Raw genomic sequence first — 72,089 nt, forward strand, 5'->3', positions numbered from 1 at the left:
TGATGATTCATAATTTATTCAGTCAAAAGAGATACATATGTATGTGTGAAGGTCCTCCAGAGACCTAGCACAGAAAGCCATCGCATCACAGCTCCTAAATACGCTAAACCACTGCCTAAAAGTTAACTGTGAGTATTAGTAAGTGCTTCAGCTTAATATATTTTAAAAAATGATCCTAATATAAAATAAGCATAGAGCAGAGAAACCAAGCAGAGTGCCTGTCTTCGTGTGTGGTCCCGTATTTTGCGCATATGACCATTCTAACTACAATGGTGAGAAAAACCAATCAAATTAATTGAACCAAAGAATTAAATTAGGATAAAGAAATCTTACCTTTTGGGAATAACCATGATTGAGTATAGAATAGATGTACAAACCACTTACAATAAAAACTTTACAAATCCTACTATAAAAGAGTAAAAGATGGGGAAAAGAAAAGAAAATGCTGAGAGGAAAATGGGAATGATAAATCTGAATGAGTTGTCGAAAGATGGTACAAAATCTAAATGGAAGCAATAAAAAAAAGGCTACAGAAAGAAATAGCGAGATAGTACAGTGAGAGAAAACTTGGTAAAGTGGGACTCAGACAACTTAGGTGACACATGTCCCAATAACGTGGTGTCTGAACAAGAGAACAGACAAAAATAAAAACTAATAAAAATATAATGTATACGAAACTATCCGACACAGAGCTGAGAGACAATGTGGATGTGTGGTACACAAACTCATCAAATTCCTGGAATAATGTAGAGTTGCAATACACATATGTATACTTTGATATCTCCTCAAAATTAAAGTGTAGGCAAATCATTTGAAAATATGAGAATCAGAGGATATATATCCTACTTTCTGGTGCTTCTATTTTTTTTAATATTTTTTAATGTTTATTTATTTTTGAGAGAGAGAGACAGAATGTGAGCAGAGGAGGGACAGAGAAAGAGGGAAACATAGGATCCAAAGCAGGCTCCAGGCTCCAAGCTGTTAGCACAGAGCCCGACGTAGGGCTCGAACTCATAAACTGTGAGATCATGACCTGAGCTACAGTCGGAGGCTTAACTGACTGAGCCGCCCAGGTGCCCCTAGTGCTTCTATTCTTTAAGTCATGGCTAAGCAAGTCTCAAGTAGAAAGGATACAGAAAGGACATGTGCTTAAAAAACTACAGCACTTTTAAAATAGCCTCTTATAAACTATATTTAGATTTTAAATCTAGATTTAAATTTTAAGTTAGATTTAGATTTCAACTGGTGAAATATTAGATTTTTTTTAACTATCCCCAGCTTAAGCTCTGGGCCAAATTCAGTTTGAGAAGGCTACTTTGTCTCACTCTCCTTCTCCCATCTATTTTTATCTTGGTCAAGAATTTAAAAATATAAAAGCTAGAAGAGATATTGAAAAATTATACAATGTAAAGCCATAATAACACATCTTACCAATTAAAGGTTTAAATATTTCCAAATTCAAGTAAAGTTACATATATATATATATATATACACATATATATACACACACATACATATATATATACAAATGTGTATATATATTGCATATATTCTTACATATAAATGTTCAAAACTTACATGTACAAAATACATAATACATTAAACAGTATGTATATACAAAAGTGGGTATATACTTTATCTATCTATATATAGATATATTTATAAATATATATTATACATGTATGTATACATTGAGTTAGGTATGTTAACAATAATAATAAATATAAATACATAAAACTGAAATTTTGGCCAGAATGTTCCTAAGAAATTGGGTCTACAATGTGTGCAGGTATGTGTAATACATGGACCAAAAGGACATTTGCACTTTTACTACCTTCATTCTCCTTGTTTTCCTTTTTTCTTTTTTTTAAGCTTTTATTTAAATTCTAGTTAATTAAAATATAGACTAATACTGATTTCAGGAGTAGAATTTTGTGATTCATCACTTACATATAACACCCAGTGTTCATCACAATTGCCCTCCTTAATACCCATCACCTATTTAACCTATCCCCCCTCACACCTCGTCTCTGATAACCATCAGTTTTTTCTCTATAGTTAAGAGTCTGTTTCCTGGTTGGCCTCACTCTCTATGTTTTTCCCCTTTGTTCATTTGTTTTGTTTCGTCAATTCCACATATAAATGAAATCATTTATTTGTCTTTCTATGACTAACTTATTTCACGTAGCGTATTACTCTCTAGCTCCATCCATGTTGTTGTAAATAGCAAATTTTTGTTCTTTTGTATGACTGAGTATATTGCATTGTATATATTTATATCATATCTTCTTTAACCATTCATCAGTCAATGGACATTTGGGCTCTCTCCATAGTTTGGCTACTGTTGATAATACTGCAATAAACATCAGGGAACATGTACCCTTCTCATCTACATTTGTGTACCCTTTGGTTAAATACCTAGTAGTGTAATGGCTGGGTGTAGGGTAGTTTTATTTTTAAATTTTTGAGGAACTTCCATTCTGTTTTCCAGAGTGGTTGCACCAGTTAGTATTCCTATCAATAGTGTGAAAAGGGTCTCCTTTCTCTGCATCCTTGCCAACTCTGTTGTTTTCTGTGCTGTTAATTTTAGCCATTCTGAATGTCTTCTTTGGAAAATGTGTGTTCATGTTTTATGTCCATTTCTTAACTGGATTATTTGTTTGGGGGTGTTAAGTTTGATAGGTTCGTTATAGATTTTAGATACTAACCCTTTATCTCATATGTCATTTGCAAATATCTTCTCCCATTCTGTAGCCTGCCTTTTTAGATTTGCTGATTGTTTACTTCGCTGTTAAGAAGTTGTGGTTTTTTGTTTGTTTGTTTGTTCGCTTCTTTGTTTTATCTTATGAGGTCCCCATAGTTCATTTTTGCTTTTGTTTCCCCTGCCTCTGGATATGTGTCTAGTAAGAAATTGCTAAGGCCTGTGTCAAAGAGGTTGCTGCCTGTGTTCTTCTCTAGGATTTTGAAGGTTTCCTATCTCACATTTAGTTAGCTCATTCATCTATTTTTAATTTATTGTTGTGTATGGTGTAAGAAAATGGGCCAGTTTCACTCTTCTTCATGTCGTTGTCCAGTTTTCCCAGCACCATTTGTTGAAGAGACTTTTTCCCATTGGATATTCTTTTCTGTGTTGTTGAAGATTAGTTCACCGTCCAATTGTGGGTCTATTTCTGGGTTTTCTGTGCTAACCCATCAGTCTATGTGTCTGTTTTTGTGCCAATACCCCACTGTCTTGATGATTACAGCTTTGTAATATTGCTTGAAGTCTGAAATTGTGATGTCTCCAGTTTTTCCTTGCTTTTTCAAGATTCCTTTGGCTATTTCAGATCTTTTGACACCCCATACAAATCTCAGGATTGTTTGTTCTAGCTCTATGAAAATTGCATGTGGTATTTTTATAAATATTGAATTAAATGTATAGATGGCTTTGGGTAGTGTAGGCATTTTAGCAATATTTGCTCTTCCAATTCATAAGCATGGAATGTTTTTTCATTTCTTTGTCTCATGTTCAATTTCTTTCATAAGTATTCTATAGTTTTCAGATCTTTTACCTCTTTGGTTAGGTTTATTCTTAGGTAGTGTATGGATTTTGGTGTCATTGTAAATGGGATTCTCTCTCTCTCTCTCTCTTTTTTTAATCCATTGTAAAGTTCTTTCAGTTTCTATTTACATACTGCCTTTGTCCCAAGATGGAAACAAACAAACAAACAAAAAATGAGGTAACCATGAAATCACAGGTCCAGCAGACTGATTATGGTATTAAGGAACAAGTAAAATGGTAATTGTCCATTATACTGCATAACACCTAGGGTGGTTAAAACTTGTCTGAGGTAGAGTAGAAATTGAAATATGTACAGTATACGTTATCTATAGAATATATATGTGCTATGTATAATATCTATAAACACTTATGAGTATATAGAAGTATAAAGCCTTCATTTGGTAGGATGTGTTATTATGGCTTTAAATTGTATAATTTGCAAAGCCCTGGAACGTGACTGTAGGGATGACCTGTGCGCTGGCCAAAAAATGGACACATTAATGACCAAATAGGCCTTTTTCCACCCCTGACATTTCCATTTGGAGTTAGATCTAGGCAACAGTGACTCTTGAAGGGAGGGCTGCCGGATCGGTCCGGACGGGACGCCTCGCCCTCCTCAAACACGTTGTGCCTTTAAACCGTAGTTTCTATTGAACGAGGTTGCCTGAGCTGTCAGGCGGCTTGCTTTTCCAAAGCGTTACTTGTGCTATTTGTTATGAAAATTTGGTCAACGGTGAAGTCTGAGCTCTTTAGGCAGTTTTCCTTATCGTTCTGTACGTGACTGGAGTTAGGCCTTCCGTGAACGGGGAGCAAACGCCACACATGTACATGTGTAATAGTTTCAAATAATGATCTACATTTGTAAGTTAAGGAGGTTTACATCAAAGTAAAAATAATTTTGCAATTTAATAAAATGCAATAACTTGGCAAAAAATAAATAAATAAATAAATAAAAATTGTATAATTTGCAATATCACTTCAAGCTTTTATATTTTTTTAATTCTTGACTCAAAAAAAAAAAAAAGGAGTGGGAGGAGAAGAGTGAGACAAAGTAGCCTACTCAAGTTGAGTTTGGTTCAGAACTTAAGCTGGAGGTAGTAAAAAGAAAAAAAAAATATATATATATATATATACATATAATATTTCACCATTTGAAATCTAAATCTAATTTAATATTTAAATCTAGATTTAAAACCTAACTCTAGTGTATAAGAAGCTATTTTAAAAGTGGTTTGTTGGGACACCTAGGTGACTCTGTCGGTAAAGTGTCCAATTCTTGGTTTCAGCTCAGATCATGATCTCGCAGTTAAAGAGAACAAGAGATCAAGCCCCGTACCAGACTCTGTGTTGACAGCATGGAGCCTGCTTGGGATTTTCTCTCTTCCTACCCCTCCATCTCCCTTGTGCTCTCTCTCTCAAAAAAAACAAAAAACAAACAAAACAAAACAAAACAAAAAACACGAAGTGCTTCGTTTTCTAGGCACATGTAAATTAAAATACTGTTTTAGTTTAGTTTAATTAAGGTTAGGGTAAAATAAGCAAATGTTTAATAAATCTTGACATTATAATTCAAGCAAGTTTTGATAATTTGCTGAATCAGAGCCATTGAACAAATAAATGAACATGCTAGCAACTGTTCCATATTCTGTATTTTTAAATAAATTGTTCACATGAGGAAAGAAAAAGAGTATAAAATGTTTCTTTATGTGGCAATATATAAAATGATTTTAAGGAATAAATTAATAGCCAGTGAAAAACAAAACAGAAGTGTAACTTACTACCTGTAAGTTTGTGAAAATCAGAAATATAAAATTAAGAGCAAGAATGGCAACCAAAGTATGATTATAAATGTAAATTATTTATAACTTCTCAAGGGGCACCTGGATGGCTTAGTCGATTCAGCCATCAAAGTCAGCCTGACTTTGGCTCAGACTCATGAAGCATCTGACTTCATGATCTCCTGGTTTGTGAGTTCGAGCCCCACGTTGGGCTCTGTGCTGACAGCTCAGAACTTAGAGCCTGCTTCAGATTCTGTGTGTGCCTCTCTCTGCTCCTCCCTTGCTCACGCTCTCTCTGTCTCTCAAAAATAAATAAATGCTAAAAAAAAAAATTAAATTACTTATAACTTCTCAATCACTACACACAGAAAATGTAAATTTTCTTATCTAACAGATAATGCTAAAGAGATCAATATATGCTATTCATTTTACCAAAAATTTTATGAGCTACTAGAAGATTTTTCAGGATCTTCTAAACATTAATATTTTGGGAAAATGCAAAGATAGGAACAAACCAACCTCAAAATCATTACTGAAGAAAATCTTTTTCAAAAGAATTTCCCCACTGTTGATACATTATAACGTGAGGCAGAAAAGAGCCAAAGTAAAAGTTGAACAGTTATCATTTATTTAAAATGAATCATTCAGGGGCGCCTGGGTGGTGCAGTCGGTTGAGCGTCCGACTTCAGCCAGGTCACGATCTCGCGGTCCGTGAGTTCGAGTCCCGCGTCGGGCTCTGGGCTGATGGCTCAGAGCCTGGATCCTGCTTCCGATTCTGTGTCTCCCTCTCTCTCTGCCCTTCCCCCGTTCATGCTCTGTCTCTCCCTGTCTCAAAAATAAATAAAACGTTAAAAAATTTTTTTTAATGAATCATTCAGGATAGTTCTAAACAACGAAGTGCATTTTAACTAGGCTGACTGACTGCAATAAACTGAAAACCAACGCTGAAAATAATTTTTATCATTTTGAAATGATTGACTTAGCAGCATGCAACTATTGCCACAAAATCCAAGATATCAGTGTTTTAAAGACCTCCAGGTTTGTTTTAGCTTTCTGTGTGTTTATTTAATGAAAGTCATGTAAAAAATGTAAACTGATCTTCATTAGACTCCTATCCACCAAGGCCCTAGAAGTTCTTGGGAACTCATTTGGCTGCTGAAAGTTTCAATTCCCAAGATCATCCAAGCAGAGCAAATGCCAGATGCTCCCATAGCAACAAGACTGAATGCCCTATGTGGTTAGATATAAAATGTGATATTTAGCGAGGGAAAGTTATTTTCCCTTTCTTTTTCTACCAAAAGAGTCACAGAAATAGTCACAGAAGCAGGAGATGACTTTGCTGTTTGCGTTATCCCAATACAGCTAGTGTCAAACTTCTAAGATCACAGACAGTTCAAAGGGGAATAGAGCCTATTTGTTTTGAAGCAAATTCTCACATTGTCATGCAGTTCGATTTGGTACATGGTGAAAGGCAAATTACTTTTAAGATTTAATTTAAGAATAATTCATAGGAATTTACAGAAACAGAAAGGATTTAGAGAACACATAGGTCAAATCACAGACTGCATAGATGACAAGACACAGTCCGTAAAATTCATCAAACTAATTCAGGAAGTGGCCACATTAACCATTAATGTTCTTTCATTGGTAAAAACTGTTATGCTTTTGGATATACAAAAATTATATCTTAAGGCACTTTAATTTTGTTAAAACGAGGCATAATGTCCTTTTTTCGAGGACATTAAATATTAAATGTCAACTTAAGTTGAATATTACCTATATGCATAAAAGTGTAATATTATGAATATATAAAAGTGCTTTAAAGATCAGCTTCTGTATGTTGCACTAGTCAGATTTCAGTATTCTTCATACATGTTACATCCTACACCTAACCTGTTCTGTATGTTAAACGACATAACTTTAGCATGTTTAACTGTGACTCTAGATCATTATTAATATATGTGCATCTTGTGAGAGAGTAGTTGTAGGCAAATAACCAATATGTGCATATCTTAAATTATTATATAAGTAAAACCAGTGAAAATATAAGTTTTTTTCGATTATGAAAACAAATCCTTAAAAGAGGAATGAAAAAAAGGTTTGCACAAAATTTTGTATCAGAACAAGAAAGAACAGCCAAGTCAGAGAATACTATTTTCTAAAGGATTTTCCACAGATCTCAGTTCAGGGAGCTGTTAAGAGTAGAAAAGCAGAACAAAGTATTTCAAGGTCAACAGTTATCCTTATTTTCAACACAAAACCCATAGGATCATAGGGCACATTAGATTTGCAATGGCTCTGATGAGCCCTGAAATAAAGAGATTACCTGACTCTGCTTAATGAAGATTTTCTTTTAGTGGGCTTGCTTAATTACTAATATTCTTAAGAATTGTGTTATGTGTAACAGAGAACCAGACTGGGACAATTTGCTATAGAAAATTTCAGGACACACGAGGATGATGAAATATTGTCTTTAGGAGCAGAAGTCTATAAAGAGATCTTATTAAATTTATTTTCAAGCATAATATTATTCAACTTACCCATTTTAAATGTTTAGTGGATGACTAATACATTTAATTTTTAATTTCCAGTTTAGTTATAAAATTATTAAGACATGAAATAGAATTAGGAGTTTTAACTCATGGAACAGGCACAAAAGTTACTATTTTCAAATAACACCTAGCAAATCTAAGAAAATAAGAAAATTAGGACTTTAGTAAAGTACTTGAATACAATCTAAATATATTATAGCAACTTATTTACATACCCCAAACTAAACATAAAGAAGACATTTCATTAATGGTAAGAAAGAAACCTACAAAGCTTGGAATGAATAGCTTTTGCATGAAACGCTAAAGTTAAGTTTAATGAAACTATGAAACATTAATGTAAGAAATACTTTTGAATAATCAAAAGCCATATAGTGCTGGCACAATATGGTATGGGGATCAATGAACACAGATTAGCACCCAGATTTTGGTTTTGAAATACTGTTCTTCACTAAATACAGCCAGGGTTCTTCAGAGAAATGTGACTTCTGACTCCAGGAAGGCATCAAGAAATAAAATAGTATTAAAAAATAAAGGTGCAAGATGAGCCATGACATCTTTTTGTGCAAGACAACAAATGTGCAAAGAATGATGGGGTCGTGTCAAAAAAACACAGACTCCAGCTTGAAGATTCTCCAATTGGATAAATACACAACAATCTGTATATGGTTATAAATAATGATATAACCCACTGTATAAAATAAGAATCCATTATAAGTTATCCATATGTCACATGGATTTACATAAATGAATAAATCGTTGTATAAGACGAGAAATGTCATTCTCATCCAAGATGGAGCCATGGGAATCATATTTACCTTCCAGTCTTAAACAACTAGAAAACTGGAAAATTTTATGAAAAAATAGTTTTCAGACTTTGAATTCCAGGAATCAAAGGACATGCAAAAAACAGAGAGCAGGGATGGAGACTGGTTGCCTTGTAATTGTCTAACTTCTTCTGTGGAGGCAGTTTGAAGACTGCAGCACAGGGAAGCGGAACCCAGAGAGTGTGATACTATGACTAATTTGTAGGTATTGTTGGAGTCTAGAGAAGCAAAGGCAGATAAAGTCTACTAAACAAAGTACTGGATGGAGGGAGCAATACAAAAAGAGTGCTTTGAAATTCGACAGAGGAGCTCCTGGATTTTTTTCCTCTGATTTTTGATCTTTACATGTGTGGAAGAAACTACTTAAGCCTGGGGCGAAAATCAGCATAAATGAATAGAAAGGACAGTATCTGTAGATCACATAGAAGCGGGAATAATTTGTTGCATGACTGATAGAAAAAAAATATGTGATATAGCAGCAGAATTTTCAGAAACGTATTGCCATGAGAGCAAGGCAAAATTAACCCTTGAATAAGAATGCTCTGGATCTGTCCAGATAAATTGTAAAAGCCAACCTTGAAAAGATTCAACTGATTCCAATCAACTGCCCATAAGAACAAAATCAAATAATATTAAAAGACTGTATTCAAATGTTCAACAAGAGAAAACCAATTAATATAATCTATTAATATGAGAAATAATATCAATAGGATGAAAAACAAAAACTACTGAATCATATCAGTAAATACAGAAAGAGCATTTGACAAATTCCAGCACCATTTCAGATAACAACACTCAGAAAATGAATTATAGAAGCGAATTTCCTCGACCTGATAAAGAACATCTAAGAAATATCCACAAGTAACATCATACATTATGGTGAAGACTGTTTACTTCCCTTCTAAGATCAGAATCATGATAACTATATCTGCTGTCTTCACTAGTATTCAACATTGTACTGAAGGCTCTAGCCAGGGCATTTAGGTATATATATGACATGAAGATTGGAAATGAGGAAGTAAAACTAGAAAACATCTATGTAGAAAATATTAAACAAATGACAAAAAAAAATAAAATAAAACCCTCCTGGAACTAATAAGCAATTATAACAGAGTTGTAGGATACAAGTTTTATATACAAAAGCCCATCATTGTCTACATGCGATCTATGAACAAAAAGAATTTGAAAATAGAACACAATGCCAATTACATTAGCACCCCCTAAAATAAACAATTTTGCTATAACTCTAACAAATAGTGGAACTATATGAGAAAAACTACAGAACTCTGATGAGATTTTTTTTAAACTAAAATTCTATATTTATGAATAGGAAGACTCAATATTGTCAAGAGGTCAATTCTTCCCAAATTCATGTATAGATTCAATAAAATCTTAATTAAAGTTTTGACAAGTTATTTTGTGAATATCAACAAACTGATTCTAAAATTTATATGGAGTGGCAAAAGACCCAGAAGAGCTAACTCAATTTGGAAAGAGAATAACAAAATAGACAACTGACACCATTCCACTACGAGACTTAAGTATAAAAGCTGCACAGTCAAGACAGTGTGGTATTGGTGGAATAATAGACTCCACATAAAAAATCAAACAAGCAGAGTAGAGAGCCCAGGACTAGACCCACATATATAAACAACTGATCTTTGACAAAGGAACAAAGCCAATATCATGGAGAAGATAGTATTTTCAATAAATGGTGCTAGATAAATTGGACATTCACATGCAAAAAGAAAAAAAGGATATAGACACAGACCTTATAACCTTCACAAAAATTAACTCAAAATAGATCATAATGTAAATGTAATATCTGAAACCTTAAAACTTCTAGAAAGTAATGTAGAAGAATATCCAGATGACCTTGAGTATAGTTGATGACATTTTAGATACAACATCAAGTGATCCATGAAAGAAATAATTGATAAGCTGGACTTCATTAAAATAATTTTTAAAAAAATCTGCTCTACCTGTGTTGGATGAGCTTGAACCCCGTTTCAGGTGAACATAATCCCTGCTTTGGGTGAGCCCCGCTTCTCTCTCTCTCTCTTTCTCTCTCTCTGTTCCTCAATCACTTGTACCCTCTCTCTCTAAAAATAAATAAATAAATAAATAAATAAATAAATAAATAAATAAGAAGTTAAAGAAAACTGCTCTGTGAAACATACTGTCAAAAAAAAATAAATGAAGATACAAGCTATGATTGGGGCAGGGGGGAATATTTGCAGAAGATATACCTGATTAAAGACTGACATCCAAAATAGACAAAGAACTTTTAAACCTCAGCAATAAAAAAATAAACAACCCAATTAAAAAATGGGCCAAAGACCTGAACTGACATCCTAGCATAGAAAATATACAAGCAGAAAATAGTCATATGAACAGATATCCAACATATATAACATTCGGGATTTGTGAATTAGAAGAACAATGTGATACAAACCTATGAGAAGGGCAAAACTCTGAGACATGACAATATCAAATGCTGGTGAAGATATGAAGCTATAGAAGCTTTCACACATTCTCGTGAGAATGCAAAATGGTACAACCATTTCAAAGACAATTTGACAGTTTGTTACAAAACTAAACATATTTTTACTATTTGACTCAGCAATCTTCTTCCTTGATATTTACCCAAAGGAGTTGGAAATTTATGCCCAAACAGAAACCTTCACAAGATAGTTATGGGAGCTTTATTCATAATTGTCAAAACTTCTAAGCAACCAAAATGCCCTTCACCGAAGTAATAGATAAACTGCGATATATTCAGAAAATGAAATATTATTTAGTGTTAAAAAGAAATGAGTCATCAAGTTGTAAAAAGATATGGGGAAATGTGAAACACATTATTGAGAGAAACCAAAAGGCTTTGTACTGCATGATTCTGACCTATGACATTCTGGAAAAGGCAAAACCAAAGAAACACTAAAAAGGTTAGTGAATGCCAAGAGTTCAGAGGAGAGAGACAAATAGGCTGAGAACAGAGGATTTTTAGTTTAATGTGATTATTCTATATGATACTACAACAGTGGTAGATGATGTGGTGTACATTTGACAAAACCCAGTCCACTGACAGTGTGCCCTAATGTAAACTATGGACTTTGGTGGATAATGATGTGTCCATGTAATTTTATCAGTTGTAACAAAAGTACACTCTGATGTGGGATGTTGAGAGTGGGGAGGTTGGATTGCGGCAGTTGAGCATATATGGGAACTCTGTACTTCATATAAAATTTTGCTGTCAACCTAAAACTCTTCTAAAAAACAAAGTCTATTTAAACATCTTATAATAAATAAACATGAAAATCGCTATCTTCATCTTGTAATCAAAAAAAGGAAAATCAACATTATGTACCAGCCAAAGAACTGCTTTGAAAGACTACACTTTTCTTTATGATATTCTAGTCCTAGTGTGAAAGGATAATGAGCATTTGGTTGAGTTCATGGCTTACTGCAGAGCTCCCCTGTAGTGGCCCATGTGGACCAAATTTCAGTACATAATAGATCTTGATGAATTTTGAAAAGAAATGTCTTTGTTTCAATAGTACTTGACTCTTACAGGAAAACTTGTGGGTGTGAGTTAAAGATGATTAGTAAAAAGCTAATATCTGGCTATTACAATGGGACTCACAATTTTCTGGTGATTTTAGAGAGGAAAAGTCCTGGCACTTGGAAAAAAAAAAAAAACACATTAGACCCTGGGAGGCATGAAGATAGGAAGAATACCAATAATCTTTCCTCTCTGAGTCAGCTCTGTGTCCTCCTTCATGAAGAGAAAATGCCTAGATACACTTCTTTCAAACTCACAAAATCAATTGTGACCATGACGTAATCTGCACCTCCTTAACCCTACCGTGCAATTCATCTGAAAACAGCAGAGGGTGATTCCAACTCCTGCACCACACTATTATATTGCTATAGCTGCTGAAACCAATTGCCAAAAATCTGATGGCTTGAAACATACATGGATTTATGTACTTACAGTTCTAGAGGTGAGAAATCCAAAATCAAGTGTCAGTAAGGTCACATTCCGTCTGAAGACTCTAGAGGAGAGATCTGTTCCTTTGCCTTTCTGAGGTTCTAACTCTGTATTCCTTGCATTTATTTCCTGGATCAGTCACTTCCTCCAACTTCAAAGCCATAAACATAGTATAGAACTCTTCTTCTGTAGTAGAACCTCACTCTGTATTCCTCTTATAAGGATGATTGTAACTAAAATTAGATTCACCAGGAAAACTCAGGACAATTTCTGCATCTCGAGATCCCTGACTTAATGCAAAGTCTCTTTTGCCATATAAAATAACAATTACAGATATACATTTGGACATCGATATCTTTTGGAGACCATTTGGACCTTGACAGATGTCTGGTTGGGCCCTAGGATTCTGCAGCAGAAGCCTATGTTCGGGCACCAGGCTTTAGGCCTCAAGGAAGGCTCAAAATTGTGTCCTGTGCATGTGCAGTTAACTCTAGCTTGTGAGATCTGGCAGGCAAGAGGTGGGTGGGGGTCAGGGGTTGGGGCAAGAAGAGGACTGGGTTTTGCTTGATAGATGACATGAGGCAGGCTCCTTTTTGGCAGCTGCATCTGGGACAAGGGGCGGCTAGCTCACAGGCCATCTATGTGTTTCTCATGCCAGGTCTCCCCTGCTGGCTCTGAAGTACTCCTGAGAGCCCATGAAATTGGCTTCTGGGAAGGGTGGGTGACAGAAGCTGCTCTTCGCACCCGTTTCCTCCTTTCTGGGAGCCCCCTCTGATGCTCTGTGCATCCCAGACCATCGTCGCCTTGCCTCTCCATCAGGACTTACACTTGCTGGTCCATGAAAAAAAAAAAACAAAAAGAAAAATTCAGCCTAACAGACATCCACAGTTCCACAACACAACACATCCCACATACAAAATATAGTCAAAATATATTTGCCTCTTCCAAACCTCCTCTGGTTTCTTGGGGGAGTTTCCAAGAGGTATATTTCACAGTTATTAAATTCACACTCCGGAAAGTTATCCCTATGATGGAAGTCATCGAATTAGAAAAGGCAATACAAAATTCATCCTTGACTTTAACTGAAGTAATCAATAAAACTACCTCAGCCCAGGAAGGCATTCTGGTTAGACTCAACACACTGGGGAGAATAAATTCTATAGGATATTCCTTTCCACATGAGTATTTTCTTTAGGCTTCCAGGTAGGTTATTATTTTTATATTTACTCTCCTAGCACATTATACCGCCGTTGATCATACTGATTTGTGTTGACTTAGTTTGCTGTGTGTGTCATTAGACTATGCCCTCTCTAAAATGAGATCGTGTTTTGCTCACCTTTTGTATTCTGAATAATGTGGTACCATGTAGTATAAAATATGCTTTTAGTAAATTGTAGTTGAAAAAAAAATGTCTACTCAGATATTTTTGTGGAATATTTTAATTGGGGTTTGAACAGCTCATTCTGGGCTTTTACTAAAGAGGCAATTAGAAGTCCATTGACTACTTTTGAGTACGAAAATGATATAGTCACATATGCAATTTAGCAAGATTAATTCGAAAGTGGTTTTTATGGTGCAGTGGAGCAAGACGTGCATGAGACAATTACTTCTGTTAAGAGAGTGTTTCAATAGCCCAAGTGGTAGATGTAATAGAGTTAATCTTAGGTGGCTCAGAGTCATTATGGAAAAGAAATAAGATATCACATAGAAATATGCCACAAAAATTAGAAGGAAGAGAATCTAAAAATTCAGTGATGATGTCGTGGGAGGGAAAGAAGTGCATATTTATTTTTTAAGTAGACCGTTAATTATGTAATTCATATCTTATAACTAAAGGTTAATATAGCACCCAAACAATAAGTTCATGAATTAAATATGACTACCTATTTATTTTATGTTGACGGAAAAAAACTTTTGAATCACTCAATTTTTTTAATTTGTTTTTGTGTGAAGTCATACAAATAGAATCTTCATTGGCAATATTTATAGAAATCTCTGTAGCCTACAGAATAATTAACAAGAATATATTCCTTATTTTTAATCAATACCCAAAGTATTAGTGGCATTGAGTTTTAAAGAAATAACATTATCATTGTACTTTCTGATATAAAAGTATGTCTCATTATAATTCAAATAGCAAATGACCATTTAAACCATATGTAGATTTTAGCTATATTCTAATAATCTCCTATAAATATAAAATTTAACAACTTTTTTTCACTAAAAGTTGAATCTGTACGTGTGATCTTCCAAGGAAAGCATTAGAAAGACTATTATTATCTTTTTGTATTAAATTAAATGTTCTTAAATTGTTTTTAATGACTCCTTTCTTGAAATTGGCTTTGAATTATCTATACATTTTTAAAAATTATATGCATATGTGAGTATGTATGAAAAGATGAATCTTCATACAGATAATATTGCTAAATTTTCTTATATTTTAAAACAACTATAACATGGAAGGTAAGAATTACTATAGTACACAAATGTGTTTTCAAAAAATAAATATTAAAATTTAAAATGTTTTCATCACATATTTTTCCTCTTTTAGTCTATATTTTGTTATAAGATACAAATTCAACTGAGAATGGATATGCTCACTAGTTGCTAATAGGTGGGGTCACACCTATGCAAAGATATGGATTCAAATTTAATATAAGCTAAAAATTACAACCTCCAATATAAAGTCAAACTATTCATCAAAATCTATGAGCGTAAGACGATTGTAATTTTTTTAATAGATTTTATTTTTTAGAGCAGCTTTAGGTTCAGAGCAAAATTGAGTGGAAGGAACAGGGATAAAGATTTATTAGGGTTTATTAAAGAAGTGATCCAAGAGAGATGGGAATTAAATAGACATGAAAACCCAGAACTTATGTTTTCATTAAACATGGAGAGATTACATATAGTTTTACTAGAAGTGGCATACACTGGCTATTAGAAGCCTATTTTTATTTATTTTATTTTGTTTTGTTTTGTTTTGGTTTGGTTTGGTTTGGTTTTTTATAGTTGTTCAAGAGCCTATTTTTAAATGTCAAGAATTTTTTAGTTGGATGACAAACAAAATAAAATAAAATGTATTTTATTTTTTTTTAATTTTTTTAATGTTTATTTCTGAGACAGAGAGAGACAGAGCATGAGTGGGGGGAGGGGCAGAGAGAAAGGGAGACACAGAATCCGTAGCAGGCTCCAGGCTCTGAGCTGTCAGCACAAGGCCCAACGCAGGGCTCGAACTCACAAACTGTGAGATCATGACCTGAGCCGAAGTTGGTCGCTCAACCAACTTAGCCACCCAGGCACCCCAAAATAAAACATATTTTCAAGGGTAAAATACAACCCATTGCTTTCTAATTATTTTTTTATATTTGCTATTATCTGTCCTTTTGAGATTATTTTTGTCTACTGTATGGTAGAAAAACTATATAATGTATTATTATTAGTCTCTTCCTAAATCTGTGTTCTGTAATATCACATAGCTAGTGTTATAGGTTGGATTGTGTCTGTCCAAAGCTCAAGTCCTAACACCATGTGCCTTAAAATGTGACTGTGACTGAATTTAGTGATAAGGTCACCATTAGTAATAGGTACAGAAGTAATCAAGTTGAAATGAGGTCATTAGGGTGAGCCCTAATCCAGTATGATTGGTATTTTTATAGAAGGGGGAAATGTGAGGGGCATCTGGGTGGCTCAGTTGGTTCAGCATCCAACTCTTGATTTTGGCTCACGGCACGATCTCACAATTTGTGGGACTGAGCCTGTGTCTGGCTCTGTGATGAGCATGGAAGCTGCTTGGAATTCTCTCTCTCCCTCTCTCTCTACCCCTCCCATGCACTCTCTCTCTCTATCTCTTTCAAAATAAATAAACTTTAAGATAAAAGAAAGGGGAAATGTAAACACAGACATGTACAGAAGATGATGTGAAGACACTTAGAGAGATAGCCATCTAAAAGCCAAGTAGAGAGGCTTGGCATGGACACTTCCCCCACAGCCCTCAAAAAGAACCAACCCTACCAACACCTTGATTTTAGACTTCTATCTTCCAGAAGTATGACCCAATATCTATTCTTTGTTTAAACTGCCTAGTCTGTGGTACTTTGTTATGGTAACCCTAGAAAATTAAACAGGAGCTTGGAATTTTCCATGGCAGGAGGTTTTATGTCATGAAAATTGGCCAAGAGTACAAATCACATCTGTTGTTTTTGAAGGGTTGGTTGGTAAACACCTAGAAGCATACACACTGTGTGTGTGTGTGTGTGGTGTGTGTGTAATTTGCGGGAATTATGAAATATTTTACTACCATAAATGACCATTCTACCCTCCATAAAGACTTGTAAAGTAAAGCAGATTTTAATTTGCTAATAATTTAATCTCTGGCTTAACAAACCATCATGAAGTATTTTGAATAAAAACTGGAAAAGTCTACTTTCATGAGTAAAAAAATCACAAAGGCAGATGGAAATATACAGTCTGTATCTCCCTAGATCCTTTGTCAATAATAGATGAAAGTAGGACAGTGATCTGAGAAAATAACAGTGAGTCTGTCAAAGAAAAGCTGTACAAGCCAGATATCAGTCCGAGAAACCTAACAATATCTGGCAATCATATTTAACATGTCTATCTAGAGGGAGTTATGAGTCCTCTTTGGGCTACCGGACATTCCTATTAAGTTGAGAAAAAAGGTTCCCAGCACCATTAGTTACTAAGTGCTAGGGAAGGAGTGATTCTTGATGTCTACAAAATCAAATTGCTTGGACTACTGTCTCCAAAAGCAGGCTCAGCTCATAAAGGCACCTGCCGATCAAGCATTGAATGAAGATACTAGACACCTGCTGTGACCTTCCTATGTTACAACCTTCTGTTTGTCTCACTATAAAACAATTATGGAGTGGGGGTGCAGGGAATTATTTGGCACTTCTGAGCACTATGAGAGAAATGTAAATAACTTAATGTCCTGTATGCCTCATGTGTAAAATGGAGAAAAAAATCTTCCCATGCCACTTACTTCTTGTTAAACAGGTAATAAATGAAAAGTTTCCTAGAATGAAATCTGGGAAGTAAGTGCTTAAAAATGTTAGCTACTACCTTTTGGTAGTCATATGATTCCTCTCTCTGTGAAGGAGGGAGGTGGAGCCGCCCTCATCATCATGACAGGCCATTACATATGGAGAATCAAATTACGAAACATCATCTTGGAGGAGGTTACGTTTTTAATATTTTAAAGTCAAGTGGACTTGGGTTTGCTTCTGGATTTTCCATCACATAGAACACAGCTTTGAGCACATTTCTAGATTTCCCAAAAGCTGGATTTACTCATGTTTACAATATATAATTAGAGTGCTTTTCAAAGAGGACAATGTACAAGATAATATATGTAATATGTTTATATGTATATGCAAGATCACTATCTGGTTTGTGACAAATATGCAATCATTATACCTACGGTTGTTATATTCCTAACATTACTTTTATCATTACCACTATCAAGATTTTCTCATAGTTCTAAGGGAAGGGTGTAATTACTATATTCATTATAAAATCCACAGGAAATATTTCCAACAAGAGTTAAGCCGGCATAAAACACCCTTATGGATTCTTAGGTCTGTTATTGGTTGTAGGCATTCCCCACAGTAGTCAGACGTGTTAAAAGGCAATACATTTGTGCCTGCTTTGACAGCATCTGTACTAAAGACAATACATTAAGTAGAGCATATTATTTCTTGATTGTTAGTGCCTAGTAACTTTGAGCTGTTTGCCTACCCCATTTCATTTATTGCCATTAGTATGTTTTTCTATTTCAAAGTTAAATGTTTATTGATTATCTACTAAATGCTAGGTGTGAGATCAATAGTGGTAAACAAAAGAAAGTCTTCAAGCTCAGAAAAAAAAAAAGAGAGAGAGAGAAACAAATTAATGTATACCCTGACATTGATGCAAAGTTTGATAAAGAAAATGAAGTATGATCATGGGACAGATCATTTGGGGGAAGGGTCATTGGAACCAAAATAATCAATAAAGTCATCTTAGATAAGGAGACATGGGAACAAATATCTAAATAAAGTGAAGCAACAAGTGATATAGATCAAAGTATAGAGCATTCTAGCAAGAGAAATAGTTAAATGCTGAGGCACAGAAAGTGAGTATGTTTGGATGGTTCAAGAAATACTGAAGAATCCAGGTTTGGAAGAGGTATGTGAACAAACAAGAAAGTGGAAGTCATGAGGTCACAGCTGATGTATGTGAGGATGGCTATATCCTGTATGGACTTAGAGAGTATAATGGAGACTTTTAATTTTATTTTGAGGGAGATATAAACTCCTGGAGGGCTTCAAGTATAAAAGTCACATAATCTTACATTAGTTTTAAACGTATTACGGGCTGTTGGGTAGAGACTATAAATAGGCAAAAGTAGAAGCAAGGAGATCATTTTGGAAGTTGGAAGCAGATGCTACTTTCTGTGCCTATCAGATATCCGGTTTGTAAATACTACCTTAAGGGAGCCGATTAAGAAGAGGAAACTTTTATTTTTGTGGAGACTATATCTCCTTATTTTGAAAAATAAACCTCAATGTATTTTATACAAGCCTCACTTTGTATTTAGTAAAATTACATTTTATTCCATATTTTTCCTAAAGAAATGAAGCACAAATATTTTCTTTAAAAAAATCATATCAGAACATCTATTTTACATTTGTCTTTTGCAGCGACCTTAAAGTGTGTCATTTCTCAATAATTATTTCCGACCTTCATTGATCTCTCTTGGTATTTAATTCATTGTCAGTGAAGACAGAAAATTATATACATTTTCACATTTTTCCTTCTTTCATGGTAACTGGTCAAATGCTGCCAGCTCCCCACGTGACAATAGCGTTGTGTGAGATTTGATAATCTTGTCATGATTTCTCATACATCCTACACCTTCTAAAAATCTTACAATTTCATTTCACAACTTAGTTGTATAATTTCATTGCACTGTATTGGATGCTGTTTATAGTTAGAAAATGAGAACAAGAAGCTGGCGAAGTCGGCTGGGATAAACATAATAAATATCACCTAATTTTATAATGACTAAATCCACTAGTAAATACTTTTATTTCATGATGACTTCAGCTAGTAATGGCAAATAGGTGATATATGATTTTAAGGACATGAAATATTAGGGAAAACTCCTTTATATGAGCTGAATTTTCCCCCCAATTTTTCAAAACTATTCTAAGCCCAAATTCGAGAGGATTTATGCCCTCTTAGAACATATATCTGGAAGATCAAAGAACAATGTTGGTCCTCTATGGTCTTTATTTATACCAAAGAAAGTTTACCTAAGTCAGGGCTTCAAGGTCTTAAGGAAGCAGAAGGAAAACATTGTCCTGGATTAGAAATATTCTTGAAAATATGCTATTAACAGTCTGTTAAATTTTCCATTTTAATGGTACAAAAATGGTCTTATATGTCTCAATCAAGACAAAAGTAAATTGTCTGTTAAATGCCCAAAATGTTTTTTCCATGGCCCAGAAGAGAAACACCATTAGGTGCAAAGGGTCGACAATGTCAAATAAATTTCAAGAAATACAAAAACTGCACAGTGTTCAGACCGTCTTATATCATGTTGGTACACATTTTGTTTAGCACAATATTGAGGGCCTGGCTCATTAGAAAATATAAAGGGTGTACATTGAAGGGAAACACATATGAATCTACTCTGTTAATAACCAAGTGATTAGAGAGGGGGATGCATGTAATAAATGTGCATTGATTATTGGAAACACTTCCAATGGAAAGTTCGATCTTTATTATTTTTTTTCAAGAGAGGGGAAAATAACAACACAGGTTCCTCTGAAACTAATCTGTTGCAAATGAGTAGCGAAGGGAATGGGGAAAAATCATGAAGGAAATGCATTAGTAAGTAAGTGCTTCTCTCTGTAGATAGAGGATTGATGATAGATTATAGGTAGATAGAGGATAGGTAGATAGATACTTAGATACATAGATAGATAGAAATGGGCAGTTAGTTATATAGGAAATTCTATGACAAAAACTCTCCAATGTTCTGGATCTAGAAACATAAAACACAGTTTCTGCCCCTAGAAATCTTACAAGTGAGTGGGAGCAGAAAGACACATAACCTGTAATTATAGTAAAATGTGCTATCTTCATTACTAATGGATGCACAATACAATATGAAAATACAGAGTAAGGTAGATTGAATGCCAGATTTTAGTTGTCACTACATTTCAATGCGTGAGTCTCTAGAATTTATAAATATATATTAGTAAAAATCAGAGTTAACAACTATGTGGTAAAGAATATTTATCTGAAAATAAGATTTCTAAAGATTCATAACATTAAGGAAAATACACTTAAAAAAGTATAATATCTGATGAATCATTAAATTCTACTCCTGAAACCAATATTATACTATACATTAACTAACTAGAATTTAAATAAAATCTTATATATTTATATACGAAGATATATATACATATATGTATCTTCTAATCAACAACTGGGCAAAAAACTTGGATAGGTACTTCACAAATGAATATTTCCAAATAGGTCAGAAACGTATAAAATGCAAGCAAAATCATTAGTTAGCAGAGAAGATAAAGAACCCAGAAATATCCTCGTATAACCAATGATATAGTTGGTTTATGTTAGACAAAGGTACAAAGGCAATTCAGTACAGAGTGAACCGACTTTTTGATAAATTATGCAGGACTAACTAGATGCCTGTATGCAAAAACATGATTCCTGGGGCACATGGATGGCTCAGTCAGGAAAGTGCCCAGCTCTTGATTCTGGCTCAGGTCATGAAGTCATGATTCATCCGTTGGAGCCGCGAGTCAGGCTCTGCGCTGGCAGCATGGAGACTGCCTGGGAGTCTCTCTTTCTCACTCTCTCTGCCCCTCTCCTGCTTGTTCTTGCTTTCTTTCTCTCTGTCTCTCTCAAAATATATAAATAAGCATTAAACAAATGATTCCTGATACATACATCACAAATTATACAAAAACTAACTTAAAATAGGCCAAAACATAAATATAAAAGAAAAAAATATACAAAATGTATAGAAAAAGAAAACATAGGACAAAACTAGCATGATCTTGGATTTGGAAAGAATTTTTGATATGACACAAAGACACATTTGAAAAAAGAAAAAAGGTACATTGGGCTTTATCAAAATTAAGAGTTTTGTTCTGTGAAAGACCTGTTAAATGGAAATAAAAGCAATGGGTTATGCTTAAAATTTATAAAATGCATTTATGATAAAGAACTTACACCCAGAATATGTATAAAGAACTCTTAAAATTCAATGATAAGGAAATCATGGCACACTTGTTTAAACAACAGGCAAAAGATCAAATAAGATTCTTCACCAAAGAATATATATGATAGCAATAATCATATGGAAAGACTCTCAGCATCATTATCAGGAAAATACAATTTTAAATTACCATGAGATAATCAAGATATCAGTGAATATCTATTATAGGAGATAACTCACATACATTGTTGTTGGAAATAGAAAATGATACAACCCCTTTGGAAAACAGTTTGGAGTTACCGATAAAGTTAAATATATACATATGACTCAGAAATTATATTGCTAAGTATTTATCCAAATTCTTAAAAAACCTGCATATGAATAACAACTTTATTCACTATTGACAAAAATCTAAAGCGCTCTAGATACATATTAACAAGTGAATAGGTAAACTGTGGTACATTCATACAATGGAACGCTATTCAGTAATGAAAATTCACATGACAGCCCTAGGGGGCCTGGGGGGCTCAGTCGGTTAAGCATCTGACTCTTGATTTCGGCTCAGATCATGGTCTCAAGTTGTGATATCTAGCTGCTTCAGGCTTTGTGCTAGGTGTGGAGGCTGCTTAAGATTCTCTGTCTCTCCCTCTCCTTTTGCCTTTCTCTTCCCCAGCTCATGTGGGTGTGTTCTCTCACTCTCGCTCTCTCTCAAAAAAAAAAAAAGAAAAAAATGGGGCGCCTGGGAGGCGCAGTCGGTTGAGCGTCCGACTTCAGCCAGGTCACGATCTCGCGGTCCGTGAGTTCGAGCCCCGCGTCAGGCTCTGGGCTGATGGCTCAGAGCCTGGAGCCTGTTTCCGATTCTGTGTCTCCCTCTCTCTCTGCCCCTCCCCCGTTCATGCTCTGTCTCTCTCTGTCCCAGAAATAAATAAACGTTGAAAAAAAAATTAAAAAAAAAAAAGAAAAAAGAAAAAAATATATATAACATAACAAATGTGTTGCAAGAATCCAGGTTTAAAAAGCTACATTGTGTATGGTTCCATTTTTATTCTGGGAAAGGTAAACAATAAGGACAGGAAAATGATCAGCTGTTGCCAGGGAATAATGGCAGGGGTAGGGGTGAGGAAGGAGGTGAACTCAATGAGGCAGCCCCAGTTCACTTTTGGTTCAGATAGCTACTCTGAACGGTCAGTACATTTTTAAAATGCATGAATATCTGGAAACAAATTTTTCCAGAGAAAATTTGTTTGGCTTTGCACAAAACACAATGATCAGAGATGTACAAATTAAAACCACGATTATAGTCGACCACGTTCACAGTACAATGGCTAAAATTAAACAAGTAAGCAAGTGAATAAATAAATGACCGTATTACATATTTGAAGATGTGGGGCACCCGGGATTTAGTACATTAGCTGTGGGAGGGTAAACTGGTACAACCACTTGGAAACATTTTGACAGAATCCCTTCAATTAAATGTATGCATATGTTATGACCCAGAAATTCTACTCATATATACAAAATCCTACATATATAAATGTGTACTTGTCCATGTATTTGTTCCTATCTATCTACTCTCTATCAAATACATGTTTAATAATGTTTGAAATTGCATTATTCATAATCATCCCAAACTGGAAACATCACAAAAGGTTGAGCAACACTGGAAGAGATACATACATTTGCATATATTCCCATAATGGAATACTAAGCAGCAGTGAATTGAACAAAGTAGAGCTTGTACATCACTATCATAAATTGTAATGCCATATAGAAGAAACCAGATACAGAAGGACCATACTGTTCTATTTCATTTACATAAAATTCAAAAATGGAAAAATACTCAAGATTATTTATTGTATTAATTTCCTATGGTGCTATAGAATATTATCTTTAATTCAGTGGTTGAAAACAACACAAATTTGTTCTCTTACTGTTCTGGAGGTCAAGAGTCTAAAATGGGTCTTACTGAGCTAAAATCAATGTGTGGGCATGACTGCATTCCTTCTGGAGGACCAAGGGGAGAGGCCATTTCCTAACCATTGTTAGCTTATGGAGAATGCCTGCATTCCTAGGCCTTGACCTGCCCCCTCCACCATTCCTTCATCATCAATGATTACTTCAGTGACTACTTCTCTCCAACTTCTGCTTCTGTTGTCACAGATCTTCTGACCGGTTTTTCTGCTGTCTTCTTTGGCTTACAAGGACCCTCGTAATTACATTGGGCCAAACTAGATAATCCAGAACTATCTCCTCATTTAAGGTCAATTTATGAGCAACCTTAATTCATTCTGCAATTTTAACTCCTCCTGGCTATGTTACATAACATATTCATAGGTACCAGAGATTAAGATATGGTCAGTCATCTTTAAGAGTCCATTATTCTCTTTCATTAGGTGATAAAATATTAGAACGTTGGTTACATGTTCATAGGAGAAATAACCTATAGCCAGCACTAAGCAGGCTTGTCGTGTTAGTAAGATCCTATATCTTGATCAGGGTTGTCTTTAAAGAGTTATGTTTCCTTGCGGCGCCTGGGTGGCTCAGTCGGTTAAGCGTCTGACTTCGGCTCAGGTCATGATCTCACAGTTTGTTAGTTTAAGCCCCGCAATGGGCTTTGTGATGACAGCTCCGAGCCTGGAGCCTACTTAGGATTCTGAGTCTCCTTCTCTCTCTGCCCCTCCCCCACTTGTGCTCTCTCTCTATCAAAAAATAAGTAAAATTAAAAACAAAAATTAAAGAGTTGTTTCCCTTTGGGTAGTGATGATGGCTTTAACCCTACGTTCATATTTTTTTTCACACATTCAAGTGATATAGTAAACTTTGATGGAATAGTACATAAAACACAAGAAAGAGGATGTATAAAATGATTTTTAAATGTAAAATAATATAAAACATTTTGTAAGAGTAAATGGATAATTTTAAGAAAAATTAAATTATCTATTTATTTCAGCAAGGAAATATATATATAATAACATATATAATATGCTTTAAATGACTTTATGACCAAACAGTTGTTTTGGTAGAGTCTTTAAAGTTTATGATAAATATGTTTTTAATGTACTTTACAAGAACAACTTAATGAGATAAAACTATTCCAATGTATTTGAATCATACCCTAAGCATAATACCAAGAGCTGAGAAATATGTCACTTAAGATTTATGTATGGAATGAAAATAAAAATAATGCATAGTAAATATTTTGGAGGTAATACAATGATAACTTCAAAATAAAGTTAATTAAATCCATTATGGACCATAGAGAAAACAGTATCAGGCAGGCATTTAACATATATTATTATAAATAGTAAGTCAGTACGATTTCTAGTATTGTACAGAATCACAAAGGAGAATGTTTTTTAAGTATACAGTCAAAGAAAGATTTTTATGTTTACATTCTATTTATATATTTTCTCTATATTCATAAGTATGGATTTTATTTTGAAAATTGACTTTTTGAAAATAAATTTACATTATTTTTTTTATTTTAAATGTTTATTTATTTTTAAGAGAGAGAAAGAGTGTAAGCATGGGAGGGGCAGAGAGAGAGGGAAACACAGAATCCGAAGCAGGCTCCAGTTCGAAGCAGTCAGCACAGAGCCCAATGCGGGGCTCAAGCTCACAGACTGAGAGATCATGACCTGAGCTCAAGTTGGACGCTTAACCGACTGAACCACCCAGGGGCCCAAGTTATTTTTTTAAAAAGAATAATTTTATTAAAATCAAGTGAAAACTCAGAGAATGAACTTTTGCTGGGTAAAAATTATACAACTGAGTCATATTTTTTAGTTCTTTTCTAACAATGTTTTTCTTGAGCTTTCAAGCACTCTTAACAGCCTGGTACTAATTCTCACTTAGAAGCTGTTGAACTGAGAGAGGTCTGGAAATGCACCAGTTCAGTGAAATATTCAGCCCATCAGGAGGTTCTGAGAGTCTCTTGGGTTTAAACCCGTTTCATCTTTTAGCTCCCAATCTTCTAATCCATTTTTGGGAGGAATCTTCAATTATCCCTGTTTTTAGCCCTTATTTATCACCTTCCCTTTGAAAAGCAGGATTTCAATTACATGTTAGAGGTGAAGCAATTGAAAAGTCTTCCTTCAGTAAAGCCACATTGTTTGCATGAAGATACCAGTCATATCTGCTCCTTGAGGCTCCAGTCTGGCATTCTCTTAGATTCTGTTCAGCACTATCTGTGATCTTTTATTTCCTTTATATTTTATTTATTTTTTTATTTAAAAACAATTTAGTTAATATATAGTGTAATAATGATTTTAGGAATAGAATGTGGTGATTCATTGCATACATATAACACCCAGTGCTCATCCTAACAAGTGCCCTCCTTAATGCTCATCACCCAATTAGCCCATCCCCCCACCAAACACCCCACCAACAACCCTCAGTTCTCTATATTTAAGAGTCTTTTATAGTTTGTCTCACTCTCTTTTTTTATGTTATTTTTGTTTCCCTTCCCTTATGTTCATCTGTTTTGTATCTTAAATTCCACATATGAGTGAAATCATATATTTGTCTTTCTCTGACTGACTTATTTAGCTTAGCATAATATACTCTAGTTCCATCCACGTTGTTGCAAATGGCAAGATTTCATTCATTATGATCCCAGGTAATATTCGATTATATATATATATATATATATATATGTGTATATATATATATATACACATATATATATATACCACATCTTCTTTATCCATTCATCAATTGATGGGCATTTGGGGTCTTTCTATGCTTTGGCTATTGTCAATAGTGCTGTTATAAACATTGGGGTGCATGTGCCCCTTCAGATCAGCACTCCTGTATCCTTTAGATAAATACTTAGTAGTTCAATTGCTGGGTTGTAAGGTAGTTCTAATTTTAATTTTTTGAGGAACTTCCATACTGTTTTCAAGAGTGACTGTACAAGTTTGCATTCTCACCAACAATGCAAAAGAGTTCACCGTTCTCCACATCCTTGCCAACATCTGTTGTTGCCTGAGTTGTTAATGTTAGCCATTCTGACAGGTGTGAGGTGATATCTCATTGTGGTTTTGATTTGTATTTCCCTGATGATGAATGATGTTGAGCATCTTTTCATGTTTCTGTTAGCCATTTGAATGTCTTCTTTGGAAAAGTGTCTATGACTTCTGCCCATTTCTTCCCTGGATTATTTGTTTTGGGGATGTTGAGTTTGATGACTTCTTCATAGATTTTGGATACTAACCCTTTATTGGATATATCATTTGCAAGTATCTTCTCCCATTCCATTGGTTGCCTTTTAGTTTTGCTGATTATTTCCTTCACTGTGCAGAAGGTTTTTGTCTTGATGGGGTCCCAACAGTTCATTTTTGCTTCTGTTTCCCTTGCTTCCAGAGACATGTCAAGTGGGAAGTTGCTGCAGCTGAGGTCAAAGAAGTTGTTGCCTGTTTTCTTTTCTAGGATTTTGATGGTTTCCTGTCTTACGTTTAGGTCTTTCACCCATTTTGAGTTTATTTTTGTGTATGGTGCAAGTGATCCGGGTTCATTCTTCTGCATGTCGTTGTCCAGTTTTCCCAACATAATTTGCTGAAGAGACTGTCTTTTTTCCTTTGGATATTCTTTCCTGCTTTGTCAAAGATTAGCTGGCCAAACATTTGTGTGTCTATTTCTGGGTTCTCTATTCTGTTCCATTGATCTAAGTGTCTGGTTTTGTGCCAGTACCATACTGCCTTGATGATTACAGATTTGTAATATATCTTGAGGTCTGGGATTATGATGCCTCCAGCTTTGGGTTTCTTTTTCAGGATTGCTTTGGCTATCCGGGGTCTTTACTGCTTCCATACAAATTGTAGGATTGCTTCTTCCAGCTCTGTGAAGGATGTTTATGCTATTTTGATAGGTATTTCCTAGAATATGTAGATTGTTTTGGGTGGTATCAACATTTTAACAATATTCTTCCGATCCATGAGCATGGACTGTTTTTCCATTTCTTTGTGTCTTCTTCAATTTCCTTCATAAGTTTTCTATAGTTTTCAGCATACAGATCTTTTACATCTTTTGTTAGGCTTGGACCAGTGATGACTTTCTGGGGAGGGTCTCGCTGAGCAATGGCTGGGTGCCAGCTTGCCCCAGAAAATGTTCGTGTAATCACATGGCAGCAGAGATTTGGAGATTATGGTAAATCACAACACACAGCTGCCCTAGGTTTCGCTGCACTCTGGTCTTTGTCCCAATACCTGTAAACATGGCTGCTCTCCAGATTCTGCTGGGACCTTGGCCTGAAAGGAGGCCATATGGCCTCTTCCAAATGCACTCCAAGCCAGGGAACTACTTCTCCCCATGTGGCACATGGACTCCTCAGACCCCGCTGCCTGCTCCTGGAGATTCACCCTACTTCCTCACCAGAGCACCGCCAGGCACTGAGCTCTGAAACATCAGACTCTGAGCTCCACTGTTTATAGAATCCTGGTGGTATTGAAACCATCTCCTTTCTTCCTGTTAATGGTTTTGGGGAGCAGATTCCTTGTTCAGTCCCCTGTGGGTGTTTTCCTTCTTTCTATCTCTCTCCAGCTACTTTTGGGGGAATGCTATTCTTGCATGATCCCGATGTGCCACACTCTCCCCCCCTCCCTTCCTCTGTCCTCTTTCTACAAAAACAGCTTACTACCCTACATGGCTTTTCTCTCCCCCAGTTCATCTCTCCTCACCATGTACCTGCTGAGTTCTGTGGCACAAGTGATGCAGATTGCTGGGTTAATCCTCAGATCAGTTTCCTAGGTGTTCAAAATGGTTTGGTGCTGATCTAGCTGAGTTTCAGGGATGAGACAAGGTCAGGGTCTCCATGCTGCTCCGCCGTCTTAACTCCTCCCCCAAATAAATTTACTTTTAAAACATGTTGTATACATACACACATATACATATGTACAAACATGTATACACACACACATATATATGCATATACAAATACAAGTGTATATGCAAGAATGTATATGTGTATGTACATGTACATTCATATATTTTTATTCATCTTTTTCATTTTCCTTCACAGCACTTATCAGAACCTTACACAGTGTATACATTTGTTTATTTGTTTGTTTGTTTATTATAAACTAGCTGATCCATGGTAGCAGTGTCTTTTAGTACTGCAGAAATATACCCACTTTGAAAACAGTATATTTCTTAGTTATGGGATCTTCATATACTAACATTTGTATTTTTTTTAAGTTTATTTATTTTTGAGAGAGAGAGAGAGAGAGAGAACACAAGCACAGGAGGGGCCGAGAGAGAGAGGGAGACACAGAAATCAAAGCAGATTCCAGGCTTTGAACTATCAGCACAGAGCCCGATGTGGGCCTTGAACTCATAGACCGGAGGTGATGACCTGAGCCAAAGTTGGATGCCCAACCAACTAAGCCACCCAAGTGCCCCTGTATTTGTATTTTATTTAAACCAAATATCCCTTCTATATATTTAATGTTTCAATGTAATTTTAATGACCTTAAAGTTTTTAAGTATACATGTATAGCTTAACAGTATAGCTTTCATTAAATAAAACGCAATATTATTTGCTCATAATTTTCATTTCTGACATAAATAATTTTTAAAGTTTTTATCAACTCCTTTTATTTACTTTCCTGGAACTCTTCCACGTTCATCATGCTTTGCTTAAACCCTGCTGGCCAGACTTCTACGAAAACAGGAATACACTAGAATTTTATGTAGATAGAGGATTATGTCACACAGTTTAAATTTGAACATGTCTATTTATTTTAGTGTTTCTCCAAAACACTCTATATTTTTTTTAAATTTTTTTTTCAACATTTATTTATTTTTGGGACAGAGAGAGACAGAGCATGAACGGGGGAGGGGCAGAGAGAGAGGGAGACACAGAATCGGAAACAGGCTCCAGGCTCGGAGCCATCAACCCAGAGCCCCATGCGGGGCTCGAACTCACGGACCGCGAGATCGTGACCTGGCTGAAGTCGGACGCTTAACCGACTGCGCCACCCAGGTGCCCCTAAAACACTCTATATTTTTGTTTATGTTTCAATATGTCAAGTAGATATTAGGCAGATTATTATTGTTAAATAATTAAACTGAAATGACCAAGCGCCTTAACTCAGCAAACATACATACTAGAAACATGTCTACTTTTCTTAATGTGGGCTTAACTCAAGCACACTTAACTAATCCGCAACAGTTTGTCTCCCGCTACAGCCACTGATACGTCCGTCTGCAGTTACCAAGACATTTTTTGTGACTTTTCCTGAAATCTTCCTCGAAACAGTAACTCACCCATAACGTCTCTGGCTCTGTATTATCAGAAGTTGCTTTTCCTTCTCCTAAATCATACAGTGATGTGCCCAATTCTTATTAACTCCACTGACGAGAAATCTTTAAGAGGTGATTGATGTGGTCATTCTGAAATGAAGCGGCTACCAGCATTCCAACCACAAAGGTGATCACTGAAGATGATGAACCACTGAATTCCGCAAGAGAGAGAATTTTTCTATTAAGGTATGATAAACGACAGCAGCTTCTGTGTTCATTTCCTTTTCATTTTGCTTTAACTTCTTCATTTTTTTAACTGAAGTTTTCTAATCCATCTCGAACTCGGAAGTGGCTTATCAAGTGTTACTTTAAAAAAATAACTGTAAACATGTCTGCAGACACCGACACTACCTGTTCAAGTAGAATGACAAAGCGTAGTTTGATAATTTCATCAAACTGAACTCAGTTATTTCACTACAAAGTCAATAGTGGTCTTGCTAGATTTACCAGACTTTTCTTTTTTCCTGCAGCCACTTATTCAGTTAGTCTTGTACCAAAGGCCAGTTGTGGCCATTCTAAAATGCACAGTTCCTTGTGAGCTTTTATCGGTATAATGTTACCACTGCATGCGACCACAGCAGAATCAGTGTTGAGATTCTGAAGTGGAATTTAACCTGAATTTCATGTGCTTATAATAAATTGTGAAGTTATGTAATGTGAACATATAGGTTTTTGTGTGTGTGTTTGCCATTGTGCAAGAAATCATTCCTTTTCTCAACATATGCTTTTAAAACAAACTTTAGTACATCCACAAATATGTATTTCCACCTTTGCTATATTTATGTAAGCATAAAAATGAATGACTGAATCCAACTAACCTAGCTATATAGATCTGCCAACATTTTTAGAACCTGTCCTATTGATAATAATAAGAGTGGCATATTTTATTAGATCTAGAGTTCTGTGCTTTTGAAAAAAATATCATTTATTTTGCCAACATTTATGTAAATGAATTGTAAAATATTCAGTGACTGTTACATTTCTGTCCCTTTCTTTTCCAGTTACTGATCAGAAAGTCAGAAGGAGTTTTCATTGCCAACTTACTCAAAAATTTGAAGAATGTAAATATTATTTGCTTTCTTTCCCATGCCATAATTTGGCATTGAATTATGTTAACTACATGCAGTGTTAGCAAACTACAGGTAAGGGAATTCAAAACTAACTCATATTTTGGCTAATGTGTAAAACACTCTCTGGGAAATAACCCACCCGTGTTAGAATTCTAATGTTCTTTTAATTCTTTTGGACGGCTGCAGATCTGAATGGCTTCAAATTAAAGGACAACAACACAATAGGAAAAAACACAAAGATGATAATGGCTAACATTTATTGAGCTGATGCTATGCAGCAGGCATTACACTCTGAATTTTATCTGGACGGATCATTTAGTCTTTACAAAATTATATATACAAATTACTGATATGTTTTCTATCACAGATATAAGGAATTAATTTATAGGGAGAGTAAGTGACATTCCAAAGTAAGGAAGGTGGTCAATGGAGGGATTTAACGCATTTTTTGTCCAGTCTCCAACACAATTGTGTGTGGCTACGTATTTGAGTTGTCTCCACACAATACACTCTTTAAAAATAGTTGTTCTTTTTATTACCTCTTGTTGAGAGAAGTTCAGTGAGTGTATTTTTTTCTTAAAGCTCACTTATTTATTTTTGAGAGAGAGAGAGAACATGAGCTGGGGAGGGGCAGAAAGAGAGGGATACACAGAATCTGAAGCAAGCTCCAGACAGTCAGTTCAGAGCCCAACACAGGGGCTCGAACCCAGGAACTGCAAAATCGTGACCTGAGCCAAAGTCAGATGCTCAACCAACTGAGCCTTCCAGGCACCCCAGTAAGTATATTTTTAATATATTTCAACTAAAAGAATATGCCGAGTCCAGTGGCCCTGACACATAGCTCTGACTTATGCTCTGTCCATTCATTGGCCTTGCTTTCCAAAATATTAGGGTATGTTCCCATTTTTCCAGTTCCACAGACTATTATACCTAAAATAGGTGTTTATCTCCCATTGCCTTTTTTCCTTCAAAGGACACTCAGTTAAGCCGGTAGTAACATTTAATTGGAACAATGATTTTATTGGATTTAAAATTTTGTAACTAGATATATTTAGGGATCAAATTATGTATGTGCTCTAAATATATTTTATCAATTTAGTCATGGCAGCTAGTCCAAGATAATATATTTTAGGAGAAATGTAAGCAGAAATGATAGTAAATCCATAAATATAAATTTATCAAATGCCATTTAAACATCTAGTATGTCATTGAATAAAATAAATGATTTTATACCCATGAAAAAGCGAACTACATGTTTTTTAAAATGCAGTATGACATTAAAGTTAGCAAGAAAATTAGTAATATTAACAAAATTAAGTACTGTTTAATTCATGGTAAAATTGTTTTAATCCTCTCCCTAGAAGCATTGCCCCTTAGAAATACTGTGTTCACTACTACTTTGTGTGTTTTTAAGTTTGTTATATCCTAGAATTAGAATTATCCTTTCTTGACAACAAAACAAATTTCTGTCTAATTGAAAATTCAATATCATACATAAGCATAGCATTAGCAACATTGTTATTCAAGAAAGTAAAAAGGACATGCTTGTGTACCATAACTATTCGTAGTAATATTGATCTGAATTTTCTAGCCGAGGTAAAAATACATACATACATACATACATACATGGTCATGAATACCAAAAAGACTGTGAAAACACTATCACTATTATAGATGGCACACCATTCTCCTTCTGAGAATTCCTAAACATCAAGTAAAATAGAAAAACAATTAGTGTTCAATTATATGGCTGCATAAAATAAATAATAAAATCTGTATTTCATATATGTCATCAATAGGCAAAAATTAAAATGGTTGAAAAAAATCCTACGAATAGGAGCAAAGTGCAAGGATAAGCAAATCAATTCAATAGAATAGTGAATACAAAAAACAAAAAACTAACAAACAAATAAACAAAAAAAAAAAACCCCTCAAACCTGCGGACATTTATTTTAGGAAAAGTGAGCTTAATCTTTTTAATGTCCTTATGGAGAAAAAAAAGGAATTTGACTACTACCTCACTTTGTTCTTGAAAATCAATCCCAAGGCAATTGTAGATTGCATACTGATAATAAAACCATAAAGTTTCTAGAAGAAAATTTGGGAGAATGGTTTCAAGTCTTGATATTTGGAATTTGTTTTTTTAACAAATAACACAAAAGGCACTAATTTCAAGGAAAAAATATTTATAAATTGAAATGCATTAAAACTAAGTAAACTTGTTCATCAGAAGACCCCTCTGTGAGAGTGAAAAGAAAGCTACAAAACAGCAGCAGATATGTGCCAGACGAATACTAAAGACTTATACCAAACAAAGGCTCTGAGCAAGAATAACCTAACTTCTGCTAGTTAAAAAATATCATATTAAAGATGTAACTTTTAAAGTCTTACAAAATTGGATATCCACCTCAATAAGAATATAATAGCTATTCAATCTCAGTGATGATCAAGAAAATACAAGGTAGATCATGATATGATGTCACTGCATTGCCTCTGAATAGGTAAAGTTGGGGGAAAAAAACTGAATTAAATGATAATGCTGAGGGTCGAAATGCTTGTGGAGTAGCAAGAACTCTCACGACTCCTGGTGTAGGTAAATCACTAAAAACACTTTGGAAAAATCTTCAACACTGTCTATTTAATTGGAACATACACATTCCCTTAGATAAAGGTAGATATGGAGATAGAGATGTATTACATAGATACAGGTGATTTCGACATGCAGGTAACAAAAATGAGTACATATATGAACCAAGAGATGTATATACAAATATACCTGGCACAACTCTTCATAATAGCCCACTTAGAAAACACTAATATTTTCAACAATAGAATTCAAATATTAAAATAATATATGCTGTAATGGTGCTATCTAACACAACTGTTGCCAGATATAGAATGTTTCTATCCTAGCACTATGTTCATTGTATTGCTATGTAGGACAGAAACAGAATTAGTCTGTGCTACACACAACCACGTTGATAAATGTTGCAAACATAAGGTGGATTGAGAGAAATCAGTCAGAAAAGAATGAATACTGTATGGCTTCATTTACATAAATTACAGGCAACCTGATCTGTAATGCTAAAAATCATGAGGTTTATTTTTCTTTTGTCAACTCAGGAGAAATTAATGAATGAAAAAGAGCGTGAAAGGTAAATTCTGATAAATGATTAATATTTATTTTGTCATCTGGGAGTAGGTACATTGGTGTATTCATTTTGTGACAGTTCATAAACTCTTCACTGATTTGTTCACCTTAAGCAGGAAATGGTATTTCAAATGATCAAGAAAAAGAGAAAAGAAACCTGAGAGATTCAAAATAATTAGAAAACAAGACCAAAAATTTGGTTTAATATCAATTTTCTCTTAAAGGGTGTCAATTTTCACCTTGTCAGAAATGCATTTCTAATTATCTATCTACCATCTATCTATATGAAATTATATGAATACAAATTAATAAATGTTTAATTCCAACATATAAAGTATTTTTTTTACGTGGGATGTAATCCATTTTCTAAGTTAAATCAGTTTGATAATGCGAATTAGAAGAGGATAAATTAAATGTGTATGAATTTGAAATTTCATGTAATACATTCCATTGATGAAGGTCATATCTGTACTGGAAAATCATTTTATTAAATAATTTTACTGAAATTACACACCTGACATTATAAAGGGATACTTTTCTAGTTGAAGTAAAATAGATCTGCTGCATTGGATCTCTGAGTTATCCAATCGGTTCAGTGTTTTAATGATGTGAAAACAAGATTTTCTTTAGCATAAATGAATAATTAAATGCGACCAAAGCAAATATGTATAATTGAGAAAACATATGGCTCATTGTCAAATATCACTAAGAGTTCCATTATCAGTTTCTTGAAATCCATTTTTATATAACAGATTAAATACATAAAAAATACACATGAATTTTTTAATGAGAAGACCACTGAATTTTAGAGAACGGTCAGTCCAACTCTTTTCTGAATCATTTGTTTTTACAATGAGGGGAACTTTTTGCAAGTGATAACTAACTCAAAACCCAATATATTAAAAAACAATTTGAAGTTTAAAAAGTGTTGTTGTATATGGGGGCACCTGGGTGGTTCAGTTGGTTAAGCATCTGACTCTAGGTTTTGGCTCAGGTCACGATGGTCCTTACGGTTTTGTGAGTCGGGCCCCGTGTCGTGCCCTGAGATTGTGGCGCAGAGTCTGCTTGGGATTCTGTGTCTCTCCCTCTCTCTCTGCGGCCACCCCCACTCGCACTGCCTCTGTCTCTCTCAAGATAAATAAACTTTAAAAAATTAAAAAAATAAAATAAAAAGTGTTGTTATGTATGAAAAAACAGCAGAGGCTACAGTGTATTTCTCTGTTCCTTTAATTTCCCAATACCCCTCAGCAGAGACCCTCACAACACCTTCAAGTAACCACTATAGGTGGTCAGAAAACGGCTTGAGAATCAGATAACAGATTTACTTGATGCTTTAGGTTATCAAAATAAAATCCATGTTTCCTACACATTCTTATTTCCTTTTTTCCTGCTCAACTTCCTTCATGACCAGAGTCCTGAGGTTGAGAAGGGACACAGAAGTGGTTTTGGGAGTTTCTTATTAGAGCTTCTGGTTTCTTGTCAGAACATTGTCCTGTTTTCATCAAAACAATCTATACAGAAATTTTGTTCTAAATCACGTATAATCTAAAAGCAGATGCTGTTTTTTTTTAATGAAAGGAGTGGTGTATGTTTATCTCTTTTAATTGTTTTTCTTATGAGTTAATTTTGATTTTTTTTTCCTCTTTGAAAGGAAAACATTTTGATTATCTCCTTGAGTTAATTCATTCTTTGTATGTCCTACTTGGGAACATAGGATTCAAAATGGGATTATAACAATTCCATAGGCATATATGATAGAAATGTGAATTAATGACCATTATATCTATTATCAAACAACTCCCCCCTCGAATCTAACAATACATAAATGTATCTATCTGGCTCAGTAAGAATAATACATGTAAGGGCAATATGAGAGATCAGATAAGAAGAAAAAGAATGAAACAGAGAAGGATTGCAAGAGATATTTAGGAATGGTGTTAAAATCCTTAGAAGAATATGCAGATATGGTATCTGTAGCTATTAGATTAGCAAGATCTATTATGAACATAGACCGTACAAAATGAAATAATAAGAGAGCTCATCCTGGCATTTTACTTTGAAAACATTAGCATCACGATCCATCTACAATGACAACAATTTACTAAACTACCTGACACAAACATAACACAAAGGTATGTAGCTATAACAGCTATAGCTGTTACTGAGGAATCAGTTTTGACTTGTAAAAATATAGCAAAAAAAAAACCTATCTCAAAGAAAAAGGTCAGATTGTTTTATCAACCTTATGTGTCACACACTTACATAATACAGAGGGCCAGAAGGCTAAGGAATCAGCTCTATTTCTGACTCTAAATTATAGATTGACAAATTGATCTGTGTTGTTTCTGACAACCATTTGGTAGCCTGTTCTATTACAGGCTTTGAATATATTTTGAGAAAATTGTTATAACATCCTGTTCTTGGTTACTGTGTCTTTACACGTAAGATTTACACTGCTTCGTGAGAAGTGGTTGTTAGGTGCCATGGATATTTGAGGTCTTGCAGGAATCAAGATTGTGGAGCTAATGGGAAGGAGATGGAGACAAGGTAGTGGATGACACTCTTAGAAGAGTTTCAGGAGCTGAATCTCTGCATCACACATGAAAATCACCTGAAAATTCTCACTGGAAAAGGGGCTCTTAAAAATGGACAGAACAGGGTCGCCTGAGTGGCTCAGTCGGTTAAGCATCCGATTCTTGATTTCAGTTCAGGTTATGATCTCACAGTTCATGAGATTGAACCTCATTTGGACTCTGTGCAACAGCACAGAGCCTGCTTGAGATTCTCTCTCTCCCTGTCTCTCGCTCTGGCTCTCCCCTGCTCATGCTCTCTCTCTCTGTTTCTCAAAATAAATAAATAATCATTAAAAAAAGTGGACAGAAAAATGTTTTATGAATACCATTCATAACTAATACTCACTGGGCTCATGACCACAAAAGCAGAAATTTCTGTGAGTACACCGAATGGATATCACCCCTCAAGGCTGAACAGCTTTTGTCATCACGGCATTGCTAGTTTCCCAACAAAAATCCCAAAGGGTATCCGATAACATAGTGCTGTCCTCAAAGATGACAGTCAGTTACACAAGGTGTTGCAGGTTGACCATACTGGAATTTCATGATGTGAAGAGTGAACACTGGAATGGATATTAATATTGAATTTGGATGGGCCATTCCTATTCCATGGGCCTCTGGGAGTATCAGGAAATACTTACTTACATTAATTTACTAAGGTAGTGCGTGAAAAACTAATAACTTCCAAGATGCCAGTTTAAAGACAAATAAATGGTGCAATGTAGCCTAGCATTCATAAGAAATTAGACAATTTACTAATGAAATATTGAAAGAGAGCATGCGAGGTAAAGAGCTTCTTTAGTGAACTTTCTCTTATAGTCAAGTTATAAGAATCCAAAAAAAAAAAGTGATCCATCTAAGAGTAATTTCTGAAAACATAATCTACGACTGTTTCTTTCTCTATTCTTGGAAGTCTGGTTTCACTGCTATAGATATTCTAAAATATGAGAGAGAACTAAACCAGAGGTATTGATACTCATTATGCTACGCCAAAATATAAAACTCCTGAAAGTTTCAGGATCTCAAAGCTAATAAATCAATAGACTGAACAAATAAGGTTGTTGTCAGAATCACATTAATTACTATGGAAAGATCTTCTGAGTGCTTCACCTTTAGTGAACCCCTTATCAATGTTAGCTTTTGTAATTGATAACATTACAGGTATATAGTTTCTTGTCTTGGTGAGTATCACAAAACTTCTCCCACTTTCCTTTCACTGTATTTAACTCCTTATTCCATTCACTTCAAACGAGATCCTACATAATTCCGAGAGCCCTCAAATAGCTTCACACTCTCAAGACCAACAGACAAAATATTTACCAAATGACTACCAAAACCCTCCAAACACCAGCATGCTCCCCATCGTACTTGAATTTACCTCTTTCTCCACCAGTTTGTCTCAGTGCTTATGTCAGTGAAAGGCACGTTCCAATATATTTCCCCAAGAGCTTGCTTCAACTGTCACTCCTCTTATTTCACATATGTTCACATCCCTTATTCTACCCCTTTTCCCTCAAGTTCATGAAAATGTTCAGTCTGAATTCTATATTACAAAAACTCCCTCCCTAATAAAACATGCTCATCTAAAAGCACTTGTGTTTCCTTGGGATTTTCATTGCTAGACGAATTACTATACTCCATAGTTCTCAATTCCTCATCTGCTATTTACTTTTTAACAAGCTTTCATTTAGTTTTACCCCCCAATAATTAATAATATTAAGAATTTGTTTTGGTGAGTCCTAGGGACATTTTCTATAGGTGTTCTCTTCTAATCGATTTCACTTCCCTCTCAAGAGTGATGCAACTCACACTATCCCAAGAAGATTCTGACACTTTTCAATGCAGTTTCTAACGTGGAATTTCCCAATTCTGCAACATGTGTCTAGAGGAATGTTTCAATTAGTTACACCCAAGTGCTTCCTGGTGGCTCTACCTAGGTTAACACAATTGCCTCAAACCCAGAAGGTCCAAGATCATGAAATTTTGCTTCCTAATACCTTGCCAATATTAAATCAACGGGCCCATTTTATACAGTTTCCTAATCAGAATCATGTGACTTGACAACCGCCAAGTCCTGCCACTTCTACATCCTAATGTTTAATTTGCCTTGTGTCCACCTTTCATTTTTCCTACCACTCAATATGCCATTCTCCCACTACTTTATTCTGACCCTTTCAAATCTTTTCTCAATCAGAATGCTAATTTAATCAATTAAAAGCATTTTGGTTTTATTTTCTCATGATTTTAATTCTTCCACACTACATACTAATTAATGTCTATGTTGTTTGGTACACTATATAAGATTCTTTGTCCAATTGAATGCTCGCTCATATCCTCACTTATGTCCAAGGATTTTCTCAGGCATTTGACCAGTATCATAGAACTCCTGGGTTTTCCTGGGTATACCATTTGATTTCAAAAGTTTGTATTTTTCACGCTCATCTTTTGCTTATAATGATTTTATTCTCATTAATATACCCACCTCAATCTTTCCCTCCTTCTTGGCAAACTCATTTTCATTTTTGAAGCCTAGAGAAGGTGTCAGCTTCTAGAAATATTTTTTTTTCACAACCACCATAAAGAGTTCATTATTATCCATTGTTACAGTTTATAAATGCTTCTATTCTCTCATACATTATGTCACATAATAATCACTTTTAATAATTTTTATTTCCTTACAAAGTCACAATCTATTTAAGCCAAGATCTATTGAATCTGCCCCATGTGATTAAAAATAATGTCCAGAATAGAATTAGCATAAATAATGCATTTAATAAGCATAAATATGCATTTAATGATTGAATTTATAAAACCTTCTTTTTGTCTCTTCTATTATATTCCATTCTGAATCCCTATACACAAAGTAGAAAGAAACTAGCAAGATATAAAAATGGTTTACTGTTTCAGTCCAGGCCAGTTTACTTAATTTAATGAGAAAGTATTATAAGCATGTGTCAGCACAGAGCCTGACATGTAGCTCGAACCTACAAACCATAAAATCATGATCTGAGCAAAAGTCAGATGTTTAACCAACTGAGCCACCCAGGCACCCCTTTTAAGTCTTATTTAAAGTTCCTGAGCTTTATCTTCTACACATGCATAAGTATACCTTTAATAACTATATATACTTATGTATTATTTATATATAATTTTAAATGAAAGAAAACTTCACATTTTCAAGAGTCAGGCCAACAAAGCAACCTATAAACTTCTTCATATGTCTGAGGAATGGTTTCCTCTCCTCAATTTCCATCTGTGTTTCAGGAGAAATGGAAGGGGAAGATGTGGTCGGCTGAATAACTCCTTTTCCTCTGAAGATGCCCATGTTCCAATACCCAGAATCTCTGAATATATTTCCTTCATGGCAAAAGGGACTTTGCCTTTATTATTAAACTAAGGGTTGGGGCACTTGTGTGGATCAGTCAGTTAAGCATCAGGCTCTTGATTTTGGCTCAGGTCACAATCTCATGGTTCTTGGGTTCAAGTCCTGTGTTGGGATCCATGCTGACAGTGTAGAGCCTGCTTGGGATTCTCTCTCTTTCCCTGTCTCCCTCTCTCTCAAAACGAATAAATGCATTTAATAAAAATAAAATAAAATGAAATAAAATAAAATGAAATAAGAAAAGAAAAGAAAAAAAAAAAAAGAAAAGAAAAGAAAGAAAAGAAAAGAAGAAAAGAAAAGAATAAAATAAGAATCTTGGGTACCTGGGTGGCTCAGTTGGTTAAGCATATGACTCTTCATTTCAGCTCAGGTCATGATCTCACAGTTCATGAGTTCAAGCCCACTTCAGCCTCTGTACTGACAGGGCATAGCCTGCTTGGGATTCTCTCTCTTCCTCTCTCTCTGCCACTCCCTGGCTTGTTCTCACTCTCTCTATCAAAAAATTAATAAATAAACATAACTTTTTTAAAAATAAGGATCTTAAAATGGCAAGATTATCCTGGATTATCTGAGTGGGTCCAATGTAATCAAAAGGGAAGGAAGATCAGAGTTAGAAACAGGAAATATTGTTCTCAAGAATAGAAGCAAAGATTGCGGTGATGGGAGAAAGGAGTCTTCAGTCCAAGAATGCAGATGATCTCTAGAAGTTGAAAAGGCAAGAAAATGGATTCTACCCTAAAATATTCTGGAGAGAACAAGCCCCCCTGAAGATACCTTGCTTTTAGCCCAATGAGATTGATGTCATTCCAATCTCCAGAACTGTGAGATAACAAACTTGTGTTGTTTTAAGCCACTACGTGTGTGGTACTTTTTTTACAGCAGCAATAAGAAACTAATATAGAAAGTTTGTTCATGTTGTTTACCAGATCTTAACAGGTTACTGTTCTCCCAGCAACCTTTGCTATGAGCTTCCCTTTCATACAGGAAATGATTGTCACAATGACATCCCCAAAGATTTTTTGTCTTTAAAAAAAAATTAATGTTCATTTGTTTTTGAGAGAGACAGAGACAGGGAGTGATCAGGGGAAGGGCAGAGAGAGAGAGGGAAACACAGAATCTGGAACAGGCTTCAGGCTCCGAGCTGTCAGCACAGAGCCTGACGTGGGGCTCAAACCCACCAACCGTGAGATCATGACCTGAGCCGAAGTCAGATGCTTAACCGACTGAGCCACCCAGGCGCCCCTTTTCAGTCTTATTTGGAGTTCCTGGGCTTTAGTTTCTATCATCTAATAGGAAAGTAAATATGCATCAAGCGTGTTAACATTCCTGTGGTATAAAGCAAGTTGAAAACATAGGAAAAACAAAAACAAAAAACAAAACCAGCAAACCTCAGGTTACATTCTTTCCTCAACCTGTAGCCTTACTGAATTATGTATTAGGATTGGAAATGCTAAACATTCAGGTAATGTCCTGCCCTGGTGACAGTCAAATGAACCCACCCCTTCCTAATTAGGAAAAGCACTGTCATGGAGTGTGTTAATGCAGATTCTCTAAGAAGCGATAAGAGTGGGGGAGGGGCAGAGAGAGAGGGGGACACAGAATCCAAAGCGGGCTCCAGGCTCTGAGCTGTCAGCACAGAGCGTGACATGCGGCTCAGACTCACGAACTGGCAGATCATGACTTGAGCCAAAGTCAGATGCTCAACTGACTGAGCCACCCAGGCACCCCTGCAATTTTTTATTCTCACCTAATTTATATCATATTTTCAAATAGACATTTCTTGATTTAAGTCAGTCAACACATTTCTGCTGAGAGATAGATATACGCAGACATACAAACACACACATATTTCTATTTCTATGCTAATATTCAGTAACATTTTCAAGAAATTCTAGTTTATTTATCTATTTATATTATGTATCTATCTATCTATCTATCTATCTATCACCTATCCATCTATCTATCTATTTTTCCTGTATCAATTTTGGCTGAGTTGTTCTTCAATAGAGGCACCATTGCAGTATTTTTTCTGAATATTGAAAATAGAGTGAAACTCAATCTTCTACATAACTATAGAAAACAGACTCTTCACTATAGAGAACAAACTGAGGGTTGATGGAGGGAGGTGGGTGGGGGGATGGGTTAAATGAGTGATGGGGATTAAGGAGGGTGCTTGTTGTGATGAGCACTGGGTGTTGTACGTTAGTGATGAATCACTAAATTCTACTCCTGAAACTGTTACACTGTTCATTTATTTTAACTAAATTTAATTTTTAATGTTTATTTATTTTTGAGACAGAGAGAGACAGAGCATGAACGGGAGAGAGTCAGAGAGAGAAGGAGACACAGAATCCGAAGCAGGCTCCAGGCTCTGAGCTGTCAGCACAGAGCCTGACGCAGGGCTCGAACTCACGGACCGTGAGATCATGACCTGAACCGAAATTGGACGCTCAACTGTCTGAGCCACCCAGGCGCCCCAATGTTAACTAAATTTAAATAAAAACTCGAAAAAGATAGATAAATAAATAAATGAATAATTACATTAACAAATAGTCCTGTATGCTTTACTCCTAAAGCTCAGTGATAGAAATACCACTTACATTATGTCTGATTTTTTTTTACATATATGAAACTATTCAATAGATGGTTGTTTTTCCAATGCATAAAGGAAACTAAAGAAACAAAGTCACCATTCTTTTTCACAACTTGACAAATTACCAAAAAAAAAAAAAAAGAGAAGTTTATTTTATCATAAAGGTAACTGAGGACAGGCAATCTTTACATATGGATGCTATAAATTAGCACTAACAATCCTGGTAAATTTTAGATAATGTGTTCAAAATATTTTCCACAAGCCATATTCACTTTGCCTCTCATTCTTCCACCTGTTCAAACAAGATTAGCACCTGCTAGCAAAAATAAAAACAAACAATTCAGAAAGAATCAGACATCCCTGAATTTATTAAGACAGAGCTGTTTCGGCTGAGTATTTCATCATCTGTTCCAAAGTCTACACTTATTGGGTATAAATGTATTTCTTCAAAGGGTCCAGAGTACTTCCTGTTTTATACAATTTGGAACTAAAATATTACAGTATAAATAAACAACCTGATAATTTCACATGTTATAGAGCTGTTTATTAAAAACTGCAGTTAAATATTAAATTTAATTGCTTGCTTCTCTAGAATTCTGAATGTATAAAATAAACATCCCATTTGGGATATAAGCCATTAACATATAATGGACAGTGTTTATGTTTTTTTTCCTGTTAAGTTTTCTTCGCTCAAGTATTTCAGCATACTCACATATAAGATAGCGTCTATCCATGTGAAACATAGCCATTAAATTAAACGTTTATCACTGATCAAACATTTCAACAAATTATTGTGTTTATATACCCTCTGTGAGATTGTTCTAAACTGGGGATAAAGCAATGAATAGAAGATACATTTCTTACTACCAATAACAAAAGCTTTTAAAATGCCTACTAGGTTAAATATGTGGTACAAAGTATGTAGAGAGCAGATTTGAAAGGAAATCTAGGAAAAAACTCATTCAAATGAGCAAGTGGTAGCTTAGCTGTTTTTTTGTTTTGTTTTGTTTTGTTTTGTTTTGTTTTGTTTTGTTTTTTTCCACAGTAATGATGAGAGAGGGAGGAAGACAGACAGAGACAAAGAGAATGGAAGGGAACACATATACCAAACAGAGAAGCCTAATGTTGGAAATGACATTGCATTCCTTTGCCATGTTCCATTCTTTAAATTATAGTCAGGGAAACCACATGTAAGGGGAGGGAAACTAAGTTCCATTTATTGAGGAGAGGTGTAATAAATGATGGTGGATATATCTTTAAAACCACTATCATCCCTTCACTCTTCAGGGCTTGATCGGATTTCAACAAGTAAGTCACCGCAGGAAATTTGTTTTTCCTCTTTTTTTTTTTTTATTGAGATATAATTGATATATAACATTGGATAAGTTTAAGGTGTTAATTTACTGCATTTTTATATTGTAATATGATTATCACCATAGCGTTAGCTAACACTTTCATCACTTCGCATAACATCTTCTTTTGTGGTGAGAATACTTAAGATCTAGTTTGGTTATTTAACACCTTATTCTTGCTATCAGTCAGATCATTATATGTTGGTCACTTCCTTCCACCAAAGTCCACGGCCACAGCACCATACAGCTCTCATCCCTCAAATTTTTATAGTGTGTCTCTCTTATTTCTTTCTTCGTCTATGGGCAGAAATAGCTCTCTCTCACTATTCTTTGTGATTGTACAATCAAATGCACTTAAAATGAACAAAGAATGACATTGGATTCTGATATACAGTAGGAAATGGTATTACACGACGAATGGAATTGCACTGTTAGCATTATATATTATCTAATTATATATGTAAATATTAATTAATGGAAGAATGGTAATGAACTAAATATCCTATTACATACTTTGTTGTTTTTCTTAAACTGGGACTAAATCTATGTGAATTATCTTTTAGCAAAACTCTCTTCACATTACCTAGAGTACAGCATCTGCTTTCTACAGGGTTTCTAACTGATGTAATAATTTAGAAGACATCAGACATGAGACTCGGATGAACCGGAATTCTAATCTAAGCTTTATGCTACTTAATAGCTTGTATGACACAGGAAAGCTAATAATTTCCCAACGCCTCAGTTTCATCATCTATCACATCTATTCAGAGCTTACTACACATCAAGCACTGATCAGGCACAGAAAGAGTTACAAATCAATTTGTGTAACACATAGGGGATTGCAGTCCTGTGCTGTTGATTGATTATTGTTCCTATTTGATAGTTATCAGTTACTAATGAACTCACCTGAGTTCACACAGCCAGAATGATTCAGGCAGCATTTGAATTGAATTCTTCTGACTCTAGAGCACACACATGTGTCTATTGCACTGCCATAGTGCCTATTTCCAAGGCTGGGTGTGAGAAGTCAGTATGTACACAAAAGTAAAATGCTTAGACTTACATGGGCCAGAACTCAATAGATCTAAATTCTTTAAATCATTATTTATACATTTTCCTTTTGAAAATTTTAGCAAGAAATTTAAGCATAAATTTATTTCAATAAGAAGTTTTCTCCTGACTAGAAATAAAAGTTACTCTTTAGGGGAAGGAGATGTTACAACTATTTTGATTTAAAAATTAGTTATACCAGGTCATCAGTAACAAACTCAACAACTTTGAACTGTGTTCAGCATAAAACCTTAAGACGAGTCACAAAAAGGCAGGAGAGGATTACATACAGTACATAGCTATTTTTAAGAATGTCAAAGCACTACAATCAGAATAAAACTATTTTTATAAAAAAGTAACTGAAAATCATACCTTATACTCTAAAATATAATTTGCTCTTAGCCTTGTTTAAGGATTAGTTAAAGCCTGATTAAAAAATAAGCTTGGTGAAACATGGAAGTTCCTTTTAAAAAATTTTGCTTCATACACAAATGGAAACACTTAAATGTATATAATTTTAACACATACAGTTTTTCAAGGAGCACTCTACACTTAAAAAAATAAATAGAAATAAAGTAAACTTTTTCTAAAATATAAAATTTTTACTAGCGTAGTCTTTGTCTAAGTGGAATTTAGAAAGAAGCGCTGATTTTCTGTTTGTAAGGATCATAGGAATCTGGACCAACTTTCTTAATAAAAGCAAAAAAAGAAAAAAACCTCTTGGGAAGGCTCACTGGACTTATAAGGTGACCAGAGAGGCTTTAAGGTTCCCATCAGACTGACTAAGGTTTCTTCAGGCTTCTTGGGGCTCTGGGCCCCTGACCACACTGTTCTTAGAATAGTTGCTTAGAAAACTTTTAATGCATTCTCTGCCTCTTTGTGATGTAAATTCCTTTAAAAAACAAAAAACAAAAAACAAAAAAAAAACCTCTTGCCACTTTTACAACCCAGTAATATCTTCCTCAAGGACCTGGGAACCACCCCTTTTAATGTCTTCTTTAAAAAAGATACAGACTCTGTCTTTTAATCCCAATAGGGGAGTGAAAGCCTAAATTCTGTAGGGCAGGACCCAGCATATTGCTCCAAATTGTAAAATGAAGACAGAAAGTTTATTTTCTGTTAAGTAAGACCAATTAGAAAACACAATGGCCTGTGGTCTCCATTCCCATCCCATCCCAGTTCTTCAAGACTCTAGCTTTTTGTCTTGGCACAGCACAGTATTCAAGACTTTCTCTCCTCTTGCTACCAAAGAAATCAACTTGTGTCTGTTCATCCATCTGGTGTGATGTTTTTCCTCAATAAAGGTCAGCGGTGGCTGGGCTCTTGGAAGGGGGATCTTCTCCAAAATACTTCAAAAGGTAAGATTTTTGCCTTTCTCCCGAGTAGGTTCTATGCGCTCACATTCCGGCTGAGTCAAATCTCATGTTCTAATCTTCCTCACCGAAGTCTGAACACTCTGATTGGAACCTCGTCCTAAGAGTGCGGCTGGCCTAGGTTCTCAAAGAAATATGCCTAGCATCCCAACTATAGTGGTGTTTTCAGTTGCACTACAGGTTGATTAAGAAATGAATTTTGTTTGGGAACAGCATGGAAGTTTTTGTGTGTCTCATGTCCATGAAATACAACCAGACCAACACTAAACCATCCTGCACACCTAGCAACTGATCTGAGGATTAACACAACAACCTGCACAACCTAAACCACATAATTCAGCAGGTACCTGGCATGGAGAGGTGAAATTGGGGAGAGAAAAGCCATGGAGGGCAGGGAGCTGCTTGTGCATGTGGGAGAGGATGGAGATGGGGTGGGGGTGAATATGGGGAAAGCACCCCTCCCCAAAAGCAGCTGGAGAGAAAGTAGAAAATTGGAAACAGCCACAGAGATGGAAATAAAAAGGGAGAAAGGAGAAAGGAGAGGGTTTAGTTTCCATTAAGACTGTAAACAGGGGGAGCCCAGAGTCTGAAACTCCACAGCTCAATACCTGGCGGTGCTCTGGTGGGAAGGGTGAATCCCCAGGAGCAGAGTGGGATCTGGGAGATTCTTGGGAGAATCAGTTCCACTGCTGGAAGGACATTTGGTAGAGGCTATGACGCCACCTGGGCTCAGCAGACCCCAGAGAACAGCCACATTCGCTGGTGCAGGAATAAAGTCATTGGGGGTGAAACCCGGTGCCAGATGTGAGTTGTGATTTTCCGTAATCCCTGAGGTGCTGCTGCTACACTGTCTCGCAAACTTTTTCTGTGGCAGGCTGGCACCTGGCCGCAGTCTTTGGGCATCAGCAGCAGCAGAGTCCCACAAGGGTTCCTGGGTGTGGCTGGCACCCGGCCATTGCTTGCTGAGACCCTCCACAGAGGGGCGGAGCAAGTCAAAGCCACAGTGCCTCAGAAGTGGGGGATCAGAGAAGGCAGCCACATCTGAGACAAAACTCAGGAGGGAGGTGCTGTCTGGGGCTTGGTCATGGACAGCGTAGAAGCAGGGAGTGGATGGAACCTGAAGACAAAGGACAGGTGTGTGATTGCAGATCAGGGAGAACAGAGTTCCAATACTAGAGACTGGGTAGCTGGTGATGCCATTTTCACTGCTCCCGCACATGCGCATAAGCACCTACAAGTGCCACAACAATCCACCCCAGTAGGCTAGCAGCACCATCTAGTGGAGAACAGAGCCATTGCATTAAGCCCTGCCCAACTGGGCCAACCTTGCTCTTCAAGAACACAAATCTCACCGCCTGCTTAAGTTATGGGCTATAAAGTGCTTCAAAGTTTGACCTCTAGGGGAAAACGAAGTAATTTCAGTCGTACTTCAGTCTGTTAGCTAGTCCATCTATTCAACTTTCTTTCTTTCTTCTTTCTTTCTTTCTTTCTTCTTTCTTCTTTTTTCTTTTTTGTTTCTTTTCTTGAGTACAGAAAGAGAAAAAATCCATTTTTATTTTCACAAATATTTTTCTTTTTTTCTAATACATTTTTTACTTTTGTGTAATTTTTCCAAATCTATTTTACTTCCATCATTTCATTTTATTTTATCTCAGTGTATTCATTTTTTTTTCAAATTTACAAATGATTTCCTCATGTTTTCTTCTTTTTTCCCCCTTTTTTCTCTAATCTATCAAGCCACTTTCAACACCGAGACCAAAACACACCTAGGATCAAGCATCATTTATTTAATTTTTTTTTCTGTGTGTGTTTTTTTTAAGTTTTTAATTTTAATATTTTTTAATTTTAATTTTTTTTATTTTAATTTTTTCTACCCCATTAATTCCTTTTCTCCCTTCAAAATGATGAAGCGAAGGAATTCAACCCAAAAGAAAGAGCAGGAAGAAGCGACACCCAGGGAGTTAACCAACACAAATACAAGCAAGATGCCTGAACCAGAATTTAGAATCACAATCCTAAGAATACTAGCTGGAGTCAAAAATAGATTAGAATCCCTTTCTACTGAGATAAAAATAAGTAAAACCAAGTCAGGATGAAACAAAATTGCTATAACTGATCTGCGATCTCAAATGGATACTGCAGCAGCAAGGATAGATGAGGCAGAACAGAGAATCAGTGATATAGAGGACAAACTTATGGAGAATAATGAAGCAAACAAAAGAAAAAAGAAAAAAGAAAAAAACAGGGAGATTACTGCAAAAGAGCATGATTTAAGAATTAGAGAAATCAGTGACTCATTAAAAAGGAACAACATCAGAATCATAGGGGTTCCAGAAGAGAAGAGAGAGAAATAAGAGTAGAAGGGTTATGTGAGCAAATCATAGCAGAAAACTTTCCTAACCTGGGGAAAGACACAGACATCAAAATCCAGGAAGCACATTGGGGCGCCTGGGTGGCGCAGTCGGTTGAGCGTCCGACTTCAGCCAGGTCATGATCTCGCGGTCCGTGAGTTCGAGCCCCGCGTCGGGCTCTGGGTCGATGGCTCAGAACCTGGAGCCTGTTTCCGATTCTGTGTCTCCCTCTCTCTCTGCCCCTCCCCCGTTCATGCTCTGTCTCTCTCTGTCCCAAAAATAAATAAACGTTGAAAAAAAAATTAAAAAAAAAAAAATCCAGGAAGCACAGAGGACTCCCATTAGATTCAACAAAAACCAACCATCAACATGGCAGATCATAGTCAAATTCACAAAATACTCAGGCAAGGAGAGAATCATGAAAACAGCAAGGGAATAAAAAAGTCCTTAAACTACAAGGGAAGATAGATCAGGTTTGCAGCAGACCTATCCACAGAAACTTGGCAGGCCAGAAAGGAGTAGCAGGATATATTTAATGTGCTGTATCAGACAATATGCAGTCAAGAATTCTTTATCCAGTAAGGCTGTTATTAAAAATTGAAGGAAAGATAAAATTTTCCTAGACAAATAAAAATTAAAGGAGTTTGTGACCACTAAACCAGCCCTGCAAGAAATTTTAAGGGGGACTTTCTGAGGGGAGAAAAGATGAAAAAATACATACATACATACATACCAAAAGCAACAAAGATTAGAAAGGACCAGAGAACACCACCAGAAACTCCAACTCTATAAGCAACATAATGGCAATAAATTCATAACTTTCAGTACTCACTCTAAATGTCAATGGACTAAATGCTCCAATAAAAAGGCATAAAGTACCAGAATGGATAAGAAAACAAGATCCATATATATACTGTTTACAAGGAACCCACTTTAGACCTTAGGACACCTTCAGATTGAAAGTAAGGGGATGGAGAAACATCTATCATGCTAATGGTCAACAAAAAAAAGCCCGAGTAGCCATACTTATATCAAACAATCTAGGCTTTAAAATAAAGACTGTATCAAGACATGAAGAAGGGCATTATATCATAATTAAGGGGTCTATCCACCAAGAATACCTAACAATTGTAAACATTTATGCGCTGAATGTGAGAGCACCCAAATATATAAATCAATTAATCACAAACATAAAGAAATCCGTTGATAGTAATACCATAATAGTAGGAGACTTCAACACCCCACTCATAGCAATGGACAGATCATCTAATCAAAAAATGAACAAGGAAACAAAGGCTTTGAATGACACACTGGACCAGATGGACTTAAAGGATATATTCAGAACATTCCATCCTAAAACAGTGGAATATACATTCTTCTCCAGTGCACATAGAACATTCTCCAGAATAGACCACATACTGGGACACAAATAAGCCCTCAGCAAGTACAAAAGATCAAGATCATACCATGCATATTACCAGACCACAACACCCTGAAACTCGAAATCAACCAAAAGAAAAAATTTGGAAATGTAACAAATACTTGGAGACTGAAGAACATCCTACTAAAGAATTAATGGGCCAACCAAGAAGTTAAAGATGAAATTAAAACATATACGGAAGCCAATAAAAATGATAACAAAACAACCAAAACCTCTGGGATGCAGCAAAGGTGGTTATAAGAGGAAAGTATATAGCAATCCAGGCCTTTCTAAAGGAGGAAGAAAGATCACAGATGCACAACCTAAAATTATGCCTTAAAGAGCTGGAAAAAGAACAGCAAATAAAACCCAAAACTAGCATAAGACAGGAAATAATAAAGACTAGAGCAGAAATTAATGGTATCAAAATCAAAAAACAAAAAACAAAAAAACACCACAGCAGAACAATGAAACCAGAAGCTGGTTCTTTGAAAGAATTAACAAAATTGATACACCACTAGCCAGTTTGATCAAAAAGAAAAAGGAAAAGACCCAAATAAATAAAATCAAGAATGAAAGACGAGACATCACAACCAACACAGCAGAAATAAAAACAATAGTAAAAGAATATTATGAGCAATTAAACGCCAATAAAATGGGAAATCTGGAAGAAATGGACAAATTCCTAAAAACATATACACTATCAAAACTGAAACAAGAAGAAATTTAAAATTTGAACGGACCCATAACCAGTAAGGAAATTGAATTAGTAATCAAAAATCTCCCAAAAAACAAGAGTCTAGGGCCAGGTGGCTTTCCAGGGGAATTCTACCAAACATTTAAGGAAGAGTTAACACCTATTCTCTTGAAGCTGTTCCAAAAAATAGAAATGGAAGGAAAACTTCCAAACTCTTTCTATGAGTCCAGCATTACCTTGATTCCAAAACCAGACAGAGACCCCACTAAAAAGGAGAACTATAGACCAATTTCCCTGATGAACATGGATTCTAAAATCCTCAACAAGATATTAGCCAACCAGCTCCAGCAATACATTAAAAAAATTATTCACCACGACCAAGTGGGATTTATACCTGGGATGCAGGGCTGGTTCAACATCTGCAAAACAATCAATGTGATTCATCACATCAATAAAAGAAAAGACAAGAACATATGATCCTCTCAATAGATGCAAAGATAGCATTTGACAAAATACAACATCCTTTCTTGATAACACCCCTCAAGAAAGTAAGGACAGAAGGATCATGCCTGTAGATCATAAAAGCCATATATGAATGACCCAACACTAATATCATCCTCAATGGGGAAAAACTGAGAGCTTTCCCCCTAAGGTCAGGAACAAGACAGGGATGTCCACTCTCACCACTGTTATTCAAAATAGTATGGAAGTCCTAGCCTCAGCAACCAGAAAACACAAAGAAATAAAAGGCATCCAAATCAGCCAGGAGGGGTCAAACTTTCACACTTCACAGATGACATGATACTCTATATGGAAAACTCAAAAGATTCCACCAAAAAACTGCTAGAATTGATTCATGAATTCAGCAATGTTGCAGGATATAAAGTCAATGCACAGAAATCGGTTGCATTCCTATTCACCAACAATGAAGCAACAGAAAGAGAAATCAAGTAATCGATCCCATTTATAATTTCACCAAAAACCATGAAATACCTAGGAATAAATCTAACCAAAGAGGTGAAAAATTTATACACTGAAAACTATAGAAAGCTTATGAAAGAAATGGAAGAGGACACAAAAAAGTGGAAAAGGATTCCATGCCCCTGGATAGGAAGAACAAATATTGTTAAAACGTCAATACTACCCAAAGCAACCTACATATTCAATGCAATCCCTATCAAAATAACACCAGCATTCTTCACAGAGCTAGAACAAATAATCCTAACATTTGTATGGAACCAGAAAAGACCCTGAATAGCCAAAACAATCTTGTAAAAGAACACCAAAGCAGGAGGCATCACAATCCTGGACTTCAAGCTATACTACAAAGCTGTAATCATCAAGACAGTGTGGTACTGGCACAAGAACAGACACTCATATCAATGGAACAGAATAGAGACCCAGAAATGGACCCATAAACATATGGCCAACTAATCCTTGGAGAAGCAGGAAAGAATACCAATGGAATAAAGACAGTCTCTTCAGCAAGCGGTGTTGGGAAAACTGGACAGCTACATGCAGAAAAATGAACCTGGACCACTTTCTTACACCACACACAAAAATAAACTCAAAATGGTTGAAAGACCTCAATGTAAGACAGGAGGCCATGAAAATCCTCGAGGAGGCAATAACCTCTTTGATCTTGGCCGCAGCAACTTCTTACTCAACGTGTCTCCAGAGGCAAGAGAAACAAAAGCAAAAATGAACTGTTGAGACCTCATCAAAATAAAAAGCTTCTGCACAGCAAAGGAAACAATCAGCAAAACTAAAAGGCAACCGACAGAATGGGAGAAGATATTTGCAAATGACATAGCAGATAAGGGGTTAGTATCCAAAATCTATAAAGAAATTATCAAACTCAACACCCAAAAAAACAAATAATCCAATGAAGAAGAAATGGGCAAAAGACATGAATAGACACTTCTCCAAAGAAGACATCCAGATGGCCAACCAACACACGAAAAAGTGCTCAACTTCACTCATCATCAGGAAAATACAAATCAAAACCACAATGAGATACCACCTCACACCCGTCAGAATGCCTAAGATTAACAACTCAGGCAATAACAGATGTTGGCGAAGATGCGGACAAATAGGATCTCTTTTGCACTGCTGGTGGAAATGCAAGCTGCTGCAGCCACTCTGGAAAACAGTATGGAGGTTCCTCAAAAAATTAAAAATAGAACTATCCTATGACCCAGCAATTGCACTACTAGGTATCTATCCAAGGGATACCGGTGTGCTGTTTTGAAGGGGCACATGCACCTCAATGTTTATAGCAGCACTATTAACAATAGCCAAAGTATGGAAAGAGCCCAAATGTCCATCAATGGATGAATGGATAAAGAAGATGTGGTATATATAGATATATAATGAAGTATTACTTGGCAATCAAAAAGAATGAAATCTTGCCATTTGCAATTACATGGATGGAACTGGAGGGTATTACGCTAAGTGAAATTTGTCAGTCAGAGAAAGACAAAAATCATATGACTTCACTCATATAAGGACATCAAGAGACAAAACAGATGAACATAAGGGAAGGGAAACAAAAATAATATAAAAACAGGGAGGGGGACAAAGCATAAGAGACTCATAAATATGGAGAACAAACTGAGGGTTGCTGGAGGGGTTGTGGGAAGGTGGATGGGCTAAATGGGTTAAGGGGCACTAAGGAATCTACTCCTGAAATCTTTGTTGCCCTATACGCTAACTAATTTGGTTGTAAATTAAAAACACAAAATTAAATAAATAAATAAATAAATAATAAAAATAAAAATAAAAAAGTTTTTTTGTTTTCAATGCATATAATTACAGGTAGATCCATACTCACTGAGGAATATTCCTTTGTTCAGTATTGCCCTTATCCTTAGTTTCACTCTCTGTAATTTTAGTTACTTTCTCCAACCACTATCTGGAAGCACATGTTCCTCCTTCTGACCTCAGACGGTTAGTAAGTAGCAGCAGCCTAATGCCACATTATACTGCCTATGTCATTCACCTTGTTTCCTCTCATTACAAGCATTTTATCATTTCACACCAGCACAAAAAGAAGAGTGAATACACTACAAAGGATATTTTGAGAGAGGGAGAGGGAGACCACACTCACATAACTGTTATTACAGTGCCTTGTTATAATTATCCTATTTTTTAGTTATTGTTGTTCATCTCTTACTGTGCTTAATTTATATATTAAACTTTATCACAGGTGTGTATAAATAGGGGAAAAAAACATGGTATATTTAAGGTTTGGCACTGTCTGTGATTTCATGCATCCAGTGAGGGTCTCAGAATGTGTCCTTGGAGGATGCGGCGGGGGGAACCGTATTTTAAAAGGTGGACATAATATATGGATAGTTATAATTGCTAGGAAACTGAAATTATAGGTAAAAGACTCATAGAATGTCAAAATTAGGGAGGATCTTTAAGTGCTATTTTGTAAAATATATTTTATAATTGAGGAAGTAATTTAATTTGTGTGATTTCTCTTGGTCTGGAGTATGTCTACATATGTATTTTCAGTCCCTGGAAAAGCAACTGAGGTACTCAAGGCATGATAGGTGCTAAGCAGATGAATATACACTAAATTATCTCCTCTATAATGTTCATCCATTGGTCCTTGTTTAAACTCTTCAAACTATGCATATCAAACGCATTGCCTTTTCCAAATGATGTTTTAAAAACTATTTGGAATATATTATCTCCCTATCTCATGCTGCTTACCGATTTAATGCTTCTATTCTCCCCATTCTGTTCCCAGAGAAAATTGTTTTTCTTCGAAGGTAATATTCATACAGTTCTTTACATGTCCTTTATAATATTATTATTTACGTTATTTTATTAAGACGGTCCTAAATAGAATGTCCTAATATTTCCCCATTATCATTTTTAAAGGCAGTAGTCAAAATTAAGAGTAACATTTTAGATATTATATGAACAGAAATATCTGAACAGAAATAACACATACTCAGTCGAGTTCTGTTTTCAGGCTGAGCTTGAATGATTAGCTTCCGTAAAGCCACATCACAGGCTAACTCACATTGAATTTATTGTGCTGTGAATCACTTAAACATTTTTGTCACATGCGGATGTTAACTCAGTTCTTACATCATTTGCAATTTGGATCTAACTATGGTATCTTCTATGTGCACATCGCTACTATATTTCATTTGTTCAATTCAGCCCATCATTACAGGTCATAAAGATCATTTCTGGATTGTAATTGTTCTGCAGTGCATTCACTAACTCTTCAGGCTTCCAGTGACCCACAAATTTAATGAACATATGAGATTCTTCTCTGTATGCTCATCCAACTTACTGATTAAAATGTTGAGCAGGACACCACTGGAGAAATAGTTCGCAGGCCTCTGTCCAAAATTATACAGTCTTATGATCTTTTTTTGGCATTTTTATTTTTTAATAACTTATTAATGTGCCTAATTAATGGTCCTTGCATCTAGACTGTAACATAAAATGTGTGCCATGACATATTGGCAATAAACAGTGAGAACGTTTTAGTAAAAAGATAAAAAAAAATGATTACCTGTTACTTATTTCTTATATGGCATACACAGAGGATCTGAAAGCAACATAGAAAGAGTAAATGCTGAAGTTGTAATAAAGTGCATATCTGTGGTTCACTCGAACCTGGGCTCCATGGTAAACCTGTATTTATGTCCATGACTAACTACACGCATTTAGGGGAATAATTGTGTTTACATATATGAATTTCTCATAAGTTTCACAGGGTTGTTTTTGACCCTTCCTAAAAAGTTGAAGTGTTCCTTAAAGCTTTAAAATAAATACCGCCTCCCAGTTTCATTATATAGGATGGAGGATTTCTGATATTCATCAAAAGCACCAGATGAGCAAAAGTGAGACAGTGAAGTGAAGAGCAAAGTACAAATGCATATTAGAAAATAATCTTGGGGCTCCTGGGTGGCTCAGTCAGTTAAGCATATGACTTTGGCTCCGGTCATGATCTCGTGGTTTGTGAGTTTGATCCCTGCATGGGGCTCTGTGCTGATGGCTCAGAGCCTGGAGCCTGCTTCAGATTCTGTGTCTCCCTCTCACTCTCTCTCCCCAACACCCTTGCTAGCATTCTGTCTCTCTTTCTCTCTCTCTCTCTCAAAAATCAAATAAACATTAAAAATTAATAAAAAAAGAAATTAATCTTAACTCATTGTATAGTTTATTTTAGATGTAGTTGAAATGGATATTGTGTTCTTTCTTTCCCACTGTAGTGCACTTGGAACTTCAGCAAACCTGTATTGAAAAGTCTTTGTCACTTACTCTGTGACTTTGGACTATACTTCAGTTTGGTAAGCTTGGGTTTATTCATTTTTAAAAGTAAGATATTATTATGTAGGGGTATTTATATACATTTACATATAATTTAATATATATTTATTTTATAAACACTTGCCTTATAAAGAATTGTAAGCATAAAATGATAGAATGCATGTAAAGCATGTCACACAGTAACAGGCACGTAGTAAATATTTTCCAATGTGTTTATGTTCTCAGGGATTTGTGTTGTTATTATTTTGTTGTTTTAAGACTCTTTCAGGGCGCCTGGGTGGCTCAGTTGGTTGGGTGTCTGACTTAGGCTCAGGTCAGGATCTCATGGTTCCTGAGTTCGAACCCTGCATAAGGCTCTGTGCTGACAGCTCAGATCCTGGAGCCTGCTTCGAATTCTGTGTCTCCCTCTCTCTCTGCCCCTCCCTTGCCAACGCTCTGTCTCTCTAAGTCTCTCAAAAATGAATAAACGTTAAAAAAAAAAAGACTGTTTTATGTTGCCTTTCTTTTTTTCCTGTTACAAGAGGAAAGGACCTAGAATCTTCCTCCTCGTTTCAAATATTAAATGTTAGAAAGCAAAAGAAGCACTAAGAAGATGCCAGAACAAACTGGGCATGGGCAGGTCTTCAGCTTTTTATAGATGATGGACTATAAATCTTGAAAACAATTGAATAATCTTGTCTAATTTACAGTGTTCGGAGAACAGATAAAGATTGAGGACTAAATGGTGATTTCCTTTGCACATGTATATGCTGCTTTGAAACAGTGGGAGAACCAGCTGGGGCCATGTATTTGTTGCAGTTACTTTAATATAAGTGTATTATACAGCAGCCAATCTCATGCTAGGTCTTTACTGAGAGAAACTGGCCTCGTACTGAATCATCTGAGTTACTTAATCCTATGCTAAAGGTCTTGATGTTTCAGTACATAAGAAGCAATAAAAAATGACTAAGAATATACAAATCCTTAACTTTGTCTTCTGAAAGAATGATGTCGTTCAAAGTATCTATATATATATCATTCGACAGTATAGTGTAATCCCAAATTTATAGAACCTTTCTTATTTCTAATTTTGTTAATTCTGATTTTTTTTGGTTTTTTTTTTTTTGGTATATTTTCTCTCTATTGTTCTTCAGAGATAACAGAATTGAGGCCTGAATAAGATATAGAAACCTTTTTCTAAAATTCAGAACTTGAATAAAGGATAAGTAAAATTTAAAAAATATATATATTTATAAAAATATTTGATATGATGGCCTAAATATAAACTTGTCTGCATTCTTTATATGTTGCTGCTTAAATATTCAATCGGTGTATATCCCTAGCTAATTTCTCTATTTTTCCATTTTCAAATGAACATTTCAAGCCAAATTAGTTTTCTCTTGTCTGAGTAGTTTCCAATGTGCCAATTGTTTTTATTTCCCTTTCTTGAATACCAAGAGAAAGTGAAATACTGTTATTTACACAAGACCTTTCAATATATCACTGGCAAAGACATCTCTTATATTCAGTGAATGATTTAAGTCTACTATGTATTACCTTGCCCTCTAGAGGTCAAGATAAAGAATGTTCACACATTAAGCCAAAATAATCGAGAGAAAACACATGACCATCTGCATAGCTAAAAAAGGTACTCTTATAGATAGGATGTGCTACATATTTGCAATATTTATTTATCTCATTTCCCCCGGATTAAATGTGAAAATATTTGGATGTTGTGCGTAGAGTGTGTTTTGAATTATGAAATAATTAAGAATGATAAAAATGAAAACTTTCATTTATTTATTCATGTAGTCAACAACTTTTTTTGACTCTTACAACACAGTTGTTTCTCTGTCTGCCTCTTGCCCCAAAGATTTTCTTAATCTATTCTTTTAAAGAGGGGAGATGTCTCATTTACACTCCATTTCCAGAGCATAAAATAGGGCATGGTACATAGAAGATGCTCAGTAAATATTAGGAGAACTAATTAAATGAGTATGCAATATGAACTTCAGAATGCCTGACTTTTGCATAGTACAGGATTGTTCTAAGCATCATAGTCACATGAGAGCCTATATTTAGACGTGTTGTAAATTTTAAAGCACTGTACAAAGGTAAGATCATTATGTCATGATGGGTTCGTTAGTTACTAAAATATGCAGATGGGTGCTGTATGTTCAAGGTGAAGAACAAATTTTGGCAGCAAGTTTTTCTGCTCTCTCACGGAACCAATACAAGCTAGATTCTAAGACTTTCTTACCTGCACCCTATACCTAGGCAAACCTAGTTTTCATTCATTTCACGTATTTTGCCCTCTTCCACCTCTGTTCCTTTTCTTAAATTGTCCTTGACATTTGGAGCAAACTAATCCCTGCATCTTTTTCATTCCACAGTTCTGTTTTCTGTAAGTACTCAGCTGGAATTTTACTTATTCAAAGAGCAGTCCCTCATTAACCTGGGCACAAGAGTCTTCCTCTAACTCATCAGAGAGAACAATCAATTCTAATTTACATGCATAACATTCTCTGGCCAGTAGTGTTTTGGGAAACCACGGTTTTTGTCTATTAGGATTTAAGAAAACACTGAATTATATCTGTATGCCCAAAATTCAGGTCTGCAGTTCTCATGTGTTTGTTCTTTTTGGTCCTCCCGAAGTATCAGGAAAAGATAGTTCTCTTTCTCCTGCCCTCGCTATCATGCGAACAGGCAGAGGACAGATACTACAGGGAAAGATGGTCTGAGGTCTGTTGGTTTTCTTAACACCTAGTAAATTGTTATGTCTAGGCCCAGGATTCATTTCCTTAAAATGACCATGGTTCCTTTGAATTGAATGTATGTTTGTGATAACTGATAATAACATAAGGGAAAATATAAGTGCAAAAATATGCTATATCAAGCCAATAATACCAAGACCACCTCATTCAATGCATAACAAAGCATAGATGGAGAATTTATCTTAAAAATCACCATACTTAAGCTCTGAAGGGGTCATCAGGCTATTTCTGAAGCAAGAACATTCTAAGAATTTTATTCTGTTACAGATAGATATACCTGGTTTCATTACTTTACATAATAATGTGTCTATCTGCTTGCTTACTTATTCCCATGTGCCCTATCATGTGATATTTTGGGTTACTGTTCTGCCTCAGTGAAATACATAATGATAATTACTCATAGATTATAGAAGAAAAGAGAAACTAACAACTCAAGTTTCATCATGAAAGCTTTATGTGTATAAGTATGTTTATAAATTATGGATTGCTATCATTCTTCAGAACTATTAAAGTGACATAAAATACTATTGGTGACAATTCACATTTTTTACTTAGTATGCAAAGCCACTGCAGAAAATGGCTCTGCTTGCTTTCAATTTGCTGCAAAATTACTTCAATCAAAAGGAAGACTGCCTTGATTTTAATTGACTTTATATTAAATCAAAAGTGCTATGTGATCCATAGTCCAGGTTACTAAAAATGAAATATGTTCAGATACACTAGTCAAGGCCATCTGATATTTTTATTTCTAACTGCAAATGATAAAATTGATACTGATGTACTCTCGGCAGCTATTTCAGACGGGGAGCTCTGTGAAATCAAAAAAATATGATAAACTAAGCAAAAAGGAGGAAACAAAGCACATCCTCTGGTTCTCTTCATTATCTCATCAATGCATTTTCCAGTGAGCTTTCATTCACTAATTTTTGAAGTAAGTCTTATATCGAGATGAATGTGAAACTACTTTTTACACATTCCCTTCCATCTAGGCTTTCAGGTTCATTTTTCAAGAGGGAAATAAAGAAACTGTATGCCTTGTACAGAGAGACTAATCCCTCTGGGTATAAGCATGCCAGATGGGAGTCCATAATAGTTTCTATAAGCTAAGTAGCAAATCTGTATTGCCAGATCTTACATTATAGAATTCACATAACTACATTCCTTAGAGACTTGCTCTTCCTTATGTATAATAGTAAAACATGCATACGTGGAACTCTTATATCACAGTCTTCTGCCATGCTTTTGAATAGAGGGCTTCCTACAATATTGAAGAAACATAGCTGACTTAATATGCATTTTTCCTGAATCTTTTCAAGGGAAGAAAATGCAAATCAGCAGTTGGATGCTACGTAATAATCTAATAATCCAGCTCCATCCAAATTATACTGAATGGATGTGAGAGTTTACACAAAGACAATGGGAGAAGAGAAGAAAAATAAAACCAAATAAATGCTTGTAGGCAGCTTTATGCATTTTATTCTAGAAAAAAAGTTTTAAACATACAATAGTTTAGTTCATTAAATCTTAGCAATATACTTTTTATAATTGTTTTGCAGGTAAAAGAGTAAATAATTTTTCAATAAAATCGTAATTAATTTTACCTATATGTGCTAGTACATGATGAAATAATATACAGTTGACTCTTGAAAAACATGGGTCCGAACTGCATGGGTCCACTTATACAGGAGGTTTTTTGGTAAATACCATATGGTTCTGTAAACGTGTTTTCCTTATGATTTTCTTAATAGCATTTTATTTCCTCTAGCTTGCTTTATTATAAGAACACAGTATATAATAAATATAACTTTAAATTTTGGGGTAATTAACTGTTTATGTTCTCAGTGGGATTTCTGGTCAACAGCAGGGGATTAGTAGTTTTAGGGGAACCAAAAGCTCTAAGCGGACTTTTGACTGCATAGGGCAGGGGTGTTGGCAACTCCCATATTGTTCAAAGGTCAACTGTATATATCTATCTCGCTTATGCACAAGTATATGAGCTTCCCTTACAAATGAAAGTAATACGAATTCTGAAATGTGCATAAAACAATGACTGCTTTAACCCCAAATTCTAAGTATAAAAATTGTATATTTTATTTGCTACTTTGAACGATTAAAAAGAAAAGTATAAAATATTTTGTGAACTACTGTAAAAATAATTAATCAAATTTAAATTTAAGAATTTTTTTTGCAAACCAAGCTTTTAAGGAATATATATTTTTTATCCGCATAAAAAACTTCCACTAAAAGCCTACACACTACTTAATGATGCTGTATATAAAAAGTTTAAAATTAACAAGACAAAATATTACTAGCTGTGAAAATGTCTACATAAAATGCCTTTGATAATTTATTTATCATTAGAATCAGGATGGAAGCTCAACAATATAGCTGAATAAAAAAATAAAGTACATATGATTCATGGTAGCTTATTGGCAATGAATTGAAAATACCTTTGAAGCTATATCCTGAGATAGTTGGTAGAAACTCCCTCAAAGTTTCTTGCAAGTTTTTGCAGATACCTCATGAGGTTAGGAGAATCACAACTTTAAAGTGATATAGTGTCTGATAAATTAATCATTAAAAAATAGAGAGAGAATAGGTTATTAACTAAATGGTGATTTAATAAAGTGCTGTCTATATTTAAAATGATAGATTCTTCCACATCATAAATAAAACCTCCAAGTTGAATACATGCTGAAAACTGAAGATTATTTTTAGCCAAAACAGCAATAATACATCCAAAATTGGTAAAGGGTATCTTAAAACCGATGGCAGCAGAACTTATGGGTTAGAAGACTGATAAATTTGGAGTCAGCTTTTTCTGCTTCTACTATAAAGTCAATAAATTAAAAACAACTTAAAAATATAAAAATAGACAAAGACAAAGACTCTTACTATCCGTCCAACTTCCAATTATCCTTTACCCACAATGATAGCTAAAATGCTATGTCTGGGTATGGCCATGCGACTAAATTCAGAATAGTGACATGTAATTAAACTATTGTATGTGCCTGAACAAAATTCTAACAAGTAATTCTAAGAAATGAGACCGAGAATGGCAAATGACAAAATAATAATAATAACAAGGATGGGTACAACTTGAGCTCTTTTACATAACTGTTCGTGATTTCAATTTTGATAATATTAGAGAATGATTTGTAGAGCAACTTGACAAAATCTCCAAAAAAGCTATACTATAACCAACTACACTTTTTACCATTTTCCATGTTATTAGTTTTGTCATATATAACTGGTTATAGAATAGTTATTAGAATTTTGCAAAGTTGTATTTATTCTCAAACTATATATATATATATATATGTATATATACATATGTGTGTGTGTGTATATGTATATATATATATATATATATATATATATATATACACACACACACAATAGTGTACTTTTGAAGCTATCCTGAGCAGGAAACTGTCAGCAATGGGGTGGGGAGCGGAGGCTCTATTCCACACGGTCACTCAGAGATCAAGTCTCCTTTGATCACGGGGTTCTGCAGCCTTTAGAGTCTTCTGTTCTTCTGTTTTCAGCCACCTAATGGTGGAAGGGGTATGGAGAATTTTCAGCACGTTTTCAATTCATAATTAAAATGTGGTGAATTTCAAAGACTAAGTTAAACCATGAGTACATTACCAAAATCAATGAATAAAAGGATTACAAATTTGTGCACCAAAGTCAGTCATTAAGAAAAACTATATCAAATATCAATATTGGCACAGAAAAAATTAGAATTTCACTCAAATGAAAAGGATGATAAGAATCGTGCATGCATAACTTGACAAAAATAGCAAAACTTCGACAGATTTTGGGCATTGGGATATACATGAGAAACTTCTACCTTCACTTGGAGGTTTAAAGTCTCTCCTGAGGTTGAGGGAGGGGCTTGTGCAGTGCCTGGGGAAAAAGAATTTCAATCACAATCTGCAAATGTTTTTCATCTCCACCAGGAAGCTGGTGATCTGAGGTTGCCACACATGATTTATGTTCTGTGAAGGGCAGACCTACAAATAGAAAAGCTCCATATTAAGCCTTGGCAAATGCCGTTGAATAGGTAGGAGGCCAGAGTCACAAGGGAAGTTGCTACTGCAAAGAGAGGATAAGTTTATGTTTCTTTGTACCAACAAAAATGACCTTACTGCAAAAGATGGAGAACTGTAAGATGAAGTGGAGAGGGGAAAATGAGGAAAAGAGTTGATGGTAAATTATCTTTCACTTTCCTGTTGATAAATTTTGCTATGACTATAGTCTTAAAAATGTAACACATGTTTGGGTGCCTGGGTGGCTCAGTCCGTTAAGCAACTGACTTCGGGCTCAGGTCATATCTAGAAGTTGATGAGTTTGAGCCCCACATCGGGCTCTGTGCTGATAGCTCAGCACCTAGAGCCTGCTTCGGATTCTGTGTCTTCCTCTCTCTCTGCCTCTCCCCTGCTTGCACTCTGTCTCTGTCTCTCTCAAAAATAAATACACATTAAAAAAACATTTTTTTTAGTTAACAAATGTTTACATCTTGGAATGAAATATTTAAAAATTTAAAATTATAGGGGCGCCTGGGTGGCGCAGTCGGTTAAGCGTCCGACTTCAGCCAGGTCACGATCTCGCGGTCCGTGAGTTCGAGCCCCGCGTCGGGCTCTGGGCTGATGGCTCAGAGCCTGGAGCCTGTTTCCGATTCTGTGTCTCCCTCTCTCTCTGCCCCTCCCCCGTTCATGCTCTGTCTCTCTCTGTCCCAAAAATAAATAAATGTTGAAAAAAAATTAAAAAAAAATTTAAAATTATAGATTATTTTTTCTACAGATCTCTTATGGCATTTAGCCATTTTATAGTCACTATTTCATGTCCAGAACAACTACAGTTTTAACTACCTCACAGGACAATTATGAAAGGAATGATTGTTTTTCTGTTTTAAAAATGTCTTAAACTTATTTGTAAACAAGCTATTTTTTTTGGTAAATTGATTAGCTTAACACTGACTAGGTGTCAGGTGTTGAGTATTTCATATTATTCTAGTGCTCTGTGAAGGCACGTATAATGATACTCCTCAAATAACTATAATCTTGGCAGTGAAATCTGGATTATGCTTGCATATTGGTTTCCTGCAGTGTATGCCTGAGAGTTTTTCATATGCCAATTGACATCACTCTCTTTAACTGTATACATTTTTAACGCCTTCAATGCTTTTAAAATTTTAAAAGACTGAGCGTAAGATCAATTGAAGTAATCATTGTTTTCGTCTGAATGCGCATCAGAGTACAACTTTTTAAACCCTCAATTTTTGATTGTTTTGTAAAAATAATATAAGTTTAAAAAGGTTAGAGAGTTATTTCTTTAGTTAGTTAGTTATTTAGTTAGTTATTTTTAGGACAGTTTACCTTTCTATGTGCAGGCAAAATGCCAGAGATACAGGAACAAATATGAGCACTAAACCTTTAATGCCAAAAGGAAATTTGGGGAAACAAATGAGGGTTACTTTCAACTAAGCCTACACTTATATTCTGAATTTTATCTTACCTTCAGCAATATCAAAATTGATTAACACACACACACACACACACACACACACACACACACACACATTTTAAATTCCCTTTCATGGCACACATTTTATTACCAAAAAGGAAATGTACCACCACATTGTCTGCTTTTGAGGAACTAAGAAAGGAGGCTTCAGACCCACAAATACAGTTTATTATTAACCTAAAGATAAAGAATGTCAGAAGCCATTAATATAAACTAAAACAAAATAAATATAAATTCTACAAATGGAGGGTAATAAATGGGTGGGAGTTGTGATCTATGCTGAGCCTTGAAAAAGGTGAATAAAAATGAGAGAAAATAATCTAGGGAGATGGATTCTCTATGAATCGCACTTTCTAATAATGAGCTAGATTTGTTGCTGTGTTACATTATGAGGTCAGTGACACTGATTATGGTTCACACTGTTGCTTTACTTCTTTATGCCCGAATCCATCATTGTCGTCGCCTCCCTTTCCCATTCTCCTATTACCGCTTCCCCTGTAGCCCTTCCAATCTGTTCTGGATGTCGCTGCAGAGGTGACCTTCTTAAAATTTTAATTTGGATTATGTCACTCCCTGGCATAATGGGAGTCAAATTCGTATTGCATTGTAGTTGTGAATAAGGGCATACTCAAAACCAAGATAAACTCTTCAATCTATCAGCATGATGTAAAAGCTGAAACTACGAACCTGCTGAATTACACGTCCAGGGATAGAAAAGGCATGTGGAGTTTCATTTCTAGTGGATAAGTGGCCCATGCATTGTAGGGAACAAAAGCCAGGCTCATAGTGTGTAAGTAATCCCTAAAGAAACCCTCCGGCACCCAGGAACTAGGATGATCAAACATCTGAAACTGAGCCATAGGGCTATGGCTTTTATGGATATTAGTCACCTGGGGTAGTGAGAGAAAAAGAGAAAACCATCAAACCTTGGCCTAGATCAGGTTACTTGAGCTGTGGTATCTCCCTTGTTACTTCTGAACAACAGCCTCAAAGAGTGGGGCCCAGAATTGAGGTCAGGCAACTATAAAATCGCAAGTTGGGGAGAAGAAGACACTGATTAAACAAAACAAAACAAAACAAAAAAACTAAACAAAGAAATTGTGCTACCTAAAACTTTTTACAATGAGCAGTGAGCTGACAAATAAAGATTATAAAGCAAGTGAGAAAAAAAATGAAAAAAATGTTCTCAAAAACCCTCATTATTAATGAACTAAAGTAATTTACAAAGGTTTTCAATAGTAGGGAATTTGAAAATGATTTCAAAATAAGTGCATTTATATTTCTTAAAGATAGGAAAAGGTAACTAAAGTGCTTAAAGGACACATGAAGACAAAAATCAAGAAATGATACCAACTGGAAACTCCTTATGAAGGAAGAGAAGAAGATATCATGATGGCCATGGAGGTCGAGGATAGGAGAAGAAGAGTTCCTCAGTTAGATCAATGCTAGCTTAATCCTAATCAAAAGATTCCATTGATTGGATATATTGAAAAATTCAGAGCATAACAAGAAGAGATAACAAAGAAGTAAAATCGAAGTATAGATAAATGGCAGAAAGATTTTGAGACCCTCTCAATTACTGGGTATTCCTGGGTAGGGCGGGGAGGCATACAATGACAGAGAAGCATTTATTGAAGGGTTGTTAGTTGTCCTGAGTTTTAGAATTCCACCTCCTATCAATTTGAAAGAGCCAAGGATAGCCAAATGCAATTAACTCAAACAAATGCACATATTTAGGTACACTGTACCAAATCTGGAGGACACTGTGTATAAAGGGAAAACAATCTTAAAAGATACCAGAGAAATAAACATAAAACAACAAATGGATCACAATGGCCTACAAGGCCCTGGATGACTGGATTGTGGACGTTACCCCATTCTCCAGCCTCTTTTATGAGCTCTGTCCACCAAGATCTAGTCTTCTAACACATTGCCTTCCTCATTTTCTTGAGTACCTCAGTCTTTTTCCAAACCCAGCACCTTCCTCTATCCTGTTGTCTCTGACATAATCATTGATATTCCTATATTTCTTATAATGAAGTTCTACCTGTCCCTCAGATCTCTGCTTAAATGTGTCTATCATAGAAAGAACTTTCCTGAACAATCAACTCAAAGCATTTTTGCACTCACACTTGCACTCATTATCTCATAGCATCCTGTCCTTTTCCTTGATTGCAATGAACAGTAGTTATAATTAATCATATTTACATCTTTTGTAAAGATAAGCTGTAAAGATTAACTTGCGGTTAAGCATTTTCTATAGTCTTTCCACCTGTCTGTGTTACCTTTTTTAGATGGATCTCTCAATCTTGCAGGTTGACTTCTGGGTAAATCCTTTAAGTCGATCATCACACATGTATGGATTCTCTCCTTTATAGATTATCCATTCAACATTGGAGTGCCGCAAGAAACCTTTATATCAAGAATTGCTTTTAAGTAGTTTCTCTCCTGAATGTCTATATCTTCTACCATATATTAACCTGGAGTTTTTAAAAGGAATTTGTTTCATATATCCCACAAAGCTATTATGCCAATTCCACAGTCCCCTGATTTTAACGAACAGTATAGCTAGTTGGCCCCCTGGTACTTGAACAAGGAACTGATTAGCACACGTTTTAAGATTTTGGTCCAGCCCTATCCTCAGGAAAGCAATTTGTTGGCTTGTCTTGAGACCTATCTTAGGCAATAGACGGAATGTCTGGCTTGCATCCTTCAGAATTAATTACATTCTTCTACAAATTCTCTTTATCTATACTCTGTTTATGATTCTTTGCTCATTTATGTGCCTTTGCAGGATCAGTCCTGTTCTGCCAGGGATACTCTGGGCCTGATGCAATGCCACCCATGACTTCTCTGCCGTGGATCCTTCTCTGACTTTGATCTAAGGGTCAAACCTTCAAGCTCAGATCTCAGAGAAAGGGAGCTTTACGGGAAATCTTATGTTTCATTATTTGTCAACACTGTCTCTAGTCCCCTAGTGACTTTCTGGCTTCTTATTGGATGTATCTCATTTACAGAGATCCAAGACTCCCTAAGCTATGTTCTCACATGAAACTGGTTATTGTCTCAGATTTATCTCTCAACTTCAGGATTTTGCAAAGGAAAGCCCAGTTCTTCCAAAAAGATAAACAGTGTCTTTGATTTTTTGCTACTTATTAGCATATTTTCTTATTATTCCTTCAGCTCTTTGCAACTTTATAACTCTCCTTTCCTTCATAAGCTCCTAAAGATACTTCTGCATGCAGATTGTACCAACTTGTCAAGAATCTCCTTCTTGGTTTATATGTCCAGACCTAGCCAGGAATAGTAAAGCTCAGATATTCCTCTCAGCAATGGGTCTGAGAGTTAAGTATATACATTTTTTTAATGTTTAATGGGACAGGTTTCAGCCTTGCAACATTGCTTTGAAGACCAGGTCCTTGGGAATATAGAAACATACTACTGATTGAAGACTGTCACAGGATATTTCATGCTCCTCCAAAAAAATCTCAGATGTGCATCCAGGCTTAGCAGAACATTTATTACTATAACTCAGTAAGTGGGGTACTGAGAATCCGTTTTGTGATTTGGATTTACCTATGAGGATTTTCTTTTTTTTTTTCTTTTTCTTTCAAAAGACATTCTTGGGATGCCTGGGTGGCTCAGTCAGTTGAGCATGCGACTTCAGCTCAGGTCATGATCTCACAGTTCATGGGTTTGAGCCCCGTATCAGGCTCTGTGCTGACAGCTCAGAGCCTGGAGCCTGCTTCAGATTCTGTGTCTCCCTCTCTGCTCGCACTCTGTCTCTCTCTCTCAAAAATAAATAAACATAAAAAAATACCTTCTGTCAGTAATAGATTCATACTATGTTTGTAAATATCTTCCTTATTTTCCACTATTTCAAAATTTAATATATGAGCTGCCTGAACATCTTCTGTTTAATTATAAATATCTTCCTAACTCTTAAATACTGTATCTACGATGTACTTCAGGTAATAGAGGTTGTTTGTTTTTGAGAGAGAGAGAGACGGTGCAAGTGAGTGAGGGGTAAAAAGAGAGAGAAGGAGAGAGAGAGAATCCCATGAGGGGCAGAGGGAGAGAGGGAGAGAGAGAGAGAGAGTGAGAGAGAGAGAGAGAGAGAGAGAGAGAGAGAGAAGTGAGGCTCACCTGAAATGAAGCTCTTGTTTTTACCCAAAGCGCAGCTGGTGTTACCAGAAGCGAGGCTCGAGCTCACCCTAATCAAGCCTCAAACTCACAAACCGTGAAATCATGACCTGAGCTGAAGTCAGATGCTTAACTGACTGAGCCACCCAGGTCCCCTATAGGTTCTATTTTTGTAAACAATATATATCTACTAGCTAGCACATGATGGGTGCTCAATAATGATTGATTATAAAAAGAGGGATGCTGTGATTTTTCCACCTGGCCCATTTGTACATCTATTTTTTAATTCACACATGTTTATACTGCACCATCTGAATGAACACTTTTTGTTTCTTAACTCATTTGCAGAAAGTTTATTACTTCCTTGTTTAACTAAAGTGAGTCATTCAAGTGAACGATCAAATATTTGATTCAGGCTTCAGGCAATGCGGCCCTAACATGGACAAGGTATGAGAGAGTAGACTTAGTACAGCATTTCCCACTCACATCAACTTGACTCTCACTCATGACTGGTGACTTCTGCTAATCCAGTATATTTTGCACAAAGCATCTAGAATGATAGGGAACTTGCCTAGTGAGTCAATTAAAGTAGAAATCTAGTTAATTCTTGCCACTTCCCTTTCTTCTTATCCTGATTGTGAAAGAAAAGATCTAAAAGAAGGTTGAGGAGGGGAACCTGGGTGACTCAGTCAGTTAAGCATCTGACTCTAGATTTCAGGACTGGTCATGATCTCACAGTTTGTGAGATCGAGCCCTGTGTTGGGCTCTGTGCTATCAGCATGGAGCCTGCTTGGGATTCTCTCTCTCCCTTTCTCTCTGCTCCTCCCTGGCTTGCTCTCTCTCTCGCTCAAAATAAATAAATAAACTTTAAAAAAAGTTGGCCAATATATGATGGACTGTATAGCTTATCATCTAAATGGGGACAATTTTCAGAATTAAAGGGAGAATACAGTTAAATAAAATCAGCTCATTTAAAAATATTCTTGTTTTACCAAAATATTAATTTGTATATTGGAAAATGTGGTAAATATTTATATTACATGAATATTCAAAAATAAAATGACTTCTAAAACAGAAACACAACCTTGTTAGTGAAGTAGTTAGTGAAATAACGCTATATGTGCTCACTATAAGAGCAACAAATTAAGAATAAAATGAGGAGGGGAAGCACTATGCATATTCATTTATGCAACTTGGTTTCTTAGTCTTGGTTGCCTTTAAAAGCTTATTATATTTTTGATCAGTCTATTTTTCAATACGATCGTATTAGTTCATTTTGTAGAAAAGTACCAAGCAATCATCTTCAAATTTGTTTTATTGTGCAAAATTTGAAGTTGAGACACTCCTTTATTGAAACCATAATTTTTTCATTGGAAAAGTAATTTCTCTAAAAATGCTGAGCTAAGAAACAAATTCTACTAATGGAGTGTTTTCTTAAAGCTATTTTTTTTCTGCATTTGAATGTGTAAATATTTACATTCTAGCTTTTTCCCAGATGCTGCATATTTCCTGCATTTAAAGTGTCTTTCCTTGACAAACATTTCATAAAATTGAAACTCATTGAATAAGTTATTTCTACTTATGATTATTAACCATAGTTTTTCTAGAGTCAGAAACTGAAAGTCAAAGCCTTTCTCAGGTTGATCCCACTGTAGTACTGAATATCCACTGATCCAGTTAAAAATGAGTGTTCTATAAAATTATTATTCCAACAAGTGGAGAGATTCAAAATTCAAAATTAATCCACATACGATATTGCAGCTCTACTCCCTTAATATTGTCTGGACCTCTCTTGCTTTTATAAGGATAACTGTAAATGTCTTCCTGTTGAAATGTTTGTTTTCGATAAGTGCAATCCACTAAAAGCTTCAAAAGCTGTTTGCTAGCTGTTGTTTGTTAGTTATTTTTATTGTGGAATATTTCACTATTTTACTAATAATTTACTAACATTTCCAACTGATATTAAACAAATTGCAACCAAAATATAGCCACTACCATTATAGCATGTAGACTGATTGACAACATCGTTCTTGAAGAGTGCAAACGTTTCCAAAATCTTATTAGTGACAGTAAAAAGAAAAATAACAATTATATTTGGAACAAGTTGAAAGAGAAATCTAAATTTCTGCTAAGGGAGAAACACACTGACCTATTGTTCCATGTTACACATGTACATAGAAAACTTTGGAAGAGAACATAAGTGGAGTCACTTTCAGAACAGTAGGCATTTGATTTAAATGGAAAGTCAGGCTTAAAAGAGTGATATGCACAGACATTTTCTATATAGACCTGTGATAATTCCTTGTCCAGGGAGATAGTCTTAAAATAACTAAGTTGTCATTCTCTCCACATATTTGTTTCTTCTGGTTTTATATGATTAGGGCCATTCCCACAGATTCTATAATGGATGCAAATGTCAACATTTTATTCAAATTACATATTCAGCGTCGGATGAGTGAGGTATTGAAATCTAATATGTAAGTTTTAATTAAATACACAATTTGTCTTTGGAAGAAAATTTTCTATCGTGTTCCATCTGAGAAGGGTTGAAGAAAAAAGAAAATGTGTCTTGTTATAAAAAGAAAAACTTGAAAACATGCTAAACTAAATGAGAAGTTAAGATGACAAATGTAAACCAGGGCTGTGGCAAACAGAAAATAGTCACCATTTAAGTATATGACATAAGTCCTATCATCTCCATCCTGTGAAGTAGCAGTCCCTAATCATTGATCAATGCCTTTTTGTCCTCTTGTTCCAAATTCTGCCCCATAATCTTTCTTAACCCAGGACATTGAAAAATAATGTTAAACTATCTTAGGCAAGATACAGACTTGCCCCAGGCCACAGCTGACTCCACAGAGCCTTGGCAAATAAGAATATTAACCAAAATGAGAAAGAAAGAGAGAGAGGGAGAGAGATCCTCCATGAGCAAAGGAAAGCAAACGAACAACAAATAATCCCAGGGAATTCCAAGTATTTATGATGATTGATTATTGGAGACAAAGTATAAAAAATTAACTGATGAAAGTGGGAAAGAAAAATCTAAAATCTAAGTTAATTAGAAGATGCCATAAGAATTCAGAAGGTGGAAAACACAGCATAGAA

The 72,089-nt window shown here is 35.4% G+C and overlaps 1 long non-coding RNA gene across 1 annotated transcript; it reads right to left on the bottom strand.

The window, feature by feature from the left end:
• Positions 1-2,664: 2,664 nt before the first annotated feature.
• Positions 2,665-24,577, bottom strand: LOC125172810 (uncharacterized). The gene is made up of 4 exons (XR_007154843.1): positions 24,567-24,577; positions 17,506-17,512; positions 16,519-16,523; positions 2,665-2,788 (listed from the first exon to the last, which is right to left on the bottom strand). It is a non-coding gene; the product is annotated as an uncharacterized LOC125172810 (long non-coding RNA).
• Positions 24,578-72,089: the final 47,512 nt, after the last annotated feature.

Source organism: Prionailurus viverrinus, chromosome A1 (genome assembly GCF_022837055.1).
Source record: "Prionailurus viverrinus isolate Anna chromosome A1, UM_Priviv_1.0, whole genome shotgun sequence".
NCBI lineage: Eukaryota > Metazoa > Chordata > Mammalia > Carnivora > Felidae > Prionailurus > Prionailurus viverrinus.